The 55760-nt window shown below is 42.9% G+C and overlaps 4 protein-coding genes across 4 annotated transcripts; 2 read left to right on the top strand and 2 right to left on the bottom strand.

Annotated features, from left to right (window-relative positions):
* Positions 1 to 8361: 8361 nt before the first annotated feature.
* On the bottom strand, positions 8362 to 8954 carry LOC108154115. Its single transcript, XM_017284240.2, has one exon. It carries the CDS (start codon positions 8856 to 8858, stop codon positions 8439 to 8441), a length of 420 nt encoding a protein of 139 aa, XP_017139729.1. The 5' UTR covers positions 8859 to 8954; the 3' UTR covers positions 8362 to 8438.
* Positions 8955 to 10177: 1223 nt separating this feature from the next.
* Positions 10178 to 10787, top strand: LOC108154116. The gene has a single exon (XM_017284241.2). The coding sequence runs from the start codon at positions 10310 to 10312 to the stop codon at positions 10616 to 10618; it is 309 nt and encodes a 102-aa protein (XP_017139730.1). The 5' UTR covers positions 10178 to 10309; the 3' UTR covers positions 10619 to 10787.
* Positions 10788 to 27269: 16482 nt separating this feature from the next.
* LOC108154101 (pair-rule protein odd-paired) lies at positions 27270 to 46337 on the top strand. Its single transcript, XM_017284223.2, has 3 exons — positions 27270 to 28586; positions 44667 to 44836; positions 44992 to 46337. The coding sequence occupies exons 1-3, from the start codon at positions 27560 to 27562 to the stop codon at positions 45739 to 45741; spliced, it is 1947 nt and encodes a 648-aa protein (XP_017139712.1). The 5' UTR covers positions 27270 to 27559; the 3' UTR covers positions 45742 to 46337.
* A 6655-nt stretch (positions 46338 to 52992) lies between these two features.
* Positions 52993 to 55497, bottom strand: LOC108157716. Its single transcript, XM_017289886.2, has 2 exons — positions 55401 to 55497; positions 52993 to 55336 (listed from the first exon to the last, which is right to left on the bottom strand). Exons 1-2 carry the CDS (start codon positions 55413 to 55415, stop codon positions 53051 to 53053), a joined length of 2301 nt encoding a protein of 766 aa, XP_017145375.1. The 5' UTR covers positions 55416 to 55497; the 3' UTR covers positions 52993 to 53050.
* Between the last annotated feature and the right edge of the window lie 263 nt (positions 55498 to 55760).

Here is a 55760-nt window from a genome sequence, read left to right as displayed (position 1 = left end):
TCAAAAGCCATGCCCCCGAGAATATTCGTTGCGGAGGTTCAATTACGCTCCAAGAAGTGTGGTTGCGGAGGTTCAATTACGCTCCAAGAAGTGTGGTTGCGGAGGTTCAATTACGCTCCGAGAAGTGTGGTTGCGGAGGTTCAATTACGCTCCGAGAAGTGTGGTTGCGGAGGTTCAATTACGCTCCGAGAAGTGTGGTTGCGGAGGTTCTGGGGTGCCATGGTGCGCACGGTGCTGACTCCCTGCGCACTAGGTTTAGAAGAGTAGATGTTTACAGGAAAAAAAAAAAAAATAAAGTGGCGTGGATTCGACTGTGCTCGCCTTTTTATAGCAATTGGCAGCGCCGCCATTTGGGAAAATGACTTCGAAGTAGCGCAGTCGCGCCGCCGCAGGTCTGCCTTGCAAGAGCGAGAGAGATATATCGGCTGTCGCAGGGTATGGGCGTTTGTATACCCTATTTCGTGAATATTATATAATGATACTGTTTTCCAACCAGCTTTCAAATGTAATTAGTAAAGACCTTGTCTTAGATTGCATTTTTTTGGTCTATTCATGCATTCGATTAGGTGTTTGTAAATAAATCCTGATCCCTATACCATTTCTTGGTCTCTGTAGACAGACGATGAGCTGCAAAATATCGTTTAAAACAGAGACTATCTTTGTTTCTGCATTAATTAGAGCCTGGAATGACACACATTTCCGCAATTCTATAACATCCATTTCCCCCAGGGTATGTGTGCATGGAATTAGCAACATGTTTGTGTATGGAATGAGACTCATTGTTGCAAAAGCGAAACTGCGGCGAATCGGGTATTGCCTATATTTCAAGCTATATAGATTTGCACACTTAGCTTTATCCCATAGATGAATACATATTCTACAAGATTACATCTTTAAATTGCTTGTAAGTATTTTATTTTGACCAAAAAAAAGTTTTCAAGTAAATGTTGCCGCAACATTTGTGTATGGAATGGGACTCATTGTTTCAAATGCGAACTGCGGCGAATAAAAATTTTGGTCAAGACCAGTGTGACCCTCAGAACGGCACCGAAATATACCGCCTCATTTTATAAATATAGCGTAAATATACTGACAAATTCAAATTCTATTATACACATTCCTCGTTTTTGATATTCCGTTAAATATTTATAGCTAGATAGATCTCTCAGCCGTGCCCTCCTAGTTTTATCCGATTAATGAATCAATTTTCTATTTGACTGGCTTATTTTAAACACTTGCCTTTATTGGATTTCAATATACTTTTGAAAATTAAATTGAATAGATTGATGAAATTGATCAATACACCTTATATACCGATATACCAAAATATACCGTCCCCCAGTATAGGGGACAAACTTTTACATTGTGCTGCCAGACTGTCCGCACTACAAGGGCTTGATCTTTTTCTTTTGGTCTGGCAGCACTGCAGTACAAAATTTGAATTTTAAACAATAAGAATTTTAAAGTTGTTAATACTAATGAATATCCTTTATTATAAAATAAATAAAATAAAAAGAATTTTTTAAACATTCAAAGCTTATAACTATCATATTAAAATCTTCATTGCGTACTAAACTTTTCAAATTATTTCCTGTTCGTTTTACAGCCACTTTGACTCTTGCCGCTCCATCGGCTTGGTAATAAAAATAAGCTTAAATCTGAAATTAAATAAGCTAAAAAGCTACTGTTCGGTTCGGCACTGCTGCGATAATCTGAAATCATACATAGATAAGAGCATCGCTTCGTATCAAGTTTATTATGGCAAAATAATTGCCCAGACGCATGCGGCGCTCAATTTACGAACCCAATCCGGTCGGTCCGGCGGCGCTTGCGCTGTTTCCTGTCGCATGGCTGCCAAGAGGCGGCCGAAGATCGCGACGAGAAAGAGGTGGGATCGGGTATGGCACGCTTTTGTGGTCTGGCCACCCCCTAGGGACACTGGATACTACTCTCCACTGGGCAACTGCTGCGACTGCTGCTGCTTCTCCTGCTGCTGTGACAGAAGTGTTTTTTGGCATGTCAAATGGCCGTTGGTTGCCGCTCCCTCTTCCTACTCTTCCTTCCCCTCCTCCACTACCTCTTCCTCCGTTTAATAACATTATGAAAACGCGTGTTTTACAGCTCATCATGAGGCCAGAAAGAGGAGTAGGAGCATTGCATTGCTTGCATATTTTCGTGCACTCGATTCTCACTGACTGCCTGCCTGCGCCTGAATGCCTGCCTGCCTCACTGCTGACTGCCAGTTAAGAGTCAAGTCCTCGCCACTGGGACGCGGCTGGAGGTCACTTCGTCGTCGACAGCGACCGCCCCCCCATTGCGCCTCACCAGGCCACCACGCGCTCCGTCTCTGGCTCTGGCTTCAGCATCGACTTTGGCCCTCTGCGCAACCGCACCGCTAACAAAAGCCAGAAGCAGAAGCCAGCGTCGGGGCAGGCGTCGGCCTTTGAGCAGAGGGCTATAATTTTCCAATATGCAAATGTGTTTGTGCCACAAAATGGCGCTGTGGCCGCCTCATTAGAAGAGTTCGGCAAATGAGAACGGGAGTGCGAGAGAGAACTCTGCCGAGTGGCCGAAACCATTGACAATTATGCAATTTTGCAGCACGACTAAGCAAATTATTTTCACTAAATTAAATTTTAACTCGTGCTGGGCGCACTTCTCGATAACACCGCACCGCATATAACCACATCCACAGGCCACATCCGCCCATAACCTCAGTGATTCCTAGCCGACTCCGCTCCAAGTGTGTGCCGAGTGTCGAGGAGTGGAGTTGTGGATTGACATGTGGCATGGCGATGAAAAGCTTTGAGATGTGCCAGATTGGGTTCTTGGGAGGCACGCAGCTGCCGCTGGGTGGAGGCACACAATGAATGCGCAAACAAAGAAGTCCCTCCAAATTTTCTTTCAAAAAATAATTGCACGCTCCTTAGTTTATCGATGTGACAGCGGACTGGGGCTTTTTCTTTGATTTGAAGATTAGAAATGGTATTTCTATAAAATTGGGAATACAATTAACGCAAGAGAGTGAAGGATTCATTAGATTTCTTAAAACTACGTTGTAGGTTTTTAATTTTATTGAAATTTCGATGGATTGATTATTCAATACTGCTTTTGTTATTCAGCACTGGCATCTAATGGCCATATGACGTTAAACTCTGACTAACTGCAAAAACGGAGATAGCCTCTTATGGGAAACGCATGCAGACAGAGCGAGAGAAATATATGAGCCAGCTTGACTTTCCAGTGAATTTCGATTGCTATAGTTTTTTAAATACAATTTTGATTTCAGCCTGGCTGTGTGCCTGTTGGAAAACATCATTTTTGCACATATAGTAGTACATCAGTTCTCGGACTTATGGCCGGGAGACGTGTCCGGGGACGGGTAAGAACACTATTTAAGCGTATTGTCATGCTATCTCTCTCTTCGCAGTAAAGTTAGTCCTCTTAGTCCAGTATTGATCGAAGTTTTGCATATACTATCACATTGAAACAAAAGCTGCTCTTGCAACAATCGATAAACGATTAAGGACCGTCAAGGATCTCCTTCTATTCTTCTGAGAATAAATTGGAAATTTTCTAAACCAACAATATCTGCTCTGTCCGTAATGAAGCTCATTTTGGAAATTTATGAACTCCTCGCCGGCCAGTGTTTATAATCAACGTGATGCCACAATATAAATGATTATTGAAATGCGCAACGCAAATGAAGCGAAATGAAATACAACAATAACAGATTTGTACGCAACAAATTCCGCGCATTGTTTTCAACAATTTGTTTCTCTCTCTTGAAAATCGATTTAGTTGATTTTCAATTACATTTCATTTCATTTCATTTCATTTCGGCCTAACCATTTTTTCCACAGGTGTGAAGAGGTGCGTTCTTTTTTTCGGTAATGAAAAAGCCATAAATCATGGCACAAATGAAGCTGAACTCTGGGTTTCTTTCGATTTTCGTAGGGCCCTTCGTTTTTTCTTGCGTGTTTCTTGTGTTTTATTGTTGTAATGTGTAACATTGATTAAGCATTATTAGCGTTTATTGTTGTTGCGGCTCACTCGGTCTTCGAATATCCTCTGTGGCACTCCGAACCACTGCACTCCACTCCACTCCACTCCAGTCCATTTTCTGTGGCATTCTATCTAGTCCATTGTGGTGCTCCTCTTCTCTTTCTATTTTCTTTCCTATTTTGGCTGTTGCTTTTTGTGCACGCACAGTGGGACACTTTCCATCATCAGCACTCCTCCGAATGATGGAACGGTTCTACGATGGCCAGCTCTGGCAACCCTGCTATCAGCCCCCCACAAAACATGCCCCATTTCGAGGGCTGACCGCTATGGGGGCAACATATTGATATATGTTCTCTGTCTCTCTGTCTGTCGGTCGGTCTTTTGCTCTTTTGCTCGAAGTAAATCAAAATTGATTTGCTGTGTGTGCAGCCTCTTCGGGTAATGGAGTTTTTAATGAACTCTGGTATGGACAATGGGAATTTCTGGCAGTTGTAATGGAGGAATTTGGAAGGTGATTCTTAGATGCTTGTTGTATATTATTTTAGGAATTCTCTTTCATTCAAAACCCACCAGAAAACACATATGTATGTATATTCCCCTAAAGAAATAAAATAAGGGGAGTAGAACAGAAATTGCAATAAAAACGAGTCAGAGAGCAGTAACCAAAGTGGCCCAAAAGCGACATCGAGTGTGATGGGAGCCCCAGAGGGGCGGCGGCCATTACTCAGGCGCATTGCCTTGGCCAATAAAACGGAGCGGAGAAATGGCCATAAGCACAGCAGAGGGGATTGGCCAGAGGCAAGACGAGTTTTGGGGCGCCTCCGAGCCTCCGATCTCCAAGCAAAAATCGGAAACAAAGAGCCCAAATTGATTTTGCGGTAGCCCAGGCAATAAATGTTTTTCAAGCCAAATGCTAAATACAAGCTGACTAAAAGGGAGTAGGGGAAGGGGTACGGTACTGGTGCAGGTACAGGAGGAATCGGAGGTGCTTCCAAAGAGGGCCTGTGGGGGCTATCCAATCTCATTGCGGCCTTGCGCACTGCACGAAAGGTTTGACAAAGTGAGAAATATGCATGGCAAAAACCACAAGCAGAAGATGGTTCTGCCACCAGAACCTACCCCCCACTCTGCCCCCTCGAGGATACCCACCATAAGGAAGGTCCCTTCAACTGCAACGAGAAAATATGATGACATATCGCGTCATAGTTCAAACGGCAGGGAATCCACTGATCAATTTTGTACACAGCAAGGCGCCATCTTTTTGGCCCTTGCATGGCTGTGGCTCCGGCTCTGGCTCTGGCTCTTACTTTTATTTTCGAGGATTTAGTATGCAGGATAAAGTGTATATAAATATATATGTATAAAGAGCGCAAAGAGAGGCGGACGGGGCGGACTTGGCCTGGTCAGTGGCTTACAGTGCTTGTTTTTGTTTTTTTTTGTTTTTTTTTTGGTTTTGCTTCGTTTCGAGTGAGCCAAATCGTTGGCCATAATTTTTTATTATCCCCGAGCTCAGAGCGAAAAGACGACGGACTCTTGGCTTCCGTTGGCGGACTCGAAGTTGGAGTTTGGCTCTGGGGGCTCTGTGGGCTCTGGGAGTAGCCATAAAAATAATTAATTGGCTTTTATGTGGCAGGAGCCGTTGAAATTTCGCTTGTTTTTCTGCTTTTCCCTGTACCCCGTTCCCTGCCCGTTTTGTGTGCTGCCTGGCAAATGCAATTTCTGCATCGCATTCGCCAGTTTAATTAGCCATATTAATTATCTTCATAATCAGCATCTGTTTTGCGGTCGCACACATGCATACACATGCACACAAAGCTCATTTCCGCTTCTGTTGGCGGCCATTTTGTTCTTAATCCCGGTCGTTGTTTTGTTGTTTTGGCGAATTAATTAGTTTTTGCGGTTCGCCCATTGGCCATTCGACCGCAAAATTAAATACGTTTCTGTTTGATTTTTCCATAAATTGTACAGTAATGGATGGGACATCATTTTCTGATTTCTAATTTGTCATTTATTTTGTGGAAAAGCGGCCGGTGATGGCTATTCTCAAAAGAGCGCGCTCCAATTTTTTGATATTCTTTAAAAAAAGGAAGAGTAACCTTTAATGCAGTACCACTGCACATTCTTCGTCTCCAAGAGCATTTAAAATCGTTTATGAGAACGGAAAACTAAGATATCTTTTTTTTATTTTTATGATTTTTATAAAGTTCAGATAAAATGTAGGGCTGAAATGTGGGCTCTAAGTACAACTAATGAAGATATATTACTTTCTGAATTATATTCATATATACTCTGCAATTCTCAAATATACTTTAATCGAGCTATCGTTCCAGAGACACATCATACTTCTGTCTGCACCTCTGAACTGACCTGACCCCCACCGGATCGTGTTGATTTTCTCCCACATTTCATTGGAGCACCTTGCAGAAGTTTTGCAGCGGTTTTTTCCATTTTCGTGCCACTTGTTTAATGTTTAATCATACATTTCCCAGCCCTTTCTTTCCGTCAGAACCACTCCACTTTGCACCGTCCTTCCCTCCTGAGACCCCATGATGATCATCGTCGTTCGTTTCCATTAATTTATGCGCGGAAAACTGCAGCACAGTGTGAAGCATTTTCCCATTTCCCCATTGCTTTCGGTTGTTGCTGGAAAATGTTCTACGTGGCATAAATTGTGGGGAAAAATATATATGTTGTTGATAATGGCCAGAGAGAGATGGAGAGAGACTGTCAGAGGTGCGGCTGAAAATCAAGGGGAAATGAGCGCAAAATTAATGGATTAGAATAAGTGAAGAAAAAGACCCATATGATTATTAATGATAATTGCTCAGTAGATGTACAGAAAAGTCATAAATAATAATAAAAATTGGTTGGGCAATTTACGTTAATTGGAGGAGAAAGTTTCCAAAGTTTATATTAAAGAAATGTCTTGGAGGCAAAACTGTAATCAAAGTTGAAAGGAAAAAGTAATTACTTATGATTGAATGTAAAAGTTTTAGGAATATACAAAAGTTTAAGATTTCGTAGTCATTCTTAAGATATAGGATAATTCCATACTCTACAAGTAATGGACGTGACCGCAAAGGAATTCAAGAATAAGAATCGGACTCTCCCTCCGAGAAGTTCGAAAAGCTACGAAAAGTAAGGAACAATCTGGTAAGGAGGAAAGTCTCTTACCAAACTCTTTTTAAATGCCATAAATTATCCAAGAAAAAAGGGTCTGAATAACAAATCAACACTAATGAGTTTTTGTTTAATTGAAAAATAAAGAAAATCAAGCGGGCCCACAAAAAGGTAAAAGTTTGTTAGGCAAACAAAAAGAAACCCCTAAATATTATAACCGAAAATATAAAACAAAACGGAATAACAAAAGGATGTAAAAAAGACGAGCTTCGAGGAACTGGGCAATTTTTAGAGGGCTTAAAAGTATAACGCCCCTTAAATATTGTGTACATCTGTACTAGATGTACGTGTTTTACGCGCCAAAAGTGCAATATAATAGAAGCATGAAAAAGCCAACCATATAATACATACCACATAATATAGTTGATCTATATAGTTTGATGTGTGCCCAAGTTAATGAAGCGGAAATGCAAATCAACAAGAGAGAAAAAACAGCTATATATGGGATGGACCTACATACGTACAGCCATCCTCCACAGGCCTTGGGTCGGGGCCAGGCCAATTGTTCACTTACCCAGTCTCTGCGTACGATTAAAACAGAAACGTCAACGATGCTGATGATGATGGTGATTGCATATACATATATGTAGTTCTTATGTAGTATGACCTGGCAGTGGATCCATTGTTCCATTCGGCTGACATTTCAACGAGGGAATCAACAATCAAACAAACAAATGCGTAAACGCCGTCAGAGGTCCGAGGCGAAGGTTTTCTCGGATGCTGCGCTTTTGTTTGTTTTGAGAACGGGCCTCCTCCTTCTCGACCTTTTGCTACGGAGAGTTCTGCAAAAACCAACAATGAAAGAATAGTAATATAGCTGAAAATTGAGTGAGAGAGGGAATATTGTTATTTGCCATTAGTTTCAGTTCATTGGGTCCTAATGCGTTTCTAGTTCTTTTGATAGCCGCAAAAGTTTTGATATTTGCAAACCTGCAGATCTGTGGAGCTGTAGAGTTTTCTCTGAGGTTCTTTTTGAGAAACGAACATTATAATCGTTTTATTATAATCGTTTTTAACACTATGCATCAGTATTTAATGGATTGATTATTCGTGTAAAGCCATTGGGACATACAATATGAGTTTCTCGAAAAGACATTTCTCCACATAAATAATGTAATATGTGAAAATTTATGGTTGGCTTTTGTCACTAGTGTTGTTACATTCGATTCCGTGTTCTGGTGTGCCCTTTAAGTGTGCTGTGTTTAACTGTGGATCCGCAATAGGTCCTTGAAAATGTCGCTTGAAATGTCCCGCTACAGGCTTTTAATGTTAGACTTATCGCGGTACTCCCGAATATGGCGTTCCTGGGCCTCACGACGCTGCTTGCCCTCTGCAAAGGCGGTCATCGGTTGCCACTGTCCGGACTTCGGCTTGGGCTTGGGACGGAAGCGCTGCTTGCGCGCGTAGAGGGGACGGCGCTTGTTCACCCACCAGGCGAAGTCCGGTACTATTAGGACCATCGATTTTATCACCGCCTGGTGACGCTTGATGTAGTCCCGACGCTCGAGCCATTTGCGGCCGTACTCCCATCCGAGGATGTAACCCATGCACGGAGGCTCGTCGTCGCAGTTCTCGGGAATGGGATCCGGCCGGACAGTCGCTGGGAGAATCGCTCCGATGTGATCCTTGGCGACAATGGGCTTTGAACGTTTCCAAACACCTTCTTTAAGCATTTTTGTAAACAGAATTTGTTGTTTGTATGTTTTTCGTTTTTCAGTTTAATTTGTTTGATGTTGACTGTATGCTGTCTGGTTGTAGAATGAGTTTGGATGGGATTGAATTTACTTGATAAAAAGTAAATCGAAGACTACTTGGTCTGGATCTCAAAGATCATCTAAGTGATGGGAAGGTGGGGATTAACAAATACGTACTCGGAAAGAAACAAAAATAATAAAATCAAGTAATGTTAAAATATCATCAAAAACACTTGGATACCTCTCACAATCTCCAAACCCTTTTCCCAAGCTCCACTCCCACTCCACCTACAGACAATACACGTAATAATTTTAATTAAATGCATCAAGACCATTGACCAAAACAAAGGCACCAAACCACCAAACACGAACGGCGGAAAGACAGGGCAGGGAAATGAATCCCGAAATGAGTTGCAAACAAATTACGCCGCAGAAATGGGCTCCCAGCGGTGACAAATTACAAGGAAACAACGGCACAACGGCGGAGAGCGATGCCAGCGATGAGAAATGATGACAGCGCACAACGGTAACCGTCAGAGAGAGAGAGGCAGAGAGAGAGAGAGAGATGAAGACAAGGACAGAGCGCAGTTTAAGAATGGAGTGTGAGTGTGAGTGCGCGAGAGCAGGCCAGCCATCACAGCTGCGGCGCACAAAGGGCTACAGAGGAAAAAGGAAAGCTGCGAAAAATTTGCACAGTATTAGATCATGCTGCGACCACGTGGTTATTGTGACCCCTATGTACAGTGTAGACTACGGTTACATTAAGAAAACTTTGATTGCATAATTGTGAATGGGAAAAGTACGCTGCGATACGTGGAACTGGTAGGAAAACCAGCTGGTGCCATAGCCACTTCCGCTGTGATGTATTCTTGCACCTTTTGGCACGCGTTGTGCCACTTTATAGAGCCCCACGTCCAACTGTTCCACTTCCGCCGCCTTCCTCGTGTCGTAAACAGCCTCAGACCTCAGTGGGATCACTCCATACTTGACCTATGGCCAGGAACGCCCCCGCTGACTGGACTGCGCCCTCATGCCGTGTTTTTCACATCCCTGGCATCTTCCTTTAGTCGAGACTTTTTGGTTGATTTGGGTTTTACGCTAGGATTTACATCTGTTTGCATTTTGTCCCGCTCCTTTGTACCGGACTGAGCAAATGGGCGATTTGTTTTCAACTCCATTTGGGCTCACAGAGAGCCATTATAGCCATTAGCAAAATGTTTTTAGGGTTTTCATTTCGGCATTTTCCACGCCATAGTTTTGTTCGGTTTGGTTTTATGTCTGCTAACTCAATTAGCAGTTGGGAATCACAGAAGAGAATAATCGTCACTCCAGCCTTCACTTTCCAATCAAGTGTGACGTTTGAATCCATCAAGCAGATATATTCATTTCGAAAAAAAGGTAGATAGAAAAGAAAACATTTATTTTTTATCATGACAGTCTACAAACAGTATAGTCGCGCCAAGCCATACCTGCCGAAAGACCCGAAAAAACACAATTTTGGACATCAATCCTTCACCCCCTCCTATGAGAAGGACGCTCCAACGATGAGTCTGCTGATGTGCTGGCACTACGGCCGCCAATGGCTGGAGGAGTCCAAGGAGTTCCACGAGAAGATCGCGAGAAAAGAGCGAGGCTTTATACAACCCGACATCCAGGGCTGGCTGCAGAAACGCATGACAGCCGCGACGCGTCGTGCTAATAATCTGGACCCTGTTCAGAAGAAGCCTAAATGGGGATAACCATATGGTCAAAGACCATGGAGCTTGTACAACAGTTAACTCAAGTTAAAAGAAAAGAAAAAGAAATAATTGTACAATCAAGAGCCAACCAAAGCTTTTATTCGTTGATCGAGTTATTCAGTTACCTAATTGATTCGTGTTCATTTGATTCTAAATAAAACATACTAGCTCACAGAAACGCGTTCTACCTCATATCCATCGTTGGATCCATTGTTGGCATTTCCTTTTTTAGTTCTCTCGTATTAAATATTCTTCCCGCACTTTCAGTTTCCACTCTTGGAATAGCGGACTCCCCTACCAGTTCCTATATGATAGGCCCCCCACAAAGTACAAAACTCTTTCAAAATATCTTTCCACTCACTTCAATACCAACTGAGGCATAACCATTGGATCTACGTATAATAAAAACCACTTCAGAAAACTAATTTTTGAGCATTAGAAAGGGCTGGCCGCCCTATGTGTACATAGGTAGTTTCCCCCCGCCCCAGACCTATTGTGATCCGGTATGACTTTGCTTTCAAAACATATTTGTAACGGCAAAAAGCCGACACAACAAAAGCGTAAGACCCAAAGATGGCAGAAAGGCTCAAGTACACGCACTTCTAAACGCAATTACGTTTAGCTTTTGCCAAGGGGTTAGGGTAGTGGTAAAGGGAATCAGAATGATGGAAGGTACGGGCACAATCATGCACAATTTGACGATCGTCATACAGAAGCAACAATCTCCATCACCTAAGGGCGAAACTTGAAACAGATTTTGTGCTCTCTTGACTTTACCCCTTCTCAGGCTCATACTCGTACGCATCCTCTTCTCATTCTCCTACTCCTCTTTCCATTCTTCTCTCTCTCTTTCTCTCTTCTGGAACATTTCAGCACGCCCCAGGTGAAAAATAAAACGCATGCCTAGCGCAGCAACAGAGAATGCATCATCATCATCCTCACCACACACTATTGCCGTCTCGCTTGGTCAACGCCATTGGGGGTTTGGCATTGAGCCTACGTGCATATAGCCATCGCACTCACTCCCTTTCGGTGGCACGCACTCTTCTGACCTTTTGTATAGAGGGATTTGCCTTTATTAGTTTGTCTAATTGCTTTTCGCAACTATTATTATGGCATTTTCTGTTGTTGCTGTTGCTGTTGGTTTTTGTCCACATAAAAAAAGTATCACAGATGTGTGAACCCCGCTCTGACCCCCCATGGGTACCCCTCGCTCTTTGATTTGACTCTTCGCAGGGCATACAATATATAACATTCGTTTTTCGCTTTTGGGTGTGCTTTGGTTACCATGTTCCCATCTACGATGTTCGGCTACTACTTTTGTAATACTGTTTTTTTATAAATTCTGTTAAAGAAGGCGTGAAATTTTTTTTTGGCTGTTTCAGCATTTCCGTTTCGTGCGAGGCCCCCTGTTGCTTTGAGGGTGGGGCTGGGGTAAAGGGTCAAGGGGGCCTGGGACAGGGGAAAGTGTTTTTCATTAAATTTTAAATACAATATTATTTAATTTGGTTTGTTGGTTGATGGATGGGCAGATGTCTTTGATGACAAATTTGGTTGCATATTTTCAGGGGTATTTGAAAGGAATTTCCATGGCAACAAAGGTATTTGGGTTATTGGTTCGTGGTCCTTTCTTTTCCATATGGCATTCTTTTTTTGCTCGAAACTGGATGAATATATTTAAAACTTCTTAGTAATCACTAAAATTCACAAAAGAGAAGGTGTGGGAACAAATTTATAGATACACACATTTCTAATAAACTTCTTAAATTTTGCACAAAATTTCAAGGTTTTTTCTTGAAGGATCTCAAACCTTAACTCAACCTTTATTCATAGTTTGGAAACAAAGGAAACTATCTTTTCCTAGCTCCCAGTTCACTCGAGACCTATCCCAACCAGATATATTTATTGTTCTCTCTCCTGATGCATGGCCTGCTCTGGGGCTGGAAGCACAGCAGTTATGGCTCCCACATCTCCTTGAGAAGAGAAACACTTTGGCTGGCCATATATATCCCTCACTTTTTATGCCCTTTCGTTCCTTTTGAGTTATGTTATTTATCATTCGACTGTGTAATTTTTCATTCGACAAACTTTCAGTGCCACACGCACCAGTACGAAGAGGCCAAGGAGGAGACTCGGGCTCGGACTCGGACCCATCTGCTCTGGGGCAAACGAAATATTTTGCTTTGCTTCTTGACATTTATTTCTCCCATACAAAGCGAAACAAAAAGAGAGGACGAGTGGAAAGAGCGAAGAGAAATATGCGAACAAAAACAATAAAAAGTGTAGCAACAACAATCAACGTGCGATATTATTAATTTTACTTTATTTGTGGCGCATTCCTTGCGGGCGCCCAGGAACAGCAGAAGGACCAACGGAAAAAATAAGTAAACCAGAACCAAAGTCACGCTCATCCCATACCAAAAATAAACGACATGTGGACGTGAAGGAGGAGGAGGTGGAGGAGGAGGAGGAGGAGGCGCTGGGCGAGCAGGAGAAGTTTTGGCCACCTTTGCGTGTCCATTGGTTATAATTCAAACTGCATTGGGAGAACCTCAGAGCTCAGGCCGCTGCACGTTGAAATAAATATAAATGTCAAAACTGAGTGGAGTATTTCAGGGCGAGCTTACACATACAACGGGGTATATACACATGATGTATACTATATGTGTATATAGTATATATCATCAATCGTTGCACTCTGGTTCCGAGTTCGGGTTACAAATGAATCATCGGGAGGGTTGAGATGCGTGAGAAATCCGGGATTTCGTTTGGCAAATTGCTGTTGAAAATGAATGGGAGAAAGGTATTGAGGATTGTAGAAGAAAGCTATATAATTTAGAATTTAGAATGATCTTTAATCAGAGCAAAATTTCCCTAAGACAAACTCTTCATTAGCCTTTCCTATAAATATCGGTTGTCCGGATAAAAAAGTTTGAGTTATTAATGCAGATTCTCCTTGAATCAATCAATCTTTGGGCATTACACGGGATCATTTATTGTCTTCTTTAGTTATATTTTGGTTTAACAATGTTCGATTCTAGCTAACAACAAAATCGATTCCCCTTAACCCAAAATAACTCATTTGGCGGAGTCAAACGGCGCTATGTGGCGCCGACTATCATAAATAATAAAAACACCCAGCCGAAACGAGAAAAAACCTAACTCAAACATTGAATTTTATTAATGACAAAAAAGGCAGCTTTTTTGTTTAAGTTGCATTAAAAATGTATTACCAAAAAAAGTCAGAAAAATGCATTAATTCATTCATAAGACGAGAAGTTGAGCAAAGCACTTGACCAGTTTTTGGTTCCAGTATCTGTCGCTTTTTTCTGGATGTGGGCTCCAACTTCAAACGGCGATTTTTATCGTTTTGTCTCCATGGAGATGTTGAAAATTTTAAGCGCCATCATTTATTATGTAGGGCTCGTTATTGTTGTTGCATTTATGCACAAATTTATGTGATTTTTATGCGTAGACATAATTATAAAAGTCGCTTATACTCGAGGATCCAATCCCAACAAAATGACCAAAACCCAAAAAAAAATTTAAGAAAAACACAAACCAAAAACCAACCCATGTCCAACGATCTTCAGGCTTCATTTGTTGGCCACTCTCTGGTCTCGACTCCCAGTGGTTGGAGATGGAGTAGGAGTTGGAGTCAGAGTTGGGGTTGGAGTTGGAGCCGGCGCTCCAGCTACACCTCACATTGTCATAAATTATAAAATTTTATGCGTAAATTAATGACAACGTTTTTTTCTTCGTTTTGTTCGTTGGTCTGCCTGGAGTATTTTCTCATTCGTTGGAGCTGAAGCGAGGAATTCCCTATATGGAGAATGGGTATAGTATACATGACTGGCACTGGATTTTCAGTGGGGATTAGATAGATATTTAGAGGGAAAAGAATTAGAAATGGATTACGTTATTTGTTATCTTTTCAATAAAGTTCTCTCAAGTGGGCGATTGTTTTCATATATGTAGATTCTTCGGGAGAAGGGCATGATGAAGGTATGGAAGACGTTGAAGAGATCAGCATGGATCTTTTCTAAGATCATAATAGTCTTCGGCTAACTAAAAACAATTCTTAATTCTCTCCCAAAACCTATGCCCTTCAGAGCATCTACTATTCGTAGTAATCCACATCCATAAATCACCTCATTTTTTAATCACTTTTTTTGTGGTGTTTCCAATTTTTGTCATGTCTTTAGTCAGATTAAGTGTTATGGTCAACTGAATTAGTTGCATGAGGGTTAAGTCTTACAAAAGAAGGGGAAATTCTTGAGCTCGGGATCAACATGGTTTCAATATTAACAGACCATGGCCATACGAATATTAATGATGTGAGAAATGGGAAAATTTATGCAGAAATGATTGAGGAAAATGTTGGTCTAATTAACTATAAGTGGCTGCAGTCTAATCAAATGTTTTCCAAGGCACAATTTTCTCATTTCTCTGACAACAGCAAGCACCATCGCCAGAGCAACCTCAAAAAAAAAAAAACCGCAAAAAGAGGCAAAACAATTGGGACCAGGGCACAGCAAATGCAATCAACTTGAAATGAACAATTGCTTTTGATTAAACAAAAGTAGCAGTGAGACAATTCCCTCACTCACTTACTCCCTCAGTGGATTTCTCTTTCTCTATCACATGGCGTATCAACAAAATAAAATCAAATAAATTAGGCAAAATGAGGGTGGCCCCTGATTGTGTTCAAGGGGGGATACGCATGCAACCGCAAAGTGCGCAAAAAAGTTCATTGAGGGACTGTCTCCCTGGCAAATAAATAGACAGCTGAGGTTTGGAATACCCTACATGGGTTTTCATATATTTATGTGTGCCAAGGCAACTTTTTCTTTTAGAGATATATTTATATATTATCCAGTTGATAGATAGGGTTTATCTGAAACAGTCTTAAAATCGACTGTGCTGCACATTCTTAGACTTTCTTTGATAGTATTTAATACTAGATGATCACATTTCAGCTATCTAAAGTACAACCTTTTCACCTACAGTATGTACTCAACCAAAAGAACCCACATAAATCCAAATTCTCTACAATTTTCATATTCATAATTCCCTTTATTGCTCTGAGTACTCCTTCTCCTTCCAAGAAGGGGGGAGGGACGGGTCAAGTGGTCTACGATACCAATTTAGAGATATACAGAGACTGTGAGACAGAGAAGAGAGTGAAAATAAAAACAAACTTTGAGCTGCGGATTCTCCGCCAGTCACAATTTGTCATCAGCTTTGGCCACTTAATCATCAGAGCCCGAAATAAAAAATAATCATGCAAAATTTGCCATGCTCTATAAGTCCTCGCCGCCAGTCGCCCAAAACCCATCCGCAGCATTTACATAAGACTCAGAGGGAGCTAAGCTACAGGGAGGAGGAGGCAGCTATAACCATTATCCCTTGTAAAGGCACGAGGCAAAGCCTGCGACTTTGCTTTCGGTTGGGAGGCTTGCATGACGTCTTGTAATACGTCAATGACGACGGGTTGTCTAATAGATTGTTTATTTCTTATTTCTTCTTTTTGTTTTTTTGGTGTACTTTTTTGATGAATTAAAGCAATTTGCCATAAACATAGTGTCCATATCTATATATAGGTTCTACTGCCACTTCACTGGGAAGTTGGAACCGAAACGGAGACTGCGGGCCATAAATTTTCACACGAAGGTGTCGCATTACAGCGAGTCTCAAGCGCTGCCCGAAAAACTGGAAGAGAAGCGGAGAATGGGGAACTGGAACTGGAACTGGAACCGGAACCTCCACCCTGCCTTTGCAGCTACCTTTGCTCCTCGCACAAGCTACTTCTCTCTTTCAGTCACACTCAGGTAATTTGTCGCCTTATCTTGTCAACATTTTATTTTTAATGGGCCCTCAAATGGGTGTCTGAGAGTGCGAGAGAGGGAGTAGGCTGGCTATGTGGGTAGCAATTATCCGATAACAAGGTTGTAATTAGATAAAGTGGCAAGGGCAGAACCGATGAAACAGAGTACTAATTAGGTAAAAGGGGTAAAGAAAGGCTGGAACGATCACGTGCGATCATGCTTAATAAAGCTACTAAATGCTTGAAGAACTGTCCGCCTCCGTTTAGCGCTTTCAATTTTCTGACCGCAGCCTCCGCGCACATCAATCATGGACCAGGGCCTGTGCCTATGGGCGTATCTGTGGCCCTTTGCCTGATTAATTAAGTTAAAAAAATTGCCTACCATTTAACATCCAAACAGGCAAGCCCTCTGCGATCCTGGCCTCTGCTCCTTTCGGGCAAATTAATTAACAGACATCACTTCTGGCCCAAAGTCAAGTAGAAGGTCTCTCGTGCACCGACTGACTGACGACTGCCACTTTATGAAAAATTTGTGTGTCTTTGTTGAGGTTCGGGCCACCATTTATCAGGAATTGTGTAAAACAAACACCTGTTCAACGTTGCATTTTTATTGTGTGAGAGTGTGTGTTCGGAGGCGTAACGTCATTTGGTATTGTTTGTTTAATTGTTTTTGGCATTTCAAGGGATACACTTTTGAGGTTTGGATTAGCTTCGAATTTGTAATCGTTAAAAATAACATAATTCATTGTATTCTTATAGTAGTATAGGATTCATTAGTAGGGGTTTGGATTGGAATCAAGCCTTGGATTGATTGTATTGAGAAGAGAATTTAAGAGAACGTTTCGCTTAAATCATCTGACTTTTATTATTTTACTTAATCATTGTTATTAATGGTTAATTTCCAATATACTATATGTACATATGTGTACTTCTAAGCCGACACATCCAGAGACCCCATCAATCAGCAATTAACGATATCGATATATAGCATTACACCCACCCCTCACATCACGCCTCTCCTCAGCGAAACCACCTCATAAATTAATAATAAAATCGTATAATCATATTGTGTCATATGTCTAATCATTATATTATCGGGGCATACAATATAATTGCCCCAACCACAAGTGGCACAAAGCTATTAGCAGGGGAGGGTGTGGCAGTGCGGTAGTGTGAGCGTGAGAGCATATGGCACTTGAATGATTTTTATTGTTTCAAACAACATAAACAGCCTCAAGGAAACACTGAACAAACCCCCAAAATTGCCCTTTTTGGCTTTGGATGTAACTCCCCGAGAGCAAGACGAGAGGGTAGCACGCAGCACAGCCCCCCATTCCACCCACTTAAGTGCCCAAAAGAACAACAATTTATATATATATGTATATGTATCCGTATACGAGAGTATACAGGGTGCAAATCCACCCTCAATGGGGGCCCCACAGCAACGAGTAAAATGGCAATGAATCGAAATTGATACACCCCCAAAATTTTAACGCCGCATTGAGAGAATCCACGGGGGATCCCACGACGACAGGAACCACGAAGGCAGCGCATATCCTGTCGTGTGGCTGCCGAGCATCAGGACGAAGCAAACACGAGAAGCTGCTTGCCGTCCGGCAATTGGTTGATTCAGATCCAAAGGAGCTCAGGAGTGGGGGTTGAGTGGAGGACGGACTCCCCGCCTGGCTCCAGGCGTCAGCATCATCATTGGCGACATTTAAGCAGGCCCATAGCCGGGTCCCTGAGCTTAATTCAATCAATTCTATTAAGGACTGAGACTGCGACTGGGACTGGGCCAGTGCGTCATCATCGCCCTGATCCAATTTGGCTCCACGGGAAATTTAATTACCCTCGGCCATGGCTGCAGTCGTTGTCGTTGGCGTGACGACAAAGTCCTTTTTAAAATCCAATAAAGTGTCGTACAATTAAGTGACACGGATATCCTGCCGAGCCTGCCTGAGGATTGGGGACTGACTGTCCTGTCCTACGGTGTCTCTGTTTGAGTTTGTGCTTTGTGCCGGGCTTTGTCTCTGGCTTTCCCCTTGACGTGCAGCCTTTTTCTGCGGCTGTGGCAGTGCTTGATCTGTTTGTTTTTCAGCTTCCGTCGCATTATTGAAACTCAATTAGTTGGAATGTTGTTTCAGTCAGGGAGAGCTAAGAATGTGCTTGGGAGATATCAACCCTTGTATGGGGTGTAGCCAAGGCGATCCTTAAGAGAATGGGAATGCAGTTTATTGAATATCTATGACTTTTGGGGATACTAAAGGTTTGAGGCTTAAAATGTCATTTGGGATATACATACATATGTATCTGGGATATTACCAGTAAGGTCAGCTCTACTACTAGCAGCTTACAATTCGTCCTTGGCCTTCTACTTTTGAGGACAATCTTCGGCCTCATTAGCCTTACTTCTCGACTTGGCCTTTTTCCCGTTCCGAGGCCACTTCAGACCGCTCTCAAGGAGTCAACAACTTGAGGAACTGTTACTCCTTTTCTTTCTTTTAGCAAAGAGCAAACACTTGAGCGGAAAGTGTTAAAGGCAGCCACTTGAGAGATTGTCCAGAGCAAGTAGAAAAGCCTAACGACTTCCACTCGAACACTTTTCAATGAAAATCCACCACAAGAAATGTGCAACCGAATGCGCATTTGCAACTAACAACAAAAAAAGCTGCCAAAAATACAAGGACCCGGCCATATAATTACCGACTAAGGCAAAGGAGCATAATGGCAAGAAGTCGGTACCTCCAGAGGCAGGAAGTTGTCAAATGGAGCGTGAGAAAGTTTCTGGCGCGCTTTTTTCTTATGTATGGCCTGCACATATGGAGGGATCTTGATGTGGACTCTGGAAGTCGAAAGTCAAAACGGCAACGAAAATAATTACACACCTTCCTCCTTCTTTTCAAGAAGTAGGAGTTTCTAGATCTCGATTCGGCTAGGGGCTAGGGGAGACGCCAGAGCTGCCCAAGGCGACCCCCATTATAGAGCCCGGCCAATTGTCCAACATCCGGGAATATCAGATTTCCATTTCGCGCATTTAAAGTCAAGTAAATGTCAGCGTCTTTGTGACTCTCTGAATGTCGTTGGTCGTTCCACCAACGATAATTGTACCCTCCGGTACGGGACCGACCCTCCCAACCCATCCATTTCCATCCAATATTTCCCTCGCCGTTCCCTTCGTAATTGTTCACTCAGTCGACACGCCCCTGGACAAGGCGTGGAGGGGAGTGCTCGACTCTATTGTTCCGGCCTTCGTCTTCGAGAGAACTTCATCGCTTCGGTCCTTGTTCTTTGCTCAGCCCCTTACACTAATGAGGGTCCTTGGCAGCTTCTTCTCCTGCCATTGACACATTTCTATTCGCCTTGTTCGCTTTTGTATTTTATCAAATATTGCCCCGAACTTCAGGCGAGCCGAGATGTTGAGCATTTTCAAAAGCGCATAAATATTTATGCAATGAAGCAAAAACTTCTAAAAGTTTCCGGAATTACGATACAAAGGGTTGAAGATCGAACAGGCAGATCGTCGAGCTATGAATTTTGGGTGACTTTTGAGTACTGCCATGGATGGATTTTAATATGAAATGATTTCATTAGAAGTGTTGCTGAATACTTTAATTTAGTTTTTTATTGTGGAGAAATGTTCTGCTACTGTGGTCAAACATTCTTTTGTTACTCAAGACTGGCACCGCTAGTCAACACTATCAGCGCTAGCCAACACTTTTTATTCTTTATTATAATATTCAATGCTGCACAAAATAGATTTTATAAAATCTTTATTGTTCAAACTGTTTGCCCCAAAATTATATATTCCATATATAAAAATAAATTTCTCTTTTAGAAGACACCTTTCGAAATGGTTGCCCTAACACTGACAGTTGAAGTATCCTTGTCAAGTGCTTCCCCTGTTTGCTGGGCCAAATTCATGGAACATTTCAATCGACATTGATACCCGAACCAATCATCATTCATGTCTGGGAGAGAAAACTGCTGACCTCATCGCACCTACAGTACGACTTATTCCGGGTCCCATCCAGGTAGTTAGGGAGAACTGTTTTGTCGAGTAGCGAGAAATCAATTTAATCCTATTTTAAATTCAAACAAAAACAGGACTCTGTAAGCCATTGTGCACACGCCTATCCGAAAACAGAGACAGAGAGCGAGAAATTGAGAGGGCGGACAGCGGGCCAAAACAGGTCGAATGTTTAGCAAGTGCCGTTAAAACTTAATTAGTTGGATTTTCGAGAGGGCAGCAACAGCAACAGGGACCGGGTCCAGGGCCAGGTCCAGGTCAAGACCCAGGCAGTCACTTTGAGCCTCCTACTGCGTGTGCCGCAGGATAAACGCCCCGGAGCGACCTTCGCTCGCTCCTTTCGGGGTTCCGTTTCGTCTCTCCTCCGACTGCTATAAGACTTATAAGGCTGCTTGTCAACAAACCCACGTGTTTACACTTGCCGCTGTTTGTGGTTGATCTGCTCTTGGGCTCGGTTTCGGATTCGGATTCGGTTCGTTTTGGTATCCGTTGTCTACCGCTATCTCAAAGGGTTATCTCCAGGCGTCGCCTAGAGACGAATTTAATTTAATTTTATTGATTACAAATGATGTCTCGAGACAAGACAACGGCAATAATAACACGACAGCAAGACAAAAACGGAAAAAAATATCAATATCAGTTTATCTGTCTAACAATTTTATTAGCCAGGCAAGTTCGATGGTTCGAGTCTTTGTGGCTCCTTTGCTGGTATACTCTTAAAAAATGGCGGAGTCCTTCTTAATACAGATGTTGGGTGCAGAGGATTTGAGCCATGTGGTATTCGAATTGGCTTTTCTGTCTTAAGATAGGAGCTCAAAATGTTGGAATAATGTCTCTGATAACCAATTTTCACCTCTTGGCAAATAGTTGTGTTACTTTTTCCTTCTAGTAAATTATGTTCCTCCTGTGTTAAGGTGTTCAGGAAGTGTATTTTGAAAGGGCATTCAAGTTTCGCCTCAGTCCCTTCAGAAAATTCCTCCGGCTGTCAGGCCTGCAGCCCTTCGATTAATTCTCCATTTTGTGGCTCACTGGCCTGGTGCCTGCCCCGACTGGGGATCCGTGGATCCGTATCGTTTTGGCTTAGTTAACAATTATTAATTGATCGTAACATTTATCATAACCCCTTTGGGACTTCGGGAATATGGAAATTTACCTTTTGACATTTAGTTTGTCGTGGGCTCGGGACCATCATTTGATATACGGAAAGAGATAACTTTTGGTCTTTAGCCGACAGAACCAGATCTTCTGGTAGATAATCTGATATGGCAGATGGGAAAACTGAGATAACTTGAGGGGAAAACTAAAGTTTCAGCGGCGGAAATGAAAGCTGAAAATGCTGGAAAAATATTCAAACGAATCAATATTCGGAGAGACAACTTTTGGATCTGTCAGCACGGCAGAATGGTGGTCCTGGCCCACTCCACTCGAAGCCCTGTCAAATGTTGAAATGAGCTGGACAATTTGTGAAGCATTTCATTTGTTGATTGTCCTTTGGGTCGGTCCGTGTCAAAGGTCGGTCCTTTTCTTTCCTTTCCTGGGATTCCTGGGCAACATCCCGCAGGGCGAGCCTGCAATTTGCCTTTGGCCAAATCAGCTGGTGGTCTCTCAATTTTTTGAGGAGAAGTTTTCAAACCGTATTCCCGTTTTGTGTCCGCGTGTGTCCTTGTAGGTGTTCAAACCCAAATTAGTGGCTTGTGCCCCTGTCCTTAGCGTAAATCAAATAGTTTTGGCTTGTCATTGAGGTTTCTTCAAGGCAGCTGCATTCCCCGATCAGAGTCCAAGTTCCAGTTTCAGTTTGTGTTCCCCCAATCCCAATAGCGATCTCATTTACCATCCCATCTCCATCTCCATCTCCTGGCTCCTGGCACTCTGTGGCACTCTCTGCGGCTCTTCGGGGCCGCTCATTAGTTATGATTTAGTGTGCGCATAAACAAAGTTATTAAATTTCCATCCACGCTCCGCCAAACTACTAAATTGTCTGCCCCGAAGTTGTGTAGTCATAAAAATTAAAACCATAAATTAAATGAATATTTATTTACTACGCCATTGCCAAGCATCTCTGTCTCCTCTCCTCTCCTTCACGCCACGCCACACTCCTCTCCCACTCTTTTGGCCAGGAAAAGGAGATGTTGGCCAGGAAAGCCAAAAGGCAAACAGAAATTTAATTAACGCTTCTGTGTACATGTAACTACACTCAGCGGGGGTGGGTGGTGGTGCTGACGGTACAGATGATGGCAAAGGCGGTGGGCTTTTGGAGCTGGAGCTGGAGCTGCAGCTGGGGCGTGGCCCTTCGTAGAGCTTCTCCCATGAGCCATAATTAACGATTAATTAAAAGTGCCGACCGAGCACAGCCGAACCGCACAAACAAACAAGAAAGAGTTTGTTGCAATTACAATCTCGCACATAAATTTTAATTTTTAAATTGAGGAAAAAAGAGAGGAGACATCTCTCCAGCTCCAGCAATAAAAAATAAAAACGGAATTAAAAATTTTCCAAAATATCTTTTTAAAGTGCAGATTGATGCAGCCAAAGGAAATGCTCATCAAAGTCTTAGAATATGTATTAAAAAGCTGTGAATAAAAATCAGATATCTTCAACTTGAATTATTAATAAATAACCATTATAAAAGTGACACTTGAAAGACATTGATTAATGCGATCAAAATGTAAGAACATATGGTTATAGAAACCTTGAAATTACGGTAGTTAAAAACTCAACAAACAAATTCCATATTTGTCAATTCCAGATCATTGCATTGACAATCACAGTTCCCTTGTTCAGATGATCCCTTTTGCACTAGGTCTCCTGTCTTTACCTATACACCCACAGCGAAACTAATTTTTGTTCTATTCCACCCAATTTCCTGGATATTCAGGGCATAAAAATGCAGCTCAAGACGAAAAAGAGTTTCCCAAACTGCGGAAAAAATACTCGTACCTTTTTATGCGAACAAAAGTCAGGGCAGTGAGGGCCCTAATGAAAACTAAACTATTTAACCAGAAGTGGTCGACATAATTGGCTCAAAAGAGTTAAGGCTGGGGAAACTGTAACGCCTCTACCTAGAGGACACAGAACTCAAACCGAAACCAAGACCGTTCACAGGTAGTTGAGGTGTTAGGGCTGCTCTGGGACCAACGCCCACAATAACAACTTGACTCGGGCGAACGTCAGCGGAGGAGGCATCTGTATAATTTATGCTGGCGAAAAATGCCCAATGGCCGAGAAAACCTCGAAGCAAATAGAGAGACAGTCCCAGTCACAGTCACAGTCAGAGCTGTAGTCACAATTCAAATGAAAATCCTGCCCGAGGTCCGGCTAACAGACCATAAATCACAAAGGTCTCGGTCTTGGTCTCGGAGAGAGTTAGAGGCCGGAAAGTTGACTGACTGCTTGACTCGGAACAGGGACCAGCACCAGGACCAGGACCAGGACAGGGATGAGGACAGGGACCAGGGGCCGAGGTTTACTTGCTAAACTGCCAATTCAGACCATAAAATTTGCTTCAAGGTTTCCGTTTCAGCCTTTGTACGTGTCGACTGTTCAATGGAAAACGCCTTGCGGAAAAAGGATGTGATCCTGGGCCTGGGCCTCACCTTGATGTTTATGACATGTAAATATTTATGGTTGACACGACCTTGTCAGATGTGCCTCCCTCTATCGTTCTCGTTCCCTCCTTGTCACGCACTTTTTTTATGATTCTTTTGAAGCAAAATTGTTCTCTTTCCTTCTCCGGCGAAAACTTTATGATGCATATAATTTTTCCCAAATTTTATTTTTCCGATTTCTCGCTAGGATTTCAGTTGCCGGGTTTGCCGTGTGTCTGGTGCGTTGTTCCGGTGTCTTGGGATCAAGGGTCATAAAAAAATTGACTTTCGTAAGCTATGTTGCCAAACTGTAATCCTCTTCTCGAGGCTATCACGCCTACGGATTAACAGTGCTTAGTTCTTAATATTTTTTGCGGGTTGTGTGTGCAAATTTACTTTTTGCTGTTCTTACCTGATGGGTGGGTGGATTGTGCAATGGGAAGTGGTTGCTGAGGTTTTTAGGGGAAATTAGAGATAATTTGAAGGTCCTAAGGGAAATTCGCAAACGGAAATTAAAGAAAATTAATTCATCGGTTCGATGTTTTTTTTTTATACTGTTGAAAAGTATATTTTATCTTTTTCAAACTAAAACTAAAAGTCTGTGTAGACTTTATCAAAGTATTCCCTAATGTTTCGCACATTCTTCCATCATTTTCTGTACAGAACCCTCTTTAAAGGACCCCTCTTTTCCCATTGACTTTTCTCATACATACTCGTAAATCCCCCCTTCTGCCAATCACTTCAATCAAATCCACAAAAGAATGGAAATAAAATACCTATGAAAACCAGTTGGACAAATACTCCCACGCTTTTCCACATGCACTCGTATTCTCAACCTCTCTTTCTCTGCGAGACTTCTCACTCTCTTTGCATTCACTTTGTATATGGAGGAACACTCGAGCGAACGCGAACCCCAGGCAGAGACCTGTACACCGCTGTGATCGCGGCATGTGCCAAAGGCGTCCACACGGTTATGGTTTTGATTTTGACTCGGGCTCGGGCTCTGGCTGTGGCTCTTTCACAGTCCATGACACGAGTCCATTTGCCTCAAGTCAACGCCCACTGTTTGCCCACTTTTTTGTGGCCAAAACTGATTAGGAAAAGCTTTAATTTGGATTGGGGTGAAGTTAAGGGATTATATTGGTTATCAAATACTTCCTACTATTAATGGGAAAAATGTTAATAGCAAAATAATAGAATATGACACGTTTGTCATACGAAATGCTAATGGTCTTGCTTATAACTGGTGCTCATAGAGGGCAGGGCTTTCGCTATCGTGAAAGGCTTTCTATGCGCTTCTCTTGGAGCTTTCCTAGCTGTCCACTTGAGTGGAGAATGCAACCTGCTGTGTCCAGTTCTATGCCATGGCGCTGTTTGTTTTAGGATTCCTCATTTCTAAATTTGTTTTTGTGGATTCTAGGTTTCTAATTTGTTGTTTTGCCATAGCTTCTGGTTTATTTTTCTGTTTTGTTGTTGTTATTCCAAAAGTTTATTGCATTTTTCGCTTCCATTTTCAAGTGGCTGGAAATGCATTATTTATGGGAGTAGCTCGTTCTACGGCAATGCGCTAGAAATCCACTTCAGCCGGGCACCAGCCCAGCCGACAACGTCTCCATCTTCATCAGGCACTATCCCACTCTCCGATTCTCTCTGTATAATGCTTTCCCAACCCCTTCCCCTTCCCACTCTCTACCGCTCTGCCCCTTTCTCCATCTCTATCTGGAGCAATGGCTTCATTTCGAATGACATTTGTCGTTGATGCTCTGCGGGATGGGGCCTCCGCCAGTTTGGTGCAATTCTTTCATGTTTTATGGTCTCGCCTGGATCCCAAATATGGCATTGGGGTCGGGCCTGGCACTCGATTGCCGCGGAGTTGTTTTGACATTTTAATAGTCGTCGAAGCGTTTGGCCAGAATCGTTTGACGGCCTTTGCCCAAAGGCTGCGGCGACAGTTAATGTCACAATTTACTGCCAATTTTAACGGCTTGGGGTGAGGTGTTCTAAGATACATATTATGGCATAACTGTTGAAGAGAACCTCCATATGGTTATTGGCATCATTACAAGAAAAAGAATATGGTTTTCCGTATTCATAGAAGATATTGAAGCTAAAAAACGCGGAAGAGGAAGGAACATTGCATTCTATTTAAATTTTAAACATATTTTTGTATTAAGAATTTAAAGAATATTAGAGAAAAAACATATAGAAAACCAAAGATCTTTAAAAACGGCACCAAACCTCAAAATATCACTTCAGAAAAATGCTCCGAAAAAAACCAATTAGTTAAACCACCAAACACTCGGTAGAATAAAATCGAATCCAATCGAATGGGAATAGATCGTATCAATTTTGTACATATACTTTAAGCTTATTTAAAATTCCATAAATTAAGGAATAAAAACGGAGCGGGCTAATGAAAATTTATGTCTTCATTACGCAATCGCAATCCGAAAAATGTTTTCCCAAACCAAACAGAAATCGCCAATGTCCGTGGATAGAATGTGCTTAATATCATTAAAATCAATAAAATAAACAACTAATTTGATAAACTGACAGCTGAAGAGGCGGGGTGCAGCGACGGGGCGACGGAGGGACGGAGGAGCCCACCGAAAAATAATGAAAAACATTTCAGCCCCGCCAGCGACAATGAAAAATAAACTTTGTGAAATTAGTGCGAAAAACTTGATGAAAAATGCATGTACGGTAGCTTTCAATTGGTCGCGCGGCGGTCCAATCAGCATCGGGGCCCCATGCACAGGCGCATGCTGGGTCGACGCCCCGACCCCGCGGCGGAACAAAACCAGAGATGAGGCAAACCACCCACAGGCCAACCACAGTGGGTGTTAATTTCTGACAAGAAACCAGTTTACCCCTAAGAGCAGAAAGAGATGGCCATACAGAGCTATACATTTCCAGTGGATTTGCTTTTGAACGGATGGTGTGCTGCTGCACTCGTCTTTCGTATGGTTGGAGGGCCAGCAGTCAGCCATTTTCTAGTAGCCATTGCACTCGCACCCATAGCTCTGCTCCATCCAATCGAGTGGTGGGCTGAGTGAAACACACCACAGTGGCGAAAACTCACCACTGAATGGAGTATGGCCTGCTCGCTCTGGCGCAGGAGATCGAGTGCTTCTTGCGCCGCTGGCGTGTTGTGTGCTCGCTCGCACGCAGGCGACGATCGGCCGAGACATATAGCTAGAATTTCAGGAGCTGTTGGGCATTTCATTCCTGCTGCGCGTCTTGAAACGTTAAGTTCGTTTCGAGTTCGAGTTCGAACGCTGAGAAAAACGGTAGAAACGCGCGCGAGTGTTTCTTGAAATAATATTCAAAAGCAAAGCAAATATTTACGATACAAGAGATATCAAAACAAAAATACATAGAGAGAAAATACAAGCTTAGTGAGGTGTCAAGTGTGGTGATGGGCTTTGGCCTAGGAAAAAGCCCGAACAACTTATAAAAAACTTCATTGAAAATAACCAAGAAAACAATACAAACTTTCCAAGATGATGATGAACGCCTTTATCGAGCCGGCCCAGCATCATCTGGCCAGCTATGGACTCCGCATGTCCCCAAACACCACAACGACAGCCAGCGGCAGTGGCAGCAACCAACAGCAGCAGCAACAGCACGACATGACCAGCCAGCAGCAGCAGCAACAGCACCAGCAGCAACAGCAACAGCAGCAGCAGCAACTGGAGGGCAGCACGGACTCCTCCGCGGTGACGGCGGCAGCCTATCAGAACTCGGGCTACGGGCACTTCAACAGCTATGCCTCCCGGGACTTCCTGCTGGGGCGACGCGACACGGACTATGGAGTGTCCGGCAGTGCCGGTCAGGCCGCTAGCTCGGCCGCTGCTGATTCAATGATCTTCTCCAGCTTTCCCGCCCAGGCGGCGGCCGCCGAGCTGAGCTCCGGCTTTGGCCAGCATCCGTTCCACAGCCACCACCATGCCGCCGCGGCGGCCCACCATCACCAGCACCAGATGCGAATGGGAATGGCGGATGCCTATGCCACCCATCCGTACCAGCATCATGGAAACTTCCCGTCGGCGGCTGTGCATGCGGCAGCACACCATCACGCGGCCGCTGCGGCAGTGCATCACCCGGCACATCATGCCATGAGCGCCATGCATCCAGCGGGGGCAGGAGCTTTTCTCCGCTACATGCGCCACCAGCCAGCCTCGTCGGCCTCCAGCATCAAGCAGGAGATGCAGTGCCTGTGGATAGATCCGGATCAGCCGGGGCTGGTGCAGGCTGGCGGGAGGAAGACCTGCAACAAGATCTTCCACTCGATGCACGAGATCGTCACCCACCTGACGGTGGAGCATGTGGGGGGGCCGGAGTGCACCACCCATGCCTGCTTCTGGATCGGGTGCTCGCGCAACGGACGTCCCTTCAAGGCCAAGTACAAGCTGGTCAACCACATACGCGTCCACACCGGCGAGAAGCCATTCGCCTGTCCGCATCCCGGTTGTGGCAAGGTATTCGCCCGCAGCGAGAACCTCAAGATCCACAAGCGAACGCACACGGGTAAGTCGCACATGGAACCGCCTCCTTCCAGCTCTACCACATCCTCCACATCGGTTCACCTTGCCGTGGGTTTAACCCTTTCCGGGGCATGTAAATCCCTTCGGCTTGAGGTGGGCGTGCGTTCCGACGGCAAAAGTCGGTGCAACGCCCACCCCTGGCTTAACCCGCCACCATCCTACGCGCGGGCCTTCTTTTATGACACCTGTAAAATTTCTGCATCCTAAGCCCTTCTCCTTGCCCTCTGTTGCAAATCCCCGCCAAAGTTGTCCTAACACGGATAATTCCTTCGACTTCAACTCTTCCTCTGGCTAAGCCCTGTGAACAGCTCTTGACTTTAACTTTCGGATCGTATCTGGCCTTAGAGACAACACCAGTTGTGGATAAACTGCATGGAAAATCCTCCACACAAATGTTTTGAAAGAAAGTATTGTGGTTTGATGGGAAAAGGGTTTAGATTTGGTTGTATTCGAGATGTGTAAATATATTTTTCTAGACTGGTAACAAATATATTTATTTATTTCCGAGCTAGTTCAGATGCTTTAACTCTTATATGTTTGATTCCTAAGACATTAACATATTCAATATTTTTGTATCTTCATACAACTATGATCTTCCACATTGTTTAGCATAGTTTTTTGACCCCTCCCATCAGCTATCACCGTCTTAATGGCCGCCACTTAAAGCAGATCATATCGCATAGATCCATAAACACGTACTTGACTGCTCAGCTACGTTTTTACACACCCACTTATCATTTTTCGACCCGCTGCCACCAGCCAAAACCAAAACCAGAGTGGCAACGAGCCCATAAATAACCTTTGCATAATCTAAATCAAGAACTTAATGTACCATAGAGAGGCCCGAACAGAAAGCACACAAAAGTATATAAAACAAACTTCCAAGAGAACGGTGCGGTGAAATGTTTGCAAAACAGGCAGTAATCTACTCGAAATGTTACCCCAATTTCGATATTTCGATGGGTTTTTTGGAGAGGGCAGAGGCACAAAGTGCCAAAGAAGTACGAGTATTTCCGTGCGATTACAAACGGAAGTTTTGACACGTGTCAACACATGTGTGTGTGTGTGCGAGAACGAGTGTGTTTGTGTTGGGGTTTGTGTGTTTCTGTGTTTGTGTTGTTGTCAAGGCAATAAAAACAAACACCAGCAGCATCCAAGGGACATTTAACCCAAGCAACGATGCTGATTGAATTTTTGATTTATATAGGGAGAAGAAATGGTAAACCAGGAAGGGAGAGGGAGGTACGGTACGTACTCGTAGTTCAAGTGGCCCGAAAAAACAAAGGTTAAAGGCCTCGGGATCCCCGAAGCCCCGACTCTCTAATGAAGTTGTGCGTCGGCCACTTGAAAGTCCATCAATATGTACAATATCTTCAGCAATTTGTAGCCCTAGCCAACCAATCATAGAGACCTTAGAAAAAACTCAATTTCTGCAACATCATCGGATGGAAAAGAAAGAAACAAAAATGAAATTAGTCAAAAATATCATCATATCGTACATACAGCAACCGATTCACAATGAATGCCCCAAGAGATCAGATCATTATGATGCCACATGATTGTTCCAAATCGACTACAATATGGCGGCGGCGTCTTGAAAATCAAAACGAAACATTTTAATTACCTTCGGATGAGTGTGCAAATAGGGGAAGACTAGAAACCAAAAATTACCTCTCCTGTTGTCCAAATCTCAGGCTAATTTCGAATCGTTTCAAGAAACATTTCTAATCGAAAGATTCATTTCTGTTTGGGTGCTGAAAAACATCTATCTTGTGCGTTGGATACACAGACTTTTAATGAAGCATTCCAAGCGAGGGGAGACATCAAAAATCATATTTTAATTCAATTTATAAAAATATAAAGCCACATAATCCCCTCGAAACCCAAAAAGAAAGAAAAACTTGTTAAAGCCCACGCGCAAAACAGAGGGAAACCGGAGGGAGGAACAAAATATGAAAAGCCAAAATTAAAGCAAAACGAAATGAGTAAAATACGAGTATGCCAAGCAATACTCGTACATATATAAAACGCCATTTTCTGGATACACCAGATATTGTTGTGGTAATGGTCGCTGTCTAGCTGTGCCCTACTCCGCACACTCGTTGTCCTCTGGCTGCCGGTTTCTCCCTGATTTAATAAACGGAGGACGCCGCCAGGCCAGGATAATGCCTGCACCCGGCCTATAGGGCAGGACCTGTTATTCTGTTCTGAACTGTTGTGGCTGTTGGCTGTTGGCGATTTTAGCGTTTTCATTATGCCTCCGATGATTGTTTGCATCTGGTCTATAGAGGTTTTGTTAAATCGAGTGGCGCCATTTTAAAGCAATTATACATATTTGTTTGTTGTTTTCCTGCAACTTTGTTCTCGTGTGTTTTTGCATTTTATGTTTGTTCTTTCTGTTTGCCCTCTTTTGTTAATTGATTTTAATGGGTGTTTTTTTTTTCGTGGTTCTAATGAGGTGGGGTGGTCTACTTGACCAGTCATAAACCTCAATGGAACGGCTCGGAACAGCTGCAGAAATCAGCACTAAGTCATTAAGCTACTGTTTTTGGACCATAAAGTTCAGTTCGTTATAGATAATGTGTTGGTACTCATTCATTGTACATACTGTTTGACCATATCTCTGTGTTATATTCTGTATTATATACTTTGGATCGTCGACCGATATTTTACTTGTGTTCGTCGTCGGATGATTTACTTATATATATATACATATATGAGGTGTAATGCTTATCAGGCGCAGTGCGTGAAGAACTTGGTGATGCGAGCGAGTGAGCCTGGGGTTGGCGCATGATTAAAGCGAATATCTATGTATATATATTTAAATATATGTTTATTTCTGGTTTGCCTACAGTTTTGGTACTAGAGTTTATAGTTTAGATATTTGCCTTTGATTTATAATTATTATAAAGAAATTTAGAGTTTCAAATATTAAAATAATTAAAATACTTGAAAGAGCTCTACAAAGCTCTAACTGTAAATTTTCTTTCAATTTTGATCATATTATCTTGTAGCATTCCATAGAATACTCATTTCTGTGACATTCCATGTCAAATACAATTTCTATAACCTCAAAAATGTTGGGCTCTTTCTCAACCAGTTGGCAGGTCTGTCCCTTTTTACTCGTGTGCGTGCACTGACTTTTGCACTTGTCACCATCGTCGCTGTCGTTGTCGCCGTCTGGAATGGCCCATGTCCAGCCTCCAGCCTCCAGACTCCATTCCCTGCTACCTCTTGCAACAGACTCTTCTCTGCTGGCACTCTTTTCTCTTTCCCCATGCAACAAATACAATCAACGTTTTTACGTTTTGTTGTTGGTGTTTGTTGGAGCCAGAGTTGACACCTTGCTGGGGGCCAAAGCCTTGTGTCTCTGTGTGTGTGGATAGACGACAGGCAACATGAATGGCGTTTATCATGGTGTGCGGTTTATGTCCAGATACATATATTTTTTGTACATGCTCTTTTTTGTTTCGCTCTTCTGGCTGGACCACAAACAACTTTATTCATTAACACCTACAACGTGCCACAGGATCCCGGGTCCGGCTCCAGATCCACATCCACCTCCGACTGCAGCAAGAGCATTCAACAACTTTGTGGTTAGTTTTTGCCCCTCCACCATGGCTCCACCACACGTTCTACCTCTCCAGAAGCCTGGGAAGCTCATTAAGCTTATGCTCTAGGTCTCCCTCTCCGCTCTACAATCCCCCAAGTCGTCTCCATGAAGTGCAGGCACTCGTTGTGCAATTACGTTGTGGCGGGGGCAAAGTTTAGCATTCAACATTGTCCTGGTAGCAGCGACCCTTGTTTGATTAGCTTGCTCTCCTCTGCACCGCTCATTTATCCTTTCCTCCAGTTCCAGCACGGCTCCATTTAATTGAGTGCAAGTGTTTTTTTAATGAGTCTTTTATGGACTTGTTTGGTCTTTGAATGATGAAGTGAATTATGCAATTATTTTACACTTTTATGAAGCTTTTAAGCGTGCTAACAGAGGTGCTTTTGAGAGTTAACAGAGGCGTGATGTTAAGTCTCGGTGGGACGGTGCTATAGAGATAGTAGAGAGGGCACACAGTGTTTCCTTTCTCTACAAACATTTCTCTCAATCTTCTAACTATTAATGTTATACTACGTATTTGCTATACCCTCTCTAACATATTCTTCCAAATATTCGTACTGCTTGACGCCTTGGGTTCTGTTAATTTTTTGCCCACTCGGCGCCAATGGAATAATTTCTCAAAATACCGAAACTCAACCAAAGCGAAATACTGGCAAATGTCAATGATTGATGACTTTATTGCGGGTTCAACGTTTTTCACAAAAACACACACAAATACAGACACATATCCGAAGCGAGAGACAAAAATCACTTTTTATTTTTGCGCATAAACTGTGTGTTTTGGCTTCTCAGAATTTTTGAACAATGGATCGAAAGGGAAGGAGAATAAAAACCTGCGATGTGCTCAAGCGATTACCTATACTACCTGGTGCGAGGAGATCTCTCTCTCTTTTTCTCTGCCCAGGATCTCTCAGCCATCCTCTAGAACTACCTCCCTCCCTCCCGCTGGCTAACAAACTGAAAATCAATTAGTTACGCTTTCGGTATGGCTACGGCCCTCTCTCTAGGAGATGTACGGGGTCTAATGACAAATGCAGCAGAGAGACAACAGAGAGACGGAAATTCTTCATTTAATTAGCGTTCCTTCCCCTCCACTCCCCGTGGGCTTCCTCGTCAAGATCCGATCGAGTACCAGTATACACCTAACCATATCCATATGGGTGGACATGATGTTTGAATTCGTTTCGCTCAATTTAAAGTGTCAAATACCAGACATGACACACGATTGCAATCTGTTAAAAACTCAGACAAGGCGCAAAGTTTTCTCTTCAGTGCCTTTTTTTTTTTTGGAGATTTATGTGCCAAAAGTAAAAAGTATATAAATTTCTGGTGTGGTCTAAGCATTTGACAGCTGAATGTAAGTTAAGTTTCGAGAATTTATTGACTGGACACGAAGTAAGAGCTTCATTATTCCTTTTGGGGCTACGGGAAATTTAAGTAAAAAGCACAGGATTTGTAATAGGAATATATCTATAGGATTTATTAAGTATTTAAGTGTAAGAAGTAATTTTAAGAAATACGAAACATGAAGCAATGTTACGTTGCCATTTGGAACAACGGGAATGATCCAACAACATTTTATGCTCTGTTAAAAGGTATTTTTTAAACAAAATGCACTCTTTACACTATGAGGAACCATCTTTATAAGGAACATAATCTCTTTTGATCTTGAAAGCCTACTTAGCCTCGCTCTGGCTTTGGGCCCACACCCAATTCCCGCTGATCAGCCCATATATATAGAAACATATACATATTCCTGCATTATAATCTAGCAAATGCACCCATTCTAATTAGTGACAACCCTCAACGCCGAACCCCTAACACTCCCAACAAAGACCATCGTTGTCGGTCCACCCGTTACGCTCCTGAACAGAGAGGGGGTTGCTTTGCATTCTCTCTATTCAGGAATCACCATGCTATGCATTTTACCAAATGTCAAAACAGTTTTATATATGGATATATATGTATCTACCTTAACCCCTGTAGGAATTATAATTCCATTTACCCGAAAAAACCTAGATACAGCGAGAGAGAGAGTGAGTGAGAGCGAGTGCTGTAAACGCGGCAGGGGTTAGTTCTCTCAACCCTTTTGTGCGAGCATTGTCATTGTTTTGGTCTCCCATTTGAATCTATTAGCTAAGTAGCCATTTTGTTGAGGCTGTTGCATAATATTTGAATGGAAGTGGAAGTGGATATGGAAGTGTGGAAGGTAGCCGTAACCCCTGGATGGCTCTGTTCCATGGCTGGATGGACATAAGCTGCTTACCCCGAGCTAGTTAATAAATGAGGCTTATTTTTGATAAATTTCCCCTTCTTCACTGGGACGTAAATTTTTCTTTTTTTTGGCAAGTTTCGCGTTCCAATTCCTAAGCCTTGGTCACGCCCACTTTGTCATTAGAAGTCGCGCTCAAATTAATTAAATTCCTCACCGAAAGGAGCCAAAAGTAGCCACGTACCAGACTCCATTTCGCATTCCATCGGATCCCCGAAAGAGACGGCAGGCACAAGATTGCAGATAGAGACAGACTGAGATCAGAGAGGAGCACAAATAAGAATAAAATTTCAGCGCATAAAGAACTGATCAGCAGCAGACAAACCATAAAATTAAACTGTCATCTTGCATATTTTTTATATCTGCACACGGACGCAACCTCGAGCCAGGGCACAGGTAGAGGCCACAGCTTGGACTGGGACTCTGACTCTGACTCCAACTCCGAGTCGGACTCAGACCTGGGGTCTCTGCTTTTCGAGAATTATGGAAAAGTAAGGCCTGACTAATCCTCTAAATCGCACCAAGGGCCCCTCGCGCATTGCCCCACTTGTATAAATTAGCTGATGGGAAAAATGAAATCATTATTCATATGGGCAAAAATGTTAAACAGCCAAAAAAAGAACAGAGCAGAGAGCAGAGACAGTCGGGTAGCAGAACCAGAAATGTGTTTTATATAAAATCAGAATGATGATTGCGGAATGCTCTAACCAAAGATGATTTTTGGGTTTTAGAGGAATGCTTGGAATGTTGCGATTCCTTTGAAAATATCTTAAAGAGTAGCTATACATAGAAGTGGAGAAATATAAGGATTAGTTCAGGATAAAAATCAATCAATCGCTTCTACTTTATAGATGCACTCAAAAGCTGTTCTTCAGTTCGTATAAAACCAAAGTTATTCCATAATTCTTGGGCATACAACAAACAAAATATACAAAAATATGAAATGCCATAAGCGTGCTTGTCAAATCAGCTTAGGTTCTGATGTGTGTTGTGTGTCTATGGTTGCCTTTTGCGGGATACGTATTCGGATCGTTTGTCGCTTTCGTTTAGACAAATTTGTAACACACGAACGCCTCCAAGTTGATTTAAGCATAAAATTGTGATTGTTTAACCCAAATAGCCAGAGTCACAGAGCCAGAGAGCCATAGAGCCATAGAGCCAGAGAGCCAGAGGCACACAAAGAGGTGGAGACAGGCCGCAAACTGGCACGCAATTTATTGTAAAAACATTGTCAATTATAATTAGAGGCACAATTTACACAGATTTTGTGTGACAACCGCCTGTCAAACGGTGCTCTGACAGTCGGCTAACAGCCAGCTAAGTTTTTGGCTAAAATTACAACGCAGAGAGAGAGGCATAGGAGAGTGAAATAGAGCAAAGAAGGGAGACATGTATTTGCAGACTCTATGACGCATTTGCCGACGGCTACTGTGAAAAGTATCTGGCGGGAACACGCGGTCTGCTGTGGTTCTCGCTGTTCTTCGTTCTCAGCATGATCAAATTTCTGACCAGGACTCAGCCGAGTGTAAGCCACTGGGATATGTGGGCCATTGAGATGTGATACTTTTTCTCCTCGATTTTCGATATTCAGATCAATTTGTTTGCCACGAAATATGGGTGTGTTTTTAGTCGAGTGTTAGGAACAGAAATGCAATTTTAGTTGATGTTTTGATGTGTTCATTAGGCAGTATCGATAAGGTACAGAAAGGTGTTGAAGTGTAAGAAAGGTGGTAAAGGTTTAGGCTTTGAGAAGATGGGAAGTACGAACAGAAAGCCGTAGTACTTTCCTCAAACATGGATACCAACAATAGTGTGGCTGGTAATACTTCCATTCCATTCCAATCCAATTTACCCACCAATTCTCGCAGCCTCATGCCAAAAATATTTGTCGCCTGATGTCATTGATTGGTTTTTATCACCGACTGGGATCTTGTTAGAATTGACAACGTTTAAACTTTAACAAGCCGTTTGAGATAAGAGAACCGACCGAAATCGAAATCGAAACCCGGAGACCCGGCAATCCGAAAACACGAGCCTAAGAACCCCATCCCATGCCTCCTTCAGTTTGCCGGAGATGTCACATCGCATAACCAAATGATGACAATCTTGATGACATTTTAATTTCTGACAAACAACCGAAGAGATTTTCTACTTGACGGAACTCGAAAAAAAAGAGAAACAAACAGATACCGGGATAAGAGAGAGGAAGGAGACGAGTGGGCTGAGAAGATTAAGATCTTAAAGAGCGCTAAAGAGCAAAAAATCAGGCTGAAGGGATACCAAACAGATATAGATACCGATCCCTGACCAAGCCCAGACAAAGCAACACCTCTTTGAGAGTGTCGAGCGGGCCGCCGTGCCACCAATGTCAATGTCGGTCTCCGGCTTCGGCTTTCGCTTCGGCTTCTGCTTTTGTTGTGGATTTTGGTAGAGCAGAGCCCTTACTTCCAGTTCTGTAACCCCCTAAAAGGGAAGTGAAACATTTCTTTCTGCTTTCTGCTTTCTGCTTTCTTTTTTGCAAACATTTACCTCGCGTAAGCAGTTCATTCATGAGGGGTAAACAGAGAGAAAGAGAGAGAGAGGCATCAGCTGCTTCTTGGGCTAATCCTGGCCTAGCACTTCTTTGTCAACTGGAGCCGACTTCAGTTACCAGTCCGTCGTCTTACTCCGGTACTCAATCTGCCTCTCTCCCCTTGTGTTGGCCCTGTTGTACGCGTTTTGGGTTCAGACAATAGGCTTAGTGTTACCTCTACTTATTGTCTACGCTCCGTTTGTCATTCGAGTGCATTTTGTTGCTGCAGCAACTGAAGAGTATCTATCTTACGCTCTGTAGATACTCTAGTAGAACACACTGAACTAATCAATTAGCCTGGCCTTAAACTGCCAAGCATAGCAAGCACATCTTCATTAACTGGGACTTAATATTTATTATAGTTAAGACCACCTTTTGAGAGGCTCGTAAAATCATTAAGAATTTAATGCTAAGATCGTAAAAATGTATATAAATTTCCCCATATTCGCTAATGATATCTATTTGCATGAGGTCTTTTTATGGGAAGTACAAATTGCATTAAAAGTTTATATGAAATTCTGAAATAACATATATTTAGTTTAAAAATGTCTGTAAAATTAGAAAATCTAATTTAATTTTGGTCATACAGTTTTTTACTTTGCAAATTTCTGGACGATTCCCAACAGACATTCAAGACATTTCCATAAACCCCGGTTAAAAGTACACAGAATCTTCCAACCATAAACTTCTTGAGAAACTTTTTGCCTTTACACCAAATTTAATGCTTAATGCTCGACACGAAAATGGTTTTTTGGGTACAAATTTTGTTATTACACAAGGTTGCCAGATGCAGATGCCAGACGCTTACATATTTCCATATATCGTATACATACATGTCTAGTTCTTAGTCAGCCAAGAGTTTTGCTGTCAGTCCCCGCTCGGTCCCTGTCTGGAAATGTTTTTCCTGCTGCTGGAGCTCCAGCCAAATGCAATTTGAATGCATTAAATGCAAGCCGCACTCTCATGTAGGTAGTATATACATACATATATCTGTGTGGTACTGGCACACACACCTCGAATATGTTAGAGGCGTTAGTTGCATGGCAAACTTGTCGAAAATTTGTACAAATGGTTGGGGGGCCTCGCAAAAAGACTGAAAAAAGACAGAAAAAGGAGAGAAACCAAAGTCAGAGACAGACCCAGAGCCAGAGCCAGAGTCAGAGACCGGGACAGAGACCGAGCCAGACAAGCTGGCCCATGTTTGGTCTTGTATTCATGTACAGCAAGGCTGTTGCTGTCATTGTTTTACTAATAGCTCTGCTAGTTGTCTATCTGCGAGTTTGGGTCGGATGTGTATGGGTTTTTGTGTGGCTGCTGCACTGGTTGTATGAGTTGTGGTAAGTAAGGCGCAACACCCAAAAGTTTGTATTAAAAGCGGTTCAATTGAAATAATTGTTGAAATAAAAATTATATTTCATATATTTGAGTACAAGAATTGCAAGCACTTTCAATCAGGAACAGTGGAATAGAACAACGCTTATTTCCCTTTCCTTCTCCTGCTTTTTCATGGCACAACCATCCTTCTTGTTGCTTTCCTCCCAATGCTATTCCCTCATTAGCCCACAAGCCGTCATTCAAGTGTAAAATTTTGTGTGTTTTTGTTTTGAAACAATTTCCCAAATGTCCGAGTATCTATGGATTGGACTACAATAAACCGCAGACCAAGGCAGGGCTCGGTCTCGGTCTCGGACCCGGACTGAGACTGAGACTGTGTACTGACCCCAGTGTCAATTATTAACGTATCACTTGACAGCAAACGGCAAAGCTGCAAACAAATAGCGAAAATTATGTGAGGATTGTCTCTCCTCTCGCCCAATGAGGGGTTGGGGGTCATCGTCATCGGCCTCATCATCGGGGAGGGATGCAGAAATCATAAATCATCGAGGAAATTCACTCAACGATGGTTTTTGTCAAACAAACAAACAATGGACCGACTGTGTGGCAGACCCATAGGTAACTTCCCTTCTACTTTAGGGGTGCAACATCCTCTAGGAAGATGATGATGATGATTATGATGATACTCTCCCCGATGATGAGCGAGAGGATTTTGTATTTGGCCGTTGACAAGCGGCATTCATTGCATTTAAATTATGATTTTATTATTATTATGGAATGGAATGAAGCGGGATGGTTGCCATTAATTTGGTCATCAACTGCAGGCAAATGTTATAAATATTCAAAGCAAATGTCGTGTGGGAAAATCTGTGGCACAAAATCTAAAAGTAGTCCGAGTGGAAATTGGGTTGGTTTTTGCGATGTAATGAATGAAGAGATACTATGTATGTTGATGATGGTTAGATAGAATCTTAAGAATATTGAAAATATGAGATTGTATACTGAGGATTCAAGATGTTTGTAGTGCATCGTTTCCCGTACAAACTGCCACGTGAGCTATCACCTGCTTATCGAACATCTCTATCTCTAGTACCCTAACAATATTCCTATCATCAACAGTCACTGCCCCCTAGCAATCCCTAACAAAAAATCTAAAGTGAGCTATTCGCAACAGAGACACAACGAGGGGAAATAGGGGGAGCGAGAGCGAGGGCCAGGGAAAATTGCCCATTGAAATGTAAACCGCCAGGAAATCGGGGTTTGGCTTTTTCCGGCTTTAACCATAGGAACAAAAGGAGCAAAAAGGAGCAGGGAAACGGCGCAAAAGAAGAGACAGTGGCGGAAAAAAAAGGAATACCAAACAAACAAACAGATACAGATATACAATGAGCTAAGGATTCTCAAATCCGAAGAGTGTCAACAACCCAGACAGGCACCCCGAGGGAGATAGAAAGAGATACATATAAGTATGGAGAAAGAGAGAGAGCTATAGGGATGGGAGCAGGGATAGGGAGAGGGCAGGCAAAAAGTAGCATCCACGGGAGCTGCCGTTTTGTTATTGTATTGTTAGATAATAATAATCATATCGCATTGCATGTTGTTGACACATGAGCGATGATGCTGCTCATCCCCTCTTGCTATCTTTCATCCGCTCCTACCTTCCTCTCTTTCTTTCATATTCGGAGGGAGACAGATCCCTTCTTTGTTTCGGCTTGAGGGCGAGTGAGTGCGCTGAGCGGTCGGTCCTTAAGCAGGCAATAAATATTTACCAGGCCAATTATTTAGCAGCAATTAAAGCAGTCGAGCGTACGCTCCCTTTACAGAGATACGCTTATCGGCCTGTTATCGCTCTATAAATTAGGCTATCGCTCTGTTAGCGCAGTGTTATCGCCCTGTTAACGCAGTGTTATCGCTCTGTTAACGCGTTTTTTGTTCGTTTTTTCTCATTTTTAATTAATTCCCTTTTGAAATGCTTTTAATAAGCAACCGTCACTCTGACGGCAAAAAAATGTTTTATTTCTGCATTTCATTTTTAATGTTTTTTGTTGCTGCCGTCGCGTTGTTGTTGCTGAAAATTAAAAACCTGATTCAGTTCAATTAATCAGCGACTGTCAATGATGTTTAATTTGCATCGCTCGGTTAGCGGCGATCACGGGCAGAGCCAGGATGGGGGTATGATGCAAGATGCTCTCCTCTTGAATTGTTTCCTCATGGCTCGGACGGGTCCTGCTATTTTTGGATTTATTGATACAGTGGAGCTTCAAATGCATAAGTATTCATTTTTGTATGGTTTTGTATTCTTGTTTGTTTCAAATTCCTAACAAGTTTTTAAATAATTTTTATTTTCTTATTATTTATTTTTTTTCTTTTTTTGAAAAGTTTGCATTTTTACAGTTTGATCCTATTTATTTTTTTTTGTTTTTTACCAGATTTGATAGGTTTTCTTTGGATATTCCCACCATAATCTTTTATCAGAAATTTTCTACGCGTTTAAAAATTGTACAATAAAATATGCCATTGAAAAAACAATGTTTTATCATTTTCTCAATGTCAACTAAAAGATTCTTTTGATATCAAATGTTCAACTCCCATTTATCAACGAATCCAAACCTTCTGCTTCCTGTCTTACCCGCCCCCATCACTCCTCCATCTCCTGTCTCATAACCCATAAGAAAACCATATTGTAGGCCTTACCACCCCCACGAAACCCCAAAACCATATACGTATGTATAAATATCTATGTACAACAGTAAAAAAAAAAAGAAAAGAAAAACACTTACGAGACGTTTAGCCAAACACAATTTCTATATTATTTTTGTTTGGGCCTGACTACGCCCTAAAGAGAGAAACATCAGAAAATCCTGCAGCCCCCACCAGACACCCCGAAGAAAAATAAAGAAACAACGCCCCATAATAGCAAAACCAGCCGCAACAAAAACCATTTCAGACGAGCGGAATAGAGAAGGAGGAGGAGGAGGAGGAGGTTGGAGATATATGGAGATTGCCGGTGGAGATGGAACTGGAACTGGAACTGGAGCTGGAGGAAAGGCCGACGCGTCGGCTCGGCACTCGAACGACTCTGTGTCGTCTGCAAATGACAGCCAAGCTTTGCGCTTAACAGAACCCGGCAGAAGCAGTTACATAAAAGCCAAAACATGTGCTATATATACACGATGAACAAACAAAGCCACACTGTATATTATATAAGTATATATATATATATATATAGAGCCATGTACGAGTTTCTTGGGTGAACGTGAACCCACGCACACACACACGCACAGACACATCCGTACACCCGTTAAGGGAAGAGATTACAAAGCAACCCCAAAAATAAGAGCCACCCTAAAAAAAGCAGCAACAAAAACAAGTTTGCAGCTGTACCACACCGCAGAACGGAACGGAAAGGAACGGAACGGAACGTACGCCATGACAGGCCAAGCAAAAACCGGGTTCGTGCCAATTCGTGCGTTTTGAGCGAATGTTTTTTTCCTTAGGAAATTAACCATTTCGGGGGCTTTCCAGAAAGTAAAGGAAAGGAAAGTAAAGTAAAGCAAAATAGCGCGTAGGCAACTCATGATAATATGCAAATCACAAAGAGCAGGCGGCCTATTTCACAGTTACGGCCACCCAGCTCCAACTCCAACTCCCCCAAGACCCACTCCTACAATATAACACCATTATATACACAGAGACTTTGCCATTGGATTTACTTTATTGAAATATTTAAATAAGTTTGTCGATTCGCACAGCCTAAATGGGATTTGGTGAGGAAGAACTGGAAGAGCGGGAGTGCTGGAGTGACAGGGAGCTATACTTATGGCGACTTGCCAGCCCAAAAGGGTGTGTGCCAGGCCGTCTTTCTTGTCGGGCTTTATTTTTTGTCGGGAAAATTTCAACTGAAATTGACATTTTATAAATGGGCGGCAGTTTTTGGTTACTTTTTTGTGGGTTGAACTGTAACGTAAAGCAATAAAGCATATTTAAATTTAAATTTTAATGCTGTGTAGCGCCGAGTCCATGTGGAATGTGAAAATTATGCGTATCCTTGCTGCACTTAGCCGGTACACGAACCCTTTAATGGTATGCCATCAGCGTCGTATGCCGTCGTCTGAGCCGCAGCGCGTGCCGCCTGCCTCATGCCTCACATGCCGCATCGCATTCTGTTTTTGCCCCCGCTGCGTTTAGACCGCAACGCGCCAGGAGATGGATACATATGTGTGTGGATACGGCAAGGGATATGGCTAGGGAATGTCGGCTGCTGCTGGGTTTCCAGAAAAACTACAAAATGTGATAAGAATGATAGCATGGATAGCAGCGGGAACAGTGGGCACAGCGGGTTGGTGCCCAAAGACAGCTGCCTGTCCAATTTATGACTAATTAGCGTGGAAAGATAACATTTTAGCAGCTGATAACAGCTGATATTGGGAGTTAACCAAAGGTTACAAAGGAATGACCTTAAAGCTGTACGTTTAGGGGAGATTCCCCTGGCGCCAATCTTCGATTGAATGCCATCCGTAAGGTGTACAATCGATCTGATAAAGGTACCCAAAGCCGACACTTGACATTGTCTCCCACCGAAAAACAAGATGAGATTTCGAGGCGCATCGAAGTGCATTCGTGCCGCTTGTTCTGCGGTCAACTCTCGAGGCCTGTCAAAATATATAATTGGGCTCCAGTCACACGCCAATGGTAACCATTGTAATGCATATTTATGAGTTTTAAATTTTGACAAATTAATAGAAACCACAACAACAACCACAATGCGACACGCCATTCAAATCGAACAGAATTTTGTCCGATTTTTGTTCATTTTTTTATACGCGTACGAATATATCTCTCTTTCGCTTGAGTTATTACGCATCACGGAATAAAAGCGAGAAAGAAAACTTTATTCAAATGCGGATAATAAAGCACATAAATTAGTATTAAATTACATAAAGCAAAAAAAAAAATAAACACAAATGAAACGACTGAAACTTGTTGAACGCGCGGAGTCGGAGCGGGCCACAGAGTCACCGCTGGATGTCTTTTTATAAGGGGCAGCACACAAAGCCCTGACACTGGCACTGGCACTGGCACCGACCCGTGCCTGCCCCCAGCTGGACAGCTTTTCTTAGCCACAGCACACCCTCCTCCAATCTGGAGACCCACTTTAAGCTCGAGGTGTGAAAATGTTCGATTATTGTCATCGTCATCGTCGTTCCCTGTGTGGGTTTCCTCTGAAAGAGAGTGGGTCTCCGAGATCTCTGAGCCGCTTAGCTGCTGCAATTGTCATAAAGCTTGTGGTGCATATAATGGCCGCTTATCTGCGACATAAATGCCATATGCTAAATGGAATTAACTGAAGGAACCCTATACATATAAACATATAGGGCTTTTATTGGGCTTTTCGCGGTGCACTTTGAATACGTTTAATGTGGCATGTGATTGAAACTGATGATGCAAAGCTAGATGATCCACTAAACAGTCGGGATTTTAAACCGATTCCTAATCAATATGTACACACATATTTCTTTATACTTTCGCTTCTCCAGAAAAGTCTTGAATGCACATTTCTCACCATAAATTTAAAGACCAATCTTGGCAAATTATAGGGTTTCCTTTAGGGTAAATATTATTTATGTTCAATCCTGATTTTATCTCTGTGCATCTGAGTCGGGATCTACCGACGCTGCCCCCTCCCTTCGCTATAAATAATTTTCTAATAAGCTATAAAATATCACTTCGGACTAAATGGGGACGACTGTTTCTTATTTTTGATAGTTTGATAGGAAAAGGTGTTTGCTACGCACACGAATCAAATAATAAGCGTTAACCTTTTGACCTGTTCCCTTTACCCTTGCCGCTATTGTTCGTGTCCATGTCCATCCCAACGGAAAAAGAAAAAGGACCATCGTCACATCGGCACAGGTGAAAATGGTGTCCGGGGTCGAAGGGTCCCGGTCTCTGGGTCTCTCGAACAATGGGCGCCTTGATCCCGCATAATTTATATGATTTTTGTGCTTGTTGTATATCTTGTTGTTCTGTTATTGTTTTCCCTATAAATATATTGGACACATGAGTTTTTCCCACCTTTATTAAATTGTGTGTCGGAGGGGAGTTCATAAAAATTGTGAGGCCATAAATGGGCATCGTCTATTATATGTTTTATGCCTTTCACATAAATAATGATATTTATAGCCACGCACACACTCCGGTATACTATATGCAAGATCTGTATTCTTTTATCTATTGATACTCATGGATATCTTTTTTGGCCTACTTTTAGGAGAGAAACCCTTCAAGTGCGAACACGAGGGCTGCGATCGGCGATTCGCCAATTCCTCGGACCGGAAGAAGCACTCGCACGTGCACACCTCGGACAAGCCCTACAATTGTCGGATCAATGGCTGTGATAAGTCCTACACGCATCCCTCCTCGCTGCGGAAGCACATGAAGGTGAGTTTTCACTTTCGTTATTCTAGCTGTAATAATTACCTGATCATGATCATTTTTGGTGGCTGAAGACAGGAAATTCTACCACATTTAAACGATTTCCTTTTGGTTGAACTCAACTAAATATTCTCTCTTTTTATCTATTTTTTCACCTTCAGGTGCATGGCAACATTGACGAGAAGTCTCCATCGCACGGCTATGACAGTGAGGGGGAGGAGAGCTCCAGCTCCAGCATCATAACTGGTGGGGCACAGACCCCGCCTTCGACGCGCCTGGACGGCAGTGCCGGCAGCAGCAGCGGCGTGAGCAGCCTGAGTGGAGGCAGTGGCATCAAGTCCTCGCCGCACTCCATCAAATCTGAGCCCAATCCCATGCACAGCGTCCACCTGGGGGCCTCGAGCAGCGGCAGCAGCAGTACGGCCAGCAGCAGCGCCTCTCATCTGTTGCAGCAACAGCAGCAACAACAGCAGCAACACCAGCAACATCAGCAGCAGCAGCAACAACAGCAGCAGCAGCAGCAACAGCAACTTGCCTCCCATCAAAGCGACTCAAAATCCTCGCCTGCCTTGCAACTGATGGCCGCCTCAGCATCAGCTTATCTGCCGCCCCCGCTGGGACCACCGCCCTCGCATCCGCATCCGCATCACCATCATCATCACCACCACCACCAGGCGGCGGCTGCAGCCGCAGCGGCCTCCTCCCCGGGAGCAGCGGCTGCCTCGGCCTCGATGCTGCACCACAATCACCATTTGCTGTACCATCCGGCGGCGCAGGTTCATCCGCCCAGCGACTGGTACCACACGGCGGCGCCGAGCGGCTCTGCGGATGCCATGAATCCGCTGAACCACTTTGGACACCACCATCATCACCACCATCTGATGCATCCCGGTGCGGCGACGGCGTATTGAGAGTGGGAGAACTGGTGGCCCGAAGAGCCACCGATGCCGCCGCCACAGCCACCGCCCCAGCCGGGGCCACCAGTACCACTTTCAGCGGCTGCCACCACCCGGGACCCTGGACTCTTGGAGGAGTCCTCTTCCCTGGACTGGATCTGCTGCCAGCGGCTGCAGAACCTGGCCCTCGTGGCGCAATGTGAAAACCAAATATTTCTTAAAGTTGAAGAAAATACTTTAAACTTTTTACCTGATAATTGAAAAATTGCTGTTGAAACGAAAACAAAAAAATCTTAACGAAACCTACACAAGAAACTATATTTAAACCTTTTGAATCGTCTTTGAGCAGGATTATTATGTATTTTAAACGTTATTATACAAAAAACACAAAACAAAAACAAAAACAAGATAAACCAAGAACAAGATCAAGAACAAGAACAAGAAATTGCATAATTGCTTGCTGTTTAAATGTTATGTAAACTTAAACGTAGTTTTCTAGTTGCAGAACAAAATAAGATCTACGTATTGTAAATGTATAAAATATGAATTAATTATCGTATAAATGTATAAAACGTACTCTTAACTTTAATAATAAATAACTTACTTAAGCATATTGACTATTTAACTGGTAAGATTTAGCTAATTTTTTGTCAAAGCTGCTTTCTCTCATGCCCCAACACCCTTGCCCCAACACCCATCGCATCGTCCTGCCCCCAAGCTTTCTAGTACAAAAATTGCTAACGAATATACATTGTAAAAAGAGTCGCAGTCGAACATCGAAGTGAATGGAGCTAGAGCCACACATACTACATATATACGTACGATACATTTTCGGCCTTAGATTTTTTCCCCAGCTTAAGTACGCAAAACAGTAAATTTAAAAAAAGTTACCACAAAAAATCAACAACAAAAACTCACAAAAAACAAACAGGAAAAATAAATGGAAAAAAAAACAAACTATAAAGATTTGAAGTTTAATGGTTTTTGGGGGGTACTCTCAAAGGGGAATCCAATATCACATATTAAATGATCTCTGTGGGTTTGCAGTAGATTCTTATTTTGTTTAGAATTTGCTTTCTTCTTTGACTTCACAAAATGGAAACAACTCTCTAAGGGTTCACTGATGCCTTTTCTTTCTGCTAGAGACAATTCATGATCCATAAAAACTAAAATTAACTAGAATTCAATTAACATCTTGGCCAAAAGATATTATTTTCAGAACATTCTCAAAGACCTTAAGGTTATCTTTAGAAGGGAGATTATTCAATCTAAACCACTCTCAAAACCCATGTAAAACACAAACTAAATCAGACTTAAACCATTTGGAACATCACGTGGCCATAAATTGTATAATTCAATTGATTAAAAACAAGGAAAACTTCAGCCCAAAACTTCAATCCGCCTCAAATACCATATATTCTTCAAACCACTTTAAGCAATCAATCTAATTCGATTACCATTTCCACCTCCAAGTGCCAGCCTTGAACTAATTTCCATGACAATCGATATGGTTCCCACACAAACGCTCTCCTCTCTGTTCCATGCCACTCGTTCCGTTTTGAATTGAAATGCAAATGAAATTTGCAAATTTCTGATCTGTTAATTAAACGGTTTTTATTTGAAAACCCAGCTGCTGTGTCGATTCGAGTTTTTTCACCATTTTATTTGACGGAATTCCGTCATGAATATTTATTGAAAAACAGCCACGCCGCTGTTAATTTGTTTTGATTGGTTCAGTGGAGGCTCGCAAAAACAAATTTTATTTCATTCGTTTGTGATCGGATCAAATTTCCAGGGGCTAAAAGCCATCAAAATACTTTAATGGCCAACTATTTACGGGGCTAAGCGATGTCCATTAACATTACCATGACAGAGGAGGGCCAGGCCAAAAATAAATTATAAGCCAAAAACTAACCCCAGGCAAAAAATATACAAAGTGAAATGGTTTTCGGGGCGAATATTTTTTGATTTATTTTCTGTTTCTACCAAAAATTTCTTTGTTGAAGAATTTCAGTAGATTCGAGATGATGAAAGGGCCGTCAAAAGACCTGCCACGGTTTGTTAGCAGTTGAGAGCGCCGGTTACGGGTTACCGGGTACGGGGTGCCGGTACCATGTACTCCATAGAAGGTAGGATACGAAATCAAACGATTTATGTTTTTTTAATTAACCCAACAATTTGTTACGTGCCTCAAACGCGCACACTCTCACAGAAAGACGGACGGACGGGCGGACGGAGAGGATGTCTAGGCTAGTCGAGGGGTCGCGCCATAACGAATTCATATTTTGATTTATTGAATAGAAATCGATTGGATTAATCGAAAGAAATTATATTGCGCCGGCCGGCTGTCGATGAGATTTGCTGTGCCTGCTGGTGCCCCCAAAGCCCCTACCTTTTGCGGTGTGTGTGTGGAATTGAAATTAAAGGAAGAAATCAGCCAGAAAAATGTTGTGGCGTGCAATTAAATTTTGTATCTGGATGCCACTCGTTTTAGCCGTCTTCTTTCCACTATCCCCTGTCCCCTTTCGTTACAGCCAAAGGTGGCCATAAAACGAGTTTGGTTTCGATTTGATTTCGTTTGGAGTTTACGGCCAGAATGGAGGAGCTTATATAGCTAATTTTTTGAGAGAAATGTTGGATTGGCTTAGATTTTGGCATCGAAATCTGAATTGCACTTGTCAAAAATTGCACTTCAAGAAAGTTGTACGGAATATTTCATACGATTTGATTGGTTGAATGTGTAGAAACGTGTTTCGAAATGTAATTAATTAATTATTCGATTGAATAAATACCCAATTCTTAGTATATTATCCATTTATCCTGACATACATGATAAGTTCATTCCTTTTATCAGCTTCAATGCAAATCTATTCTAATCTAAGTTTTCCTTTGACCCTAATAGGTCTTTACTTATATGAAATTAAACCCATAACCGTAAACCGAATATTTAAAAGAGATTAAACCACTTCTATCGTACTTTGCATAAGTACCAGAACATCACTCAATGATCAACCGCCCCCTACCAAAGCTCAATCCAAACAACACATCAAAACATCATACAAAACTTCATTCCCATGGAAAGAGGTCCATGAGGCCCAAGGTCCAGAACCAGAAACCTTTAAACAAATCAAGCCACGACCACACAACAAACCCAACAACGTCAACGACTGACACAGAACAGAAATATAAAAAAAACCGAGTCAAAAAATGGCCAAAAGCGAGAGAGAGAGAAAAACTTGTTGACACAAAACCCAAAACCCATACAAAACCCATTGCTCTCCAGCTGTCTCTTTCTGGTCCGCTGCAGCCCTCTCGCTCTCGCTCTCGCTCTGTGAACAGTTCGACTGCTTGCTGGTTCGTTCACTTTCTGTGTCGGCACAATTTAAGTTTCAATAAGCGACTATTTGTTGCAATTTAAGCTGAACGCGTTTATAAATTGACGACGGAAACGGCCGACGACTGCGGCGGCAGTTTGCCTCATAGACAAGGTAGGAGAATGGCACATAGACAGAGAGACAGAGAGAGGTGGAAGAGAGGGGGGTGAGGCAGGGGGAGGTGCAACACAGCCAACTGGGGAATTGCCTAGGCAAAGACCCGGCCCGGGAGAGTGACAGGGCCCCCGGACGTTTAAATTGAGCGAACACATGCCGCTCCGCTCACTGGCCATGCCCGCTGTAAAGTCTAATTTTCGGTTTTTGTTCCAAACTTAAATATGGTCTGACATTTAAATTACATAAATTAATTTATACTAGTTATGGTTTCTCTACAGCTATATATTTTATTAGTGGTTTGCTTTCATTATTGTGATTTTTTTTGCTGTCGGTTTTTGTGGTTCAATTTGGCGGCTTTTGTGGTCAACTAATTTTCGCGGTTGTCATTTTTTAATTTAATTATTTTTACAGTTGTCGGGTAAACAGTTAGTGGTTACTAATGGGAATTAGAGTTTGCCATAAGGGAATTAATAAACAACGTTTTTGACTTTGATAGTTTGGAACCAAGTGGAATTCCCTATGGGTCCAAAATGGATGTATCTCATCCTTCTATTCCCACCTTAGAAATGCCATAAGGCGGCAATCAAAGCAATTCAAGAACACAAAAGACATCAATAATTTAATCCAAAAAGCCACGGAGCGGAACACCTAATTTGCTAAACAAAAAATAAAAGTATTGGAACAGCTTGGACCAAGCCCAGACCAGACGCATTGGCACCATAACAATACATTTACGATAATGATAATGATAATTTTAACACTTGGCTAATAGTTTTTTAATCAAAAATTTAACGCCACACTCAAGTTACAATAGTTTTCTTTGGGTACACACCCAGCCACCAGCCAGCCAGCCCCATCATCATCCTGGTGTATGGATCCATCCGTCCTATGACCACACGCATGTTGGGAGAAACCTTAATTACTTTTCAAAGTGCAGCCAAAGATGATAAATTGTTGGATGGGAAAGCCGAAGATCGGCGAAGCGAGCTGATCCCAGACTGACTGTCTGGAACGATCGCTGGGGCTTATTGAGTTACGATGTCAGTGGAAGATCATTAAAATTACAGGCAGTTCCAGCCAGAAACTGGGTTCCCAAGAAATCTCAAGGGACAGAGGGACCAGCTGGCTGGCTGGCCGGCTGGCCGGCAGCATCAATCCCCCTCCCAGTCCCCATCAAAAGTTTTGTAATTTTTCAATATTCGCACACACAAAACGAAATTAGCTCGTTGGACGATCGGGATCGGGATCGGACTAGGGATTGGGATTGGGAATGGGACTGGGTTGGAGTTGGTATCGGAATCCCAGCTCATGCAAATTTCACAGGAATCAAAAAGCAGCACAACAACACGGCAAAAAGATGAAGAAAATAAATACAAATAATAATAAAAAGGCTTATCCCCAGCCTCAAAAGTCGTTGCGGCGTTGTGACTTATGGCTGAGCCCTGGCCAGACCTCGGACACAGATGCTTTCGTCTCGCTGGTGCACTGAGAGAAATTATTTGGTTGCAATTGTGGGCGATACAATTATGGTCATTACATAGGTGGAGCAGTATTTGTGTAACCTATATATTGAATGGTATAAGAATTGGAAAGGAAAAACAGAAAACTTTGTCTTCCAGTTAGTAATTATTTTAGATCAATTATTTATTTCCAATTTTCACATCAACGTTTTTTGCATTGAAGAAGGCATCTTTTATATTTAAAACACGAATTTTGTTTTATTTCCTGTCAGATTTCTTTCAGTGTAGCTTTGCCTTGAGTATATGGTGTGTCTCGTTTCGTTTGGACCATGTGCAGACAGTTGTGAAATTATATTTGCGCATCGTCATGGCCATTGTGTAGCTGCAACAGGACTGCGGCTAAGACTGGAGCAGAGAGAGAGAGACTCTGCCCGGACTGGGCTTGACTCAACTCTCGATTTGTCAGGGCAGACGAATAGCTTAACAGTTGGGCCAAAAAGAGTCGGAGCTTCGTCTGTGGCAGGTTGTTGCTGGGCTCCAAGTCGAGGGGTAGATCGAGCCGCGAGAACTATGGGAGCTAGCCGCGCATCATCGTCATCGTGCTATTCAAACAAATGATTTACAAAATGTTAAATGAATTATGCATTTTGCATATGCGCCCTGGCCGTATAGTGCAATTTTTCATATCCAATGGCCTCCAGACCCAGGATAACCAGGTAGAACCAAGGAAAACCAAGGAGAACCAAGGAGAACCGGAGAGAACTAAAGGGGACCCAGAGGAGAACCTGTGCCAGGGAACATTTTCTTGGTGTTGGCTTTAATAAATTGGCGTGGGGTGCGCCTGGAGCAAATCTTCCTCATCCACAACTTCTTGATGCTGTTGTCGCAGTCTTGTTTAGGCCATGTCCCGGCAGAATGTCCATGGCCATGTCATGGCATTGGGCGGCATGCGGTGACTTAAGCAAATATGGCCAATGGACAACGCGAATGGGGAAAAAAGGAAGGCGCATATAATCAAGTCATATAAATTGAGTGCATTTTTCATAATAAATGAAGGGAATTGTCTAAATTATGCCGTGTGCGCTCACCTGATGACCACAAGAGTCAAGTGGGCCTCATCGGGTATCCATGTGGGCAGTGCGTGTGGGAAATTGCTTAGATGGAAATTGGGAATCAGTTAGATTATCGCCGGCAACAGGTTGCGAAGAGAGTGCGATGGTTGGGCAGGGAATTTAACCGAAGAAGTGATCCCTTAGGCAATGTGTGGACTGAGTAGAGGTTGCTCTCAAAATAATCTATCTAATCAGGAGCCAAAGTTCTATCCAAGAGATCACGTAGCCATTTCATTACCAAAAACGAAACTACCAGCTACCAAAAAAACGAAATGGAAAAGCTAATCGCCAGATTAGATTCTCTCGCTCCCCAAACCCAAGGAATTGTATCGTAAATTATAAACATATCCCGACGCACTTCATTATAAGAGAAAACTATGGAACGAATGCAAGCCCACCACCACTCACTCAGTTTCGAGAGTATCTATGTACATATCGTACATATGCGGATCACATTAGGCAGGTGAGATATGTTGATGTGCCTTAAAACAATATTTGCGTGCCTCCTCCTACACCACCACCGATTGCAGCCCAAAGATCTGTGTTTGGTTAGCAATTAAGTGCATCCCGAGTATGCAAGGCAGCATAATGGTACCTAGGGAATGGTACCGTCAGTGCTCGGTGCCGCCCGATTCCTGATCGATCATGTAAACAACTCCAGCATATTTAGTATGTGTAAAGAAAATAAATGGTCTACTCCCCATGAAAAGGGGGGGAGGAAAACGAGCAAATGGGGAGTGCACGACTAGACTAACAGTAGCCATGGGCTAATTATGCTCAGAGTCAGCTACCCTGCCCATGCCCATGCCCATGCCTCTGCCTCGTACTCTACACAGGTCTTGTCTCCCACTTGAGAGCTGCGCCCTTCAGCAAGATACTTGGCCTGCACTAAAGTTGATTTATGCACCTCTGCATAGGACCCCAGAAACGAACCAAGCAGACTGCCAGGCGGCTGCTCTACTGCTGAAAGTTTCAAGTAGTTTCCTCAACCAGATCCAGACCAGACCCAGCCCCAGACCCAGCCCCAGCCACAGCCCCAGCCCCGGTGCAGACGCAGACCCAGCCCCAATGCAGACACAGGCACCTTGCAACCTCATTTCCCAGCCAACATTTGGAGCATTTAAATCATTCTGCCCGGAATTGTCTTGGCCATTGTTTGAACTGAAATCGTGTGCAGTGAACAAATTATGAGTTTTAGCCTTATTCGATGTCACGTAATTGTATTTGGTAAACATACAAAATATATATTGGCTATAACGATTCATTGAAAAATCTCTTTGAGAGCCTGCAGCTGATGCTGGAACTTCTTGTTGAACTCCAATGTCTGAATCTCGCGAGAGATATCAAAATGTAATGGATCATCATCATCATCTCCCCTAGCCAACTCGTATTCCACTGTTATTTGTTGATATCTTTGCAAAGAGTCACTCAGAATGCTGTCGGCTATCCAATATAAACGGTTTTTCCTACAGTGGGCCTCCTCCGGCTCTGAGCGTCGCTTGAACGCTACTCTGGGCTTACAGCTCATGATCGACTCATGGGCATCTCTGGGAGTGCTTCCGGCTCTGGTGCTCCTACTTTTACTTCTGGAGGTCAGAGCTGCAGCCAATAGCTTAGCACTGATGTGATCCTCATCGGTGGAGATCGTTAGGTCCAAGTAATCTGAATTCTCACCCATGACCAAAGGACAACTGAAATCTGCCAATTCTATCAGTGCCTCATCAGCATTGTAGAAACTTAGACCCAAGCGACTTCGGGACTTCTTCGGAACCTTCTGCTCATCATCGCTGGGATATTGTACCGCAATGGAAGCAATCGATTTGGTACTGAAACTATCCTTACTTTTCTCATTTTGACTGTCAACTGTCTCCGACATGGGGCTGAATCGCGCCGTCTTAATGTTAATGGGACTACTTCCACGATCTTGATATGCCTTGGGCACACTTTCAAGGCGACGCTGACGACGATGATGATGATAATGATGATGACGTGTGCTGCTGCACAGACAATCTGTTCGTACGGAAGCTAGCGATATCGTTGATGTTGTGGAACTGTCGCTGTAGGTTCGATAGTCGGTGTCATCTGTCATATCTCTGTCACTGCTTTCCGCTTCCGCGATCTCCTCCTGATCCGTGAGTTGATCTCTCTGAGGGCTGATATTCTCGTTAATTTTTCTGAATACTTCTGATTTTGTTCTTGATATTCCACGAGAAGAGTATTCACACCGGTCTTTGAGAGATCGAAACGAATATAATTGGCTTGGCCCTGCATTTAATTCTTTCAGGCTTCTTGTTGAGCTCGAGCTGCTAGCTAATTGCCTTGGTGAAAGCCTAGGCGATAGTTCTCCATTAGAGCTACAATGCGATTGCGCTTCACTTTCTCCACTCTGCCCTGAATCAAACTCTACCACATCGCTGGTTATCGATCGTCTAAATGAGCTCCTCACGCTATCTAGGGCATCCTTGTTTTCATACTCGTTTATGATCCTCAATTGCTCCTGAATGAGAGCATCGTAATCGAGCTCACCACTAGACTGATCATCGGAATCTTGGGATATATTACCAGAAACGCTAGAGCATTCCGAATCGACAGTACTATTTGTAGCTGTAGTCTCCTCTTCCGGACCCGCTTGCTGCTCCTCATGTTCGGGATTATAAAGAGTTTCTAAAGAGGCGACGATCTTTGCTTTGATGCTATCATAATTGAGCACATCTGTCGCTTGATTATCAGTATTTTCGGGATTACGTGCAACATCGCTGAAGCACTCGGAACTCAAACTCCTGAATGTGGATGGCTCCGATTCTTCGTCCGTTCGATAGGACCTATATTCGGCATAGTCTGGAGATTTACTCAGATTGTAGGCACGACAGAGTTTTTCCGCCCTCTGTTGACGCGTTATGGACTCTTCGTAAATCTCGCTAAATACTTGACTGTAGCTCAAAGAATTGTCAGTGGATTGGTCGCTTGGACAAGCCGTTGTATCCTGATCACTCGAAGAGTCTATTTCTTCTTTGAGGTTGCAGTCAGAGTAATCATTTGCCTGTTCGGAAGGCTGTTCGGAGGAGTTGCAAATATCTGGTCTAATTTGGGCCTCTGCCTTGTGATAGAAGTTCCTTTTGGAGGCCTTTTCCTTGATCTCTCTGTCCGATGCATTGGTATTGTGGTCGATAGCAGCATCCTGAGCTTTTATGATTTGATTCACATACTCATCTGCTTTTTCCCAGCAGGCCTTGACGATTTTCGGATCGATTGACGTTTTCTCTTTAGTAAATTTTGTGTTGTTAGAGTTTTTTTTTTTTGTATAGTGATCCTTTATGGAATATTCTTCGACTTCTTCGGTATACCCCTTATTGGAGTCCTTTTTTTGTATACAGTGTATATTATCCTCTTTGCTATATTCGTCATCCTTGCCCTCCTTGGGGCGCGTCGTTTCAGTATGGAGCCTATCATCTTCCTTGTGGAGTTCAGCAGCAACGTTGTGGGTAAAGATCTCCTTCAACCGTAGATGACTATGCCTGTACCCGTTCCCTTCCTTACCAGGACGGGGCTTTTGGTGTGAAGATGCTTATGAATCAGGTGTGTACACATAGAATATTCCCTTCTTAACTTACCATTTTATAGACCATATGTCTGTTCGTGTAGCTGTATGTGAAATGTGTTTAGTTTCCCGACTTAACTTGACAATAATTACAAGATTTCCTGAGATTATCTAGCAATTCCCTAGCTCTAGATTTCTCTATTCCATCGATTTCATCACAATAATGACCTTTGCTTTCATCAGGCACATCAATTACGGCCAACCCAAAACTTGGCAGCCACAAGGGAGCCAAGAGCCGTGTGGACCACGAAACACCAAACTCAATTAGTCGAAAACGGAGCCGAAAATTTAAAGTAAAGTCGCCCCTCAATCACCACGCGGAGAACTCCACTTTGCCCACACACCACGAACCACGAACCGCCGAGCAACCGAA

Source organism: Drosophila miranda, chromosome 2, assembly GCF_003369915.1.
Source record: "Drosophila miranda strain MSH22 chromosome 2, D.miranda_PacBio2.1, whole genome shotgun sequence".
NCBI lineage: Eukaryota > Metazoa > Arthropoda > Insecta > Diptera > Drosophilidae > Drosophila > Drosophila miranda.
Note: the sequence above shows the minus strand (reverse complement) of the source record. Positions and strands in the feature narration are given on the sequence as shown.

Coding starts and splice junctions, on each gene's coding strand:
- LOC108154115 (XM_017284240.2), bottom strand. CDS start 8,858: ATGCTTAAAGAAGGTGTTTGGAAACGTTCAAAGCCCATTGTCGCCAAG.
- LOC108154116 (XM_017284241.2), top strand. CDS start 10,310: ATGACAGTCTACAAACAGTATAGTCGCGCCAAGCCATACCTGCCGAAA.
- LOC108154101 (XM_017284223.2), top strand. CDS start 27,560: ATGATGATGAACGCCTTTATCGAGCCGGCCCAGCATCATCTGGCCAGC. Junction 28,587..44,666: donor CCACAAGCGAACGCACACGG/GTAAGTCGCACA, acceptor GCCTACTTTTAG/GAGAGAAACCCTTCAAGTGC. Junction 44,837..44,991: donor CGCTGCGGAAGCACATGAAG/GTGAGTTTTCAC, acceptor TTTCACCTTCAG/GTGCATGGCAACATTGACGA.